This window comes from Martes martes (assembly GCF_963455335.1).
Source record: "Martes martes genome assembly, chromosome: 8".
NCBI classification, from domain to species: Eukaryota; Metazoa; Chordata; class Mammalia; order Carnivora; family Mustelidae; genus Martes; species Martes martes.
The window spans coordinates 52,724,437-52,796,525 of NC_137895.1; the positions used below are offsets into that span (position 1 = coordinate 52,724,437).

The window sequence follows — 72,089 nt, forward strand, 5'->3', positions numbered from 1 at the left end:
TACCCTATGACCCAACAATTGCATTACTGGGTATTTACACTAAAGATACAAACGTGGTGCTCCGAAGGGGCACGTGCACTCGAATGTTTATAGCAGCAATGTCCACAATAGCCACAATAGCAATGTCCACAATCTAGGAAAGAACCTAGATGTCCATCAATAGATGAATGGATACAGAAGAAGTGGTATATATATATATACAATGAAATACTATACATCCATCAAAAGAAATGAAATCTTGCCATTTGCGATGACGTGGATGGAACTAGAGGGTATTATGCTTAGCGAAATAAGTCAATCGGAGAAAGACAACTATCATATGATCTCCCTGATATGAGGAAGTGGCGATGCAACGTGGGGAGTTTCGGGGGCAGGAAAAGAATAAATGAAACAAGATGGGATTGGGAGGGAGACAAACCATCAGAGACTCTTAATCTCACAAAACAAACTGAGGGTTGCTGGGGGGAGGGGGGTAGGGAAAGGGTGGTGGGGTTATGGACATTGGGGAGGGTATGTGCTATGGTCAGTGCTGTGAAGTGTGTAAACCTGGTGATTCACAGACCTGTACCCCTGGGGCTAATAATACATTATGTGTTTATAAAAAAATAAAATAGTAATAAAAAAAAGAAGTGGTAGAAGTGTATATGTCATAAATTTATTCAACATACAAATTTCATATATTTCTAATTCCTGTCCCCTATTTCTCCTGCTATTTTCTCTCTTCTGATAAGGCTTTGTCTTTCATTGCTGGAGAAGATCATCTGATGAGGTCCACAAGTTTCCATTTTCAAGCACTTCTGTGTTCAGATTCTAAACAGTAGAATAACAGACAGGAAAGTTAGGGAAATCCTATCATCTACTAAAGGAATAATTTTTCATACTTCAATTATAAATATTTGACCTTAATAAATTTTAATTATTTTTAATGATAGGGCTGTTTTTGTTTTTTGCTTCCTGTTTTAGAATGGAGAACTGAAGGTGTCACCATGAGTGTCCTATTGTCAAAATGAACATTGTTGACTGGCCTAAAGGAAAATCATGTAGATCACATCTCTCATGCTGTGCTATATAGAAAACTACAGGGAAAGTTTTCCTGACCTTAACTAGTGTAAGTTTAGAAGTATCCTGAAAAGGTCATAGGTGATAAACATATCACCACTGGGTATAGAGTATAAACTAAATATTAGATGATTTAGTTTTTATATGTTGCAAATTCCTGGATTCATGTGCAAACAAGTCACCCCAGACCCAGTAATTATAATTTACATGCTTTTTTTTTTAACTGAGAAATTCTAGAATATATTTGAAATAGTTTAAATTCCTAAATCTTACATCATGGGCTTTATAATATGTTAAGGATATACTCAAGATGCAATCTTATACAGACAACTGATGTTTACTTATTTTCTTTATGTTGGCATTAGACTTCGCTGTTTATACTTTACCAGCACTGCAGGGATCCCTGTATTCTTCAATAGTGAATTCCTCTGAAACAGAATATATAAGACAGAAAGAGTGAAGACATTCAGTAATAGGCATATGGGAAGTTAACTCTAAATAAACTACATAAACTAGGAAAGAAAGTATAGAGAGAAAGTTAACTGTAAAAAACTGTGTAACCTAGGAAAGAAAGTATAAAGACAGTTATGGAGCCAGTGGAAATGAATGACTTCTGTACTAACCCATCCAGGACTGGTGGAGGGGGCAGTGATAAAAAACTGGGCTTGGATACAGAGGTCAAGGGCAGGTTTCAAAGATGGATGGTTGTATATCTATGGGATACACTATGGCCCTCTTCACAGCTGTGTTCTCTTCATTGGAGTTTAACTTCCTCTCTGAACTCTTTCTTATTCAGGAAGGAGTGAAGTTTTACATTACCAGCATCTTATGATGCTGGCAAATTTCTAGTTCAAAGTCATGAGCAAATGGAAGAATTTCCCAATAAATTACAGAGTTTCCCAAATTTTGTGAGACTACTCAAAGCATGAGTCAACAATGGATCAAATTTGGGGTACCTGGGTGGCTCAGTCAGTTAAGCATCTTCCTTCTGCTCAGGTCCTGGGATCTTTATACTTTCTTTCCTAGTTTCCTCCCATCCAACTCCTTGCTCAGGGGAGGTCTGCTTCACCCTTTCCCTCTGTCCCTCCTCCCAGATCATGCTCTCTCTTGTGCATGCTCTCTCTCTCTCTCAAATAAGTAAACAAAATATTTTTTAAAAAGATCAAATTTTAGATTTTGTATCATAAATCAGTACTATTTTTTTTTTTAGTTATTGCTACTCTATTTAGATTTCTGGAATATGTCATTCCAGAACAAACAACTTTATAAGAGAATTTAGAAAGAACTGATCCCCTTATTGCTTTATAACAATGGTTCAAGACTCATTTAGGGGGCACACGATTATCCAATGACCACAAACTCACTCTTTCTTCTGGTGAAAGATTGTGGAATTTTGTTTGAGTTAGGGTGACCCTTTACCAGGCTAGTCAGTTTTTCCCTTTCAAAGCTCAGCATGTCTGAATCTCACTCACCTGTCTCATAATAATCATAGGCTTTTACAGTGGCTGGTTTTAAATTGTCAACTTGGACGTCTTGTTCCACTGAGAAGGAGAAACTCAGGGTTTGATTGGTTAGCTGGAGAGACAGGAAAACTGAATTGGAATCAAAGATTAACTTAGTTTCTAGTAACCATTCTCTCTTCCTATGGTATTATCAAACCTTATGGTTATGCTATTCAACTGTATCAAAACCTATGGAAAGAATGGGACATTTTGAGACTTGCATAATACACTCAATGGCAGATATAAGAAGGACAAAAGAGATGATTCTATGGATAGACAAATGTAAAATGAGTCTTGTTGATCAATCCAGGTTTCATTTCCCTCTATCGCTATTTTCTTCTCCCTCACTTGTATGTGTGTGCAAATCTTTCTCCAGAATCTAGATTGGTGTGTTGGAACCTCTAGTAGTTTCCCCAGATCTAGCAGAGTCACAGAATCTTACCTCTTCAAAGTAAATCAGGACATGGTTGGTGCTCACTTCAGTCCTTTGAATCTGAGGCTTTTGTTGGAGCTGTTGACCAAGAGTATAAGCCAGACATATGGGATGAGGAAATTCCAGGCTAAGAGCACTTTTCTGGTACTTATGATCTAACTGGCTGTTCAGAAACATCCAAATGGCTAATTGTGATTTCTTTGAGAATTATAGTAATATTTATTAAATGCTTTCTCTATTATCTATCATCTCTATCATCTATTTATACCTACATATCTCTGTATCTATCTGTCCATCTGTCTATCATCTACCTAATCTATCTCTAATATACACATTTTCTTTAATCTTGTTTGTTTAAGGATTTTATTCATTTATTTGACAGACAGAGATCACAAGTAGGCAGAGAGGCAGGCAGAGAGATAGAGAGAAGCAGGCTCTCCGCTGAGCAGAGAGCCCAATGCGGTGCTTGATCCCATGACCCTGGGATCATGACCTGAGCTGAAGGCAGAGGCCTTAACCCACTGAGCCACCCAGGCACCCCCACATTTTCATGATATATGAGAATCATCCTTTATATGAAAAAAGAAGAAAGGAAGACTATCACATATATCATATATATGTGTATATGTGAGCTATATTTTTATATCATACATATGTCTATGTACATTTTCTCCTTTTTAAAATATAGGATAATTCAATACCTCTCCATATACCTAATGTCTCAAGGGCTGCTGGAGCATTATTAACCATGTCTATGACTTATGTCTTACACTGCAGACCACATAACAGTGACACCCACTACTGAAATGATGGAAACACTCTAGAGAAGTGTGAGGGAGTAAACCTCTTGAAAACCTAATAAAACTGACAAGCATATATGTCAGCATTTATCATAATTTTGCTATCTGAGTAAGGGTTTACCTTTTTCACTGACGATTTCACAGGTATGAAGCCTGATATCATCTTCACGTCAACAATGACCATGTTGGAGCTTGGTCGTTCCCCAGTGTAACTATGAAGACAAGGCACAGGGACAAGGCATTCAAACAAAATGCTTTAGTGTTCATTCAAGACATAAACTCCCCCTTCTCTTTCATTTGTGGTGTTCCCTATCTTTAACTACCACTCAGCTTCCCCATCTATTCTATTTGTGTTTGCTCTGCTTGTTTGGAGAACCCAGCATTACGAAGTCACACTCTGCAGGTATGGCAACATCATATGCTCAGTGTTAAGGTTTTTTCAGTTTGGGTGAAGAAAATTTTCTTGTTAGTAAATATCGCAAGAATGCCGCATTCGTATTTTGTGACTTCGGACAATGGAGCTCCCCTGCAAAAGAAAACCACTTTCTCCATGTTCTACAAAAGGTCTTACTAACAAAAGGATTTACCTAATGTTGATGTGAATCTGGAATTTCCTGTGAGCATGTACTCCATCACAATTCTTGGGGAGAGTATCAACCTTCAGAGTGAAGGGGACTTTCCCTTCTTTCTTGGGCAGGATGTTATATCTCAAGGATGTCTAAAATGAATGGAAAAAAATCCTTTCTCATTGCCCTCAAATAGTCTGTTCTCCTTAGCTCACACATCTTTTTCCATTTGGAGATTCATATCCAATTCTTGAAGCTTTCCCCCCCTCCTTTGTAGCATCCCCTAAACCCCGGAAGTCTCACCTGGAGGTACACACATCCTGATCCTGACACGGCTGTGTTGTACTCCCCTGGAATCTCTGGCAGCCTGATCTCCTGCAGCAGCAGGCGATTGGCATCGTGGACTCGGAATTCTTCAGAGAATGTCTCTGAAGACTTGACCGTGACTACAGATGCTTTTTCCCTTTTACTGAAAGTTGCCGCTCCATATTTGGACAGGGCTTGGAGAGCTACCACCGTATCCTGAAAAAAGATGGGGCAGAAGTCAGAGGAGTGAAGGTAACAAAATCATACTGGATGTAGATCACATCAGTACTGCTCTCTCTTAGAGTGATTTCATGACAAACACAGACCCGTTATTAACCACGAACTATTCTTTGTACTTTAGGGGGACATGAAAAATTTCCCCATTCAAGTAGTTTACACTATTTGTATGGAAATTAGACCCAAACATTGACATAGAGCAGAGGCTATTTCAATAATTTAGACATTTATACAATACTGTATAATAATAATAGAAATTTATATAATAATATTTGTTGTAAACATTCAGGGAAAGGGGAAGAAAGCAGAGCTAGATTAGTAAGAGAACACTTCCTAATGAGAAAGGAAGTAAGAAGATTTACTTGAGGAAGGTACAGTGAAGAAGAAATAAAATTATGTATGAATCATGAGAAAGATTTATATAGACAGAAAGAGAGGCATCAGGGGCTACCAGGGTGGGAAACATGTGGAGACATAAAAAGAGAGAGCCAATTCCAGAAAAAGTGAAGCGATTAGCCTAATTAGAAGGGAGTATTTGTGTTTAGTGGGGAAGAGTAAATACTTTGAATAACATTAGTAGATTGTTTTAGTCTTTGGATGAAAAACAAAAAAACAAAAAAACAAACGATTTGCTTTACCAGGGCAGTAATTTTATGAAATATTGCTTTAGGAAGATTGATCCATTTTACATTTATGGGTTGACTAAGGAGAGAACATATGAGAAATTGTACAGAGGACAGAACAATAATGAATATACAAAATAATGAGGCTGGAACCTTTCTGGTGATGGAGGAATGGAGAAAGCATGAATTAGAAATTCTATCTGATTATTCAACTCCTAGAATATGCTTGTGTCTACCTATGTATGAACACATTTATTTTTCTTCCTGGAGGCTCTCCACAGACCTGAGTAGAGGAGAAGCCCCCATTGGGGTTTTGTTGCTTCGTGATCCATTTCACAATACGTGAAGCCACAGACAGGTCTTCTGAAGATGGGGCAGGCCAAGCAGTCAGATAGGCAAGAAGCAAGTACGAAGTCATCTCCACTTCAACAGAAGGAGCCCGGGGGTGATAATAGAATGTCATAACTTCTTCAACTTTTCCAGGACGCTGCCAGTGGATTGAGTCCTCTTTGAAATGGAAAAGGATATGATCTTAGACTTCAAGAATGAACTTATTTAATTAATTGTTAGAGATTTTATTTTGTTATTTGAGAGAGAGAGTGAGAGATCATGAGCAGGGGCAATTGGTAGAGGGAGAAGCAGACTCCCCACTGAACGGGGAGCCTGATGTGGGACTCGATCCCAGGACCTGGGGATCATGACCTGAGCTGAAGGCAGACACTTAACAACTGAGCGACCCAGGCGTCCATCAATCACTGGTGATTCCAGAGGTAAATTTTGCAGTAGCAGCCCTTACCTTCTTTCACAGCATCTTTGTCCAGCGAGTCAAGAAGCTCACTTCGCTTGGCCTGGTTTCCTGCTAGGGCAAAGGCATAGGCCAGTAATGCCTTGGTGTAGACAGGATTTCCTTGGGCCTCTGAGATGGATCTCCAGGCATTTTCCAGGCAGAATAGAGCATTGCGGATAACAGGGTGCTATAAGGCAGATAAAAAATCTTCAGATAGCACAAGCAGGCTAATGAATTGTCCACAGGCTAACAGCAGATTAAAAAGCACAATGTGTCATGTTACATCAAGGTTCTGACCAGAGGATAATTTCCTTGGCAGCTTGCAAAGGGATTTAGTCTTTTATGGTCTAGTGAAATATACCAAAATTAAATAACAGGACAACCACAACTTATTTTCCTCACAGAGTCACAGCTTCATGATTGGTATTCCTTGTATCTGTGAGGGAGGAAGGGATTGTGCTGGTACATACAGTGACAGGCAGTGGCATCTCCAGCAGAGCAATGGTGATGTAGGCAGAGAGCGTCAGTTCATCATCTACTCCACCCTGTAGAGAGCAGAAGCAGAGACACTCAAACACTCCAATATTCATTAGCCAGAGCTGGATCATTCTACTCCCCCACCCCCCCTACTGCACACACTTCACTAGAAAGCATCTTTTCTTGTGCAATATTGTTGATTTTTCCCCCTTTCCCCTCCACTCTCAAATTCTCGAATCTGCCTCAAATTATTTCCTCTCACTTTTAGGAATACATTGGGGTTTTTTGTCACCCTATTTTATAATTCAGTAAAAAACGACTATTTAATTGTCAGATTTCAGAAGCTTTAGAGAGTACCATCGTTCCTTAAAGATATTTCACCAGGACATGAAGAATCAACAGGAGTGTCTTTGCCCCTACATGCCACTGTTTTCAGGGACCAGAACAAAGCGAACAGCATCCACCTTAATGGCGTTGTTTAGAAGCGATCCGGAGCGTTGGAAACAACCATTTTCTTTTTGTCTCTGTGAGATCCAGGCGAGGGCACTTGTGATGTGTGACTTCTCCACAAAAATGTGTGACTGGGCTTGAGCAAAGGACTTGAGCACAAATGCAGTGAGCCTGTCCAGTACAGGAGAGACAGACATGAGGACCATCTCACATTTAAAGCCCACTTTGGGCAAATGCATTCAGACTTTGGTCTTTGCCATCCATGGGAGGAAATTGTTGGGGAGAATTGGTTGGGGAAGTGACACTTGTACACTAAATATTCTTGTTTGTTCAGCAAGTATCTGGATTCTTTTTTTAAATCTCAACTTTATTGGTTTCCTCTGAATTGATGCTTTTCACTTTTTTTTTTTCCTTTCACAAAATGTTTGCTGGAGCCTCCAAATTTTTCCATCACCCACATTGCCATTTCCTGAATGAATTTAATAACATCACAGTCTCTTTCTGTCCTTTCCCACTTCCTTTCCCTTAATGCACAGTATAGAACTTCTACTACCATTTCACTTTATAACACCTTCTGCCTTCTATTTCCGTGTGGGGGGAATCTTTATTTTACTGCTCTTTACTGTGCTATCACAACTGGCATGCGTTCATACATGAAATGATGCAATCACATAGTAGTGATGACAGACATATGGGTTTTTAAAGGATAACCCATTTCCATGAAAGAAGTCCAGGTATCAGAGAAATCGTTACTTCTAGAATTTGAGAATAGAATGGATCTATAGCAAGCATATGAAAATAATGATCTTACCAAGTGTTTCCTTGACTTCTGCCACCATGATCCCCAAAGGTGCTGTATGAACCATCACTGTGCTTATAATTCAACTGCCTTTGGTACCCTGAAGAGGAAGTTTTCGTAGATTTATGCAATAGCAGAGATGTTGGAGAACTAATCAGTTTTTTTCTTCAGAATGTGGTTGGGAATCATAGGAAAACTACTATTTTGTTAAGATGTCTCCAAGGCTTGATATGCCATTGAATTTCCTGGTATTAGAGTGGGACATTTTATTGGTTGTCACAGCAACAGTGATTATTAAATCTTAACCAAAGGGATGCTGATTTGAGTTCACTGAGAGAGATATTTAGGGAATCAACTAAGATTTCTCCTTTTGGGATTATTGCTCACCACTGATGAGGTAACCGATGGCTTTGGACTTGATAGTCTCTGTCAGCTGTCGGGTCTCATTCAGATAGTTCAGAACATAGATGTTAGGGACAAAAAGGACCATATTTTGCTCTCCACACCCATACGGCATCCGGAGAAGATTCTGAAGATTTTGCATTGCAGAGCCTAATATGTCACCTGGGGAATGAAAGACATGAAAAAAAATCAGAGGAGGGGTGCCTGGGTGGCTCAGTCAGTTAAGTGTCCAACTCTTACTTTCTGCTTAGGTCATGATCTATCTCATGGGTGGTGGGATTGAGCCCCGCCTTGGGCTCTGTGCTCAGGGGGCAGTCTTCTTAAGGGTCTCTTCCTCTGCCTCTGTTCCTCCACTCGCTTGCATGGGGGCTCTCTCCTTTTCTTAGATAAAGAAATAAACCTTTAAGAAAACCCAGAGGAACTCAGGGCTGGTTTCTACTGGGATAAGAAGATAGATTACTAGCTAAACAAGAGGTCAAATCACCTATGGAGAGTAGAAAGAAAGCATAAGAGGTGAAGGAAAACAAGAAACAGAAAGGACAGACAAAAGTGGGAAAAAAAGTCGATGATTCCAGGATGGAAAAAACAATGGCTGGGCATATCTTTTCCGATGAACCACATGCCTGGTAAAAACCAACTGTTTTCAAATCTATTAGGAAGCCTCACCACCTAGTCAGTCTCTGAAGATAAAGGCACAGAGAGATGACACTTTTTACTGTTTTGAGTATGTCAAGGTATAAAAAGTATCACAACATCTCTTTAACCCCCTTCCTGACTAGTATACAATGCAATTCTTAGCTTAGTGCTCTTTCTCTCAATCCAGCGCTTACAGCCAAAGTCTTCATTAACCGTGGGTGGTGAGGCTGCATGCACTAGAGTAATGAGATGCACAGTGGCTTGCCTTGGGCTGGGAGACTCACCCAAAACCGAAAATGTCGCCCTGGCAGATCCTTCAACCACATCTGAAGGAACTTTCAATGACAACTTTTCAGATACACCAGTTTCTAAGGAAAGAAGACAAATATATATAAGGGAAGGGAAAAAATGAGAGAAATATTCTATTTTTTCTTTGAAATTTTTCCTCTGTGGATCAGATATCAACCTGTCGTGTCTTTTGATCATTCTATAATTTCTTCGATGCAATCTGAGTTTCTCCTAAAGTCGTGATTCACCTCGCAGTGAAATTCATATTATGTTTGTGATAAATTTTTACAGATTTTCTTACATGCATATACCTTATGTTATTTCCTTCCCCTCATTCCCTACTTATTTCTTTCCCTTCGTTGTTTATGTTAATATTTATTATTAGAGTTTTTAAAAAATAACATTCATGTCATAAATATGTGTGAAGTGCATGGTATGTGACAGGTTCTGTTTTAAGTGCAGTGATAAAATGATTTTCAAAATTTCCCTGATGTCCCAGAGTTTTCATATTAATGGGAATAGTAAGATACCTAATAAATATTTAGTATGATAGATGTTAGTAAGTCCTATAGGGAAAATTAAAGTGGAGTGTTTATATGGGTGAGCTAGTAAGACAGAGCAAATCAGAAAGTGTAGGGTGAGGGAAGCGGGTTCCCCTCTTTGATAAAACAAAATCATAGGTGACTGGAGACTTTAAGTATGTCAAGGTGTAAGATTTATAGATATCTGGGGAAAGAGACTTCCAGAAAGAAGGAACAAAAAGGGAAAAGAATCCAGAGATGAGAGCATGCTAGCTGTGTTGCAAGACCAGACTAGGAGTCCCGTGTGGCCGGAGGAGGGTTAGTGAGGGAGCGAGTAATAGGATATGAAGTCATGGTGGTAGCAAGGGTTTGGAGGGGACATTGGAGACATAGCCTTTACCTTTCAGGGACATGGGAAACTCTTGGAAGGGTTGGGCAGAAGAGGCACATGATCTGAAAGATGCTTTAAATGATCCCTTTTGCTGTAGGGATGGAAGGAAAGATGACCAGGTGACCAGGTAGGAGGTTATTGAGATGATCCAAGAGAGAAAAGGCTAGAGTGGAAGTAGACATGGTGAGAAGTGGGAAGATTCTGGATATAATGGGAAGGTGGAGCCAACTAGATTTGAAAGTAGATTGGGTGTGGAGTGTAAGAGAAACATACTAAAGGATGACTCCAAAGTTTTTATTTCAAGCAGGTAGAATAATGGAATTTCCATCCTCTGAGATGGGGAAAATTGTAGGAGGTGTGGGTTTGTGGAGACCAGCAGAAGAACAGTTTTGAACATGCTAGTTTTGAGGGGCGCCTGGGTGGCTCAGTGGGTTAAAGCCTCTGCCTTCAGCTCAGGTCATGATCCTGGGGTCCTGGGATCCAGCCCCGCGTCGGGCTCTCTGCTCGGCGGGAAGCCTGCTTCTCCCTCTCTCTCTGCCTGCCTCTCTGCCTACTTGTGATCTCTGTCTGTCAAATAAATAAATAAAATCTTAAAAAAAAAAAAAAAAGAAGTAAACATGCTAGTTTTGAGATGTCTACAGGCCTGTAAGTGGAAATGATAAGTGGGCACTGAATACACAAGATTGAGTGAGGAAAGCAGTGTGGACCTAAGTTGCTTATTTTGTGGTCTTCATTACAAAGTTGTTATTTAAGTTCTGTGACTAAATGAGATTATCAAGGGATGTTTCTGGAGAGGAGAGATCTGCACACTGAGCATTGTCCTCAAGATGATTCTAGATGGTGCAGAGTTCAATATTTTAAAGGTAATTTTTATATGATTTTATTAATGGTATTAGTAAAATATTGGTTTTCTATATATGTTAGTGACCTGAAGTTCTTCAAATAATGGACACAAGTAAAATAACCTCGAGTACCTTTAAAGTATTAATTGAATAATAAATATTACTCTTTATTAGATATTTTACATGTAGATATTTTAATACTTTGGAAATTGTTTAAAAAGGAGATTGAAAAACACAGGGGTATGGGAAAGAATCCTGTTCTATGGTCTTTGACTTTAGTTCTCATTATCAGCCAGGAGCTTCTAGGTAAGTTTTTTAACTTCTTTAAGCCTTCACCAGGAAAAGACTTCTGAATCAAATATGTTTAGATTTTGACACAGGAGAGTACACTAATTTTTTCCCCCCCCAGAGGAAAACATACCCTAAGAACATTCTAAAACAATACACTTTGGCAAGTGGCTTAACATATGAATTTTGTCTCTTTTTGACATTTACCTGCACAGAGGAGTGTGTTGAAAGTTTCTTCCTGTTCTATTCCTTCGGGCTTTATATTGGGAAAAAAAAGTGAAAAAGAAGGTCATACTGAGTGTATAGGAAAAAATCAATCACTTTAAAGTAGAGGAGAAAACATTAGTAAGAAACTGAGTTGTAGATACATCTATATTTTGGGGAGTGAAATGTCACCGTCACAGACATATTAGATCATGCTGTGTAATATAATAAGGCCTCTGAGACACAGAGAAAGTTTACCGGCATACCTCAACTAATAAGGGCTTGATTACGGTATCCTTCTGTCCAAGTTCTGGAACTTTTGGCACCTCCTTGCCGCACAACTCCTGAGACTGCAGGGCTTCCACAGTAGCTGTGAAATTCACCTTTCCTGGGGAATAAGATTCTTACGGAGTTAAACAGTGATTCTATATTGCATGGTTTTTCTTTTCAAGTTTCTCCTACACTGCATATATTGCAACATATATATATATGTGTGTGTATATATATATCTTGTGTGTGTGTATATATATATATATATCTTTCAAGGCTGACAGAAAAAACTCATTGTTGAAGGAGGAGAAAAAGACATGTATCTGGATCAAAGTGTGGAAAGCAAATCATTACAACATAAGAAGTAGGATTTGTCAACAGATTTACCACTTACCCAGTGACTTTGGTGTCACAGCCCAGGACATGGTTTCCTGTTTATTTCCACAGATACAGGGAATGTCTTCATTCTTTTTCACTAAGTCAGCTGACTGGTCAGGGAAGGCTTCCAGCTGCACACTGACCTATCCCCATAACCATGCACAAGTTTGAGAAAGAACACAGATAGAGGGGCAATAACAGGGGCAAGGAGCTTCAGGGGACAATGGGAACTATTTGAGAGGCTTTGAGAAATTGTTCAAACAAAGTCAATCCTGTCCAGCACGTTGTAGTTTAGGTGTCGCCAATAGGGAGCTGAAAAACTGTCAAGAACTGAGATAATTCCCAGGGTTTAGGATTGGGCCAGCACGACGAAGAGGTGTTTGCTTTAGTCAGAGCGGAAAAAAAAATCAGGTGGAAATGAGGTCTGAATTTAGGAATACACAGAAAATATAAAGTCCCAAATGAATATAACCTTACCACCTTGGGCCAGTCAGGGAGCTTCGCTCTTAGTAACTATCCCATTCCCAAATTAGGTTACATCATTCTTCCTCTATGATTTGCTGGGACATTACCTAGGAGACCTGCATATTAAATGGTGACTGGGTGTCTCCCTTCCACTTTTGTTCACCTCCAGAGAAGTGCCCTTACCCGAACGCAATGGGCCAAATAGTTGAACACGGTGGCTTTCAGCGTAAAGGCTTCTCCTCGCACCACAGAGTAGGGGAGCGTGAGTTCCAGGAAGAAGGGCTGGAACACTTGAAGAGAGATGACGGGGGAGAGGCCCAGCCCTGTGGTTCCAGACAAGCAGAGGGCGCTGGCCTTCCACTCCGTGATGGTGTCAGGGACCTTCACTGCCAACTCACGTCTACCAGATAAACTAGAGAAGGGAATAAGAGGAGGCCTTGCAAGGCAATCTTTTTTTTTTTTTTTTTCTCAGCACGGACCCTAGCTGATAGCATGCTAACCTAGTAACCCGGCATGGTTAACGCTAAACCCGATAACTAGGTTTAGCACTCCTAGCAAAGTCTCTGAAAGGTTTTCCTCTCCTTTCAGGGACAAGAGTAGTTTCCTACTTATCATGATTTTACATATCTCAAGGCCAAATTAGAAAAAAAAAATTGCATTGTTGAGCTAAGAGATCAATGAACTGTGAACCTAAAAGTTTACCAGGAAGAAGTGGAACAGAACTGCAAGGCTCAGGAACACCGGAATCACAGAGGTTGAGCCACATCTTTTCCTCAACGAAATTCTGGGCAACACACTACTTACCTGAGTGGCAACAAGTCCCAGATCCAGGTCTCAGGGAAATACTTCCGGACCGTCTCTTTCACTTCCACAACGGGAGAGTTCTCTCTTGGGAGGATTGCAAAACCTGGTACTCCAATACCACGTGCTAGAGGAAGGACAGGCAGGTCAATATGAGGGCCCCTATGTAAACCTCATTTTTATCATGAATTTCTTAGAGTTGCCTAGTTTCTCAAGTAAAATGAGGTCATTTGCTGAGGGAATGTTTATTTACCAGCTTGTGACTTTGTTCATTTATCTATTTGTCTTCCAGGAAAGTGAATCCTATTGCTTCTTCAAAGAGTCTGGAGGTAAATGTATTTTTCTCTGGACATGAAAGCAAATGTAGCTCTCTAGAAGCTGATTATTCAACAGGCAAAGGAAGAATAAAGAGTAATATAATACACCAAATACTGCTTTGATGCTGAAAGGATGATCACGTGTTCTCCATTTTTACAGTGGTTGAGATACGGACAGAAACTCTAGGATAAAGTAAAGTATGTATTATAGGCAGCAGAGACTCAATAAAGGACAGAAAATGAACTTCGGATTGGCCAGAGAAGACTTCACTGAAGTCGACTTTTAGATGATCACTGAAGGATGAGAAACAGAGGAAGATGGAGGAGGTATTTGATGGAAATGGCTCTATGAACACACACGCAGAGGTCAGAGGGGATGCTCTGCAGGGAAAATGGAGTAAGATGTCTATTTTAGGGCTGTGTTGAGTAAATAGTAGATGAATATAATGAAACACCATGAAGATTAGGACAAAAAAATTAGATCTGTTAAGGTAGGAGTTAGCTTGATTTTAAAAGAAAAGGTGATACTCTAGAGATCAGAAGATAGAGATAACAGGTATAAATATATAAATAGAAATGTGATATATATATATTTTACATACATATAAAATAATATCATTTTCAAAGCTCCATATGTCCTACCATGCAGGAATATGATGAGAACATGTCCCTTTGCTCTTAGCACAGTGCTCTTTTTTCTGTACACAGAATTTTCTTTTTCTTTCTTTCTTTCTTTTTTTTTGTACACAGAATTTTCTTTCTGTTGAGGGAATATTCTTAGTTATTCCCCTGTTGTCAACTAGAACTTTATTTTTTGTCTTTTTAGGTAAATAATTCCTACTGTATTAAAGTATTTCTACTGTATTAAAGTATGTGGTTTTAAAAAATTTTTTTTAAAAATTTTATTTATTTGACAGAGATTACATGTAGGCAGAGAGGCAGGCAGAGAGAGAGAGAGAGGAGGAAGCAGGTTCCCCACTGAGCAGAGAGCCAGATGCAGGGCTTGATCCCAGGACCCTGAGATCATGACCTGAGCCGAAGGCAGAGGCTTAACCTACTGAGCCACCCAGGCGCCCTTATGTGTTTATTTTTAAGAAACACTTTATACCAGTACATTTCTCATTAAGAAGTAGGATTAGTCAATAGCCAAACATGCAGTGAGAAATTTCTCTAAGTCTGACAGCAATCAAAAAGAATACTCAGAATCTTTTCAACTTTCCTTCATTTCCAGATATACTTGAAACCCACAAGTGGTATATCTACTGAAAGTTGGATTATTCTATTTTGTCCAAGATATCACAACCTCTTTGATTTTTATGAAAGAATATGACATGGACAATAAATGTCCGTAGGATCCTTCGCATTGTTCAGCCTCCCTTGCCATCAGGGAAGACGTGATATATGCCACTTCCACAGCTGGCCAAAAAAGGTCATGTGGAAACCAACTCCTTTCCCGTGGTAATGACCTTAAATGTCACATTGGCGATGGAGTCATAAGTGAAACCAGAATGGGTATCCCAGACTCACTGATTGGTAACGAGCTGCTCCGGACAGCCACTGGACTCAAAAAGCAGTTTTGTGTGAGCAGAAAATAAAACTGTCATAGGCTTAGTCACTGAGATGTGGAGGTTTGTTTTACTGCGGTACAGTCTGTCTTATCCTGACTAATGTAGATGTTGAAATCACCCTGGATAAGAAGGATTCGAAACAGCAAGATTATTGAAGGCTGAGACAAAAAGACAGTCAATTTTGATTTCAGAGAGAGAGAGAGAAACAATCATTGCTTTAAAAAACCTATTTTTTGGGGAGTGATGTTATTTGGAGAAAACTTACCAAGAAGTTGCTCCAGAGTCACAATGTTTATATTCAGAAAAACATCATTTTCCCCCTATTATCATAGCAGGCAAGTAAATCTTACCGTTACCTCCCACATAGGCCATAGGCATTCCTGGGTACAGCGAAAGCAGCTGACAGAAATGCGGCTTGCGGATTTTTGAGTTGGTAAAAATATTTAATCCTGCGGACTGGACGAAAATGAATTATGAAAGCACACTGGGAAACCAATCTTGAGAGTGGAATATTGTCTTACATTTGGACCGTAGGGCCAAGGGCAGTGTGCCCCAATATATCCCACAGGCCGTTTGATTATTTTGAGTTGAAGTTATTTGGGAACCAGCTGGTGCAAGGACACTGAGTCCCTTCTCTGGCCCTCCCACAGCAGGAAACATAACTCCCACGTGAGAGCTACACTCCCTGAACTAAGAATGACAAAAAAAAAATCCTTATCACCAGAGATAGAAACTCTAAAGCCAAGAAAGTCGTAGGAACAAGCCCTGTTATTTTTGTTTTCTAATCTGTGACCTCAAGCCAAATTCCACTTTGAATCCTAAAGCTCTGTTTTCCTTTTCCTGTCAATTTCTCACAAATGGATTGTGTCTTTGTCTAAAAAGTATAAGAACAGGAGGCTTCTTCATTTCTTTAGGCCTCGGTTTCATTATTGGACCTTCATGAGCACATAATGAAACTGTTTTTGTTTTTGTTTTTGTTTTTTAATCTCCAGTTAATCTGTCGCATGTAAATGTAATTCTTAGTTCATCAGGAAGACCCTGAAGGAGGGTAGAGGAAGAATTTTTCCTTCCCTACATTATCACACTTTCGTTATTATTATGCACAGAGCTCATCTTCATGAAAATTCCGCACAATAGGGAATGGAGCTATTTTACAAATAGGAAAATAGAGTCACGGAAAGTCGAGTGCATCCAGTTAGCAAAGAGAAGTTGGGATCAGAATTTATGTCTTCTGATTCCTATTTCCAAATTTTGTGTGCTGTAAGCTGATGCCCCTTTAACTATCTTTTGCATCCAAGAAGCTAAGTATTTTATGCTTGAATGTTTATCTTCCCTTTCTTTTCTCTCCCCAAACAAATATAATGTAGGCAGATGCCTACAGGATAGCCTGACTCCTACAGTCCACCTGGTCCCAACCACCTTTCCCTTCAATACTAGTCACAGGCAAATACTACTTGCTGTCTTAGCTCAGAGTACTGGCAAATTGTGGGACACTGAGGCACAACTGTCCGTGGTGGCAGCCACATGGAACAGGGAGAAAGATGTCAGAAATACATGTTTAAAGATGAAACAATCGGCTAGTAGACCGGAAAAGTCCTCTTTCTATCCCTGCCACCAACAGAGTGATGATTCTGGAGGCTCTAGAACAGGGAGATTCAAATTGCTGTCTGCCTGGCGGCAGAAGAATGACCTGTTTTCCTCAAAGTTTAAAGAGAGTTGCTAGTCCTCTTGGTGGTGATAAAATTTAATTTCACAAACTGGATAAACTCTCCTTGCATAACACTGTCTCCCTACAGTTAATCTCAAAAACAAGCATTTTATCTAACAGACCCGTAAAGCTCGCCTGATTGCCCAAGTTTTGTAAATCTTTTCTTCCAGAAAGGCTGCTTTCAAGTTTTCCTGAAATTCTGCTGCACTGAAGATGATGGAAGTATTAGACTTTCCGTTTTCAGTCATTTATTCATTCAATACGTATTTATTGTGCCAAAGGCTGCTAAAATGGCTGTTCATAAGGTACTCACTCCCCTTTCCAAGGGTATCAGAGGCATGACAAAATGTTAGGTTATTCTCACTTACTAGAATCTCTGACAGAGGCTGAGGGAGGGATATGGCAGTAATAAATAGCTTTGGGATCAACTTGGTTAAGGTTATGGGCCCTAAAGGTACACCTCTTACTCTTTAAAGGGCCAGATAAATTGGTGATTGAACATCTACATGTCTACAAAGTCCTCCATGCCTCTGAGGGTTCAGTATTTCTCTGTTCATCTTCGCTTTGCTTTATGGGACACAGGATCGGATTCTAGAGCTTAGAAGTCCGCTTATTCTCCATTTTAACAAAGACTTAAAACTCAGTTTTGGTTATATATTCGGGGAGATGAATTACCTCAAAAATACTGTAAATGTCATCGTCATCCATCATCCGCCTTGGTGTGTACATGATTCCATTGTGAATGATGTCCTCTGCATTGATACACTGCTCGCTATCTTCATTCAGGGGATTTCCATATCCAGGGCTAAGGACACTCTTTCCTGGTAGCAAATTATAGACCTGAAAAATCAAGACAACAAAGGGAAAAATTCTTGTTTTGTTTCTTAATTTTATTTTAAGTGTGCTAATGTTCAATCTGGGATTTATTTATTTTATTTATTTATTTTTTTAAAAGATTTTATTTATTTATTTATTTGACAGACAGAGATCACAAGTAGGCAGAGAGGCAGGCAGAAAGAGACAGGGAAGCAGGCTCCCTGCTGAGCAGAGAGCCCGATGTGGGGCTCCATCCCAGGACCCTGAGATCATGACTTGAGCCAAAGGCAGAGGCTTAACCTACTGAGCCACCTAGGCGCCCCTCGTTCCTTTTTCCACTTTATAAAATGATTAAGTTGTTTTTAACTCTTACCAAGTGTTTTGTTTGTTTGTTTTAGTCTACTGTTTTAGGACCAGCTTTAGCCTGAACAAAAACTAGGTGCACAGGCACAATGGAAATCAACTGCTGTTCAGTTTTTGATCAGAGCCTAGTATGGGGCCACCTGCTCTGTCACACAGCACCTGGGCCATTAAGCAAACACTGGCCTCCGTGCAGACCTCCTCATCTGGCTGCGTTCATCTCTTATCTATGCTACTACAATAATCTACTAACCATTTCCATCTTTCATTCTTGCTCTTATCTTTCAGCAGCAAACAGCAGCTCCTTAACAGATGAATCTGAATTGTCACTCTGCTGTTTAAAAAACTTTAGCTTTGGGGCTCCTGGGTGGCTCAGTTGGTTAAGCATTTGCCCTGGGCTCAGGTCATGATCCCAGGGTCCTGGGATTGAGTCCCACATTGGACTCCCTGCTCAGTGGGGAGTGTGCTTCTCCCTCTGCCTCTTCTCCCCTGCTTGTGAGTGCGCGCTCTCTCTCTCTCTCTCTCTCTGTTAAATAAATAAATAAAATCTTAAAAACAAAAAAACTCTTGAGATTTACCATAGCATTTACTGTCAACTCCAAATTCCATTCCAGACTAACAGAGCTAGTCACAATTTTCCATACTTTCCATTTTGCTTATGGCCTCTACCATCCTTTTCCCTCCCCATTACATATTAGGTCATTACCTTTTCCTTTTGGAGCAGTCTGGTCTTAGCCTGACTCCAAGACCTTCCGGGACACTGCTCTCATTCTTTGACATGCCTGCCCCCACCCCTTCATTCCCCGACCATCTTAGAAGACACTCCTAATCACTATTTCAAAAAATGTCCAACTCCTTTTTTCTTTATGTCATCATTTTTTGTTCTTTTCATTATATTTAGCAAAATTTGGAACTATTCCATGTTTATATGTTTCTGTTGCTTGCTTGTTTATTTTAATACCTCATAAGACTGTAAGTCCAAGATGATCAAAGAACCACATCTGATTATTCACCAATAGAACTCCTGTTCCCAGACCAGGCTCCAGCCTCTAGTCAAGATGCAGTGAACATTTGTTAAATGAATAAAGGGACAATGAAAGTAAACTACAGGGCCTTTTGGAAAGTGCTTTGGTACAAGAGGCATCTCTAATAGACAAGTTTGAATGAGAACTTTCTTGTCCATACTTCAAACCAGTGAGTGAGGGCCTAGATTTTAAGGAAAGCTTAGAAGCAGGCATTTTACAGACTATCTTGAAATGTGGTGCATTAAAGGTGGCATCGAATGAGAAATTTGATTCCAGTTCCACCCTTCAGTTATATTTTTGGCCTGCTCTTTCTGTAGGGCTTGATCAATCCTCGTTATGTTTTCTTCATTCTTAAAATTAAGGTAATATTACCTACCTTAAAGAATTATTTTTCATGTATTCACTCACGGACAATGTTTTGAGAATCTTTTAAGATATTTATTTATTTATTTATTTATTTGACAGAGAGATAGATCACAAATAGGCAGAGAGGTAGGCAGAGAGAGAGGAGGAGGCAGGCTTCCTGCTGAGCAAGGAGCCTGATGTGGGACTCGATCCCAGGACCCTGAGACCATGACCCGAGACGAAGGTAGTGGCTAACCACAGAGCCACCCAGATGCCCCTGATGAGCATCTTTTATACATGAGGTACTGGGCTAGGCAGGGAATGCGGAGGGGAGCCATGTTGCTCCCTCACTGAGAATGTATTATAACAGAGAATGAAGCAAGGTGAGACACGTGAAGCAGTCTGTGCAATGTCTTGTGGAAATGAATTTAATTTCATCTCATACATAACTTAGTACACTGTGCCTGACACTCAGAAGAGCGTGTCCTCTCAGTCACAACTTCCATTTTCTCAAACTGGTCCTCTCATGTGTGCATTTTCTGACATGCGAGACTGAAAGGAGACTCACCGACTGAGGGGAGAGCTCAGCTTCAGGCTTCATCAGCAGAACGCTCTTGTCTACCGCACGGAGGGCACAGAGGGAGTGAGGACTGGCCGTGACCTCCAGGTTGTTGTGTGAGGCTGGCAGGCTCTTCGCTGAAGAGAAGCTCAAATTCACCTGGAAAGAGGATATGATTATGGCAGCAAATTTTCAAAGTATTGCAATCTCAAACATTCTCTTCTACTCCAGGCTAGGACTAGTTCTTTCTACACTTGGCTTCTCTTCATCCATTTTAGGCCAGGCTTAAGAGATGCTTACACCTTGGCACTACCGGTTAACTACCTCTGGAATAAACTGGAGATGTGGTTCCAGTTAACTCAGGTTTCCTGCTCCTTCTATAACTGGTGAAATGTAAATTGGTTTTGGTCACATTGAAACAGAAACCTGAATGGGAATAAGAACACGCATGCTAACGAAGTTATATACCTTGCTGTAGTTGACCTATCTCTGTGCGGTGCTTTTGTGGTGAATGTGTGTAGTTTGCGTGGCGGTGTGAAGAGTCATGCTCTGCCTCTGAGACCAGCCACCTGAAGTTTCCTCCCGGTGGCCGTTTTAGTCATATGACATTCTAAAGGGGTGCCGCATTGTTGGTTGGGATTGGGGATTTATTGGGTCATTAAAAAAATTGAACATCTAATATATATCCCAAGCAGTAACTGGTTGAGAAAATTCAAAGAACCATGAATAAAGAACAAGAACTACAAAATAATGGAAAATTGTGCCTAATTTCTTCAGAGATTTGATTCTGCTTTGGCCAGTAGAAACTCATTGATAAGTGAATCTACCAGTTCCCGATGTTTGTGTAAACATTTCTTGAGTAGAATCTGAGTTTTATTTAATATTCAAAATATAAAATAAAATCATTTAGAATTTAGATACTGTAGTACCATCAGGTAACTTCCTAGGTTCTTGATCTGCAAGTTGATTTGGATTGGAATGAAATGTCAGTACGTTTAGTTAAATAATATTTGACTTGGATTGCTGAATTTAACTATGATAATCCTGCTGTGTGTTCTGTGAATTAATGTAACAGTTGGATTCATGTATCATGAGACCTATATGAAAAATATTAGTTGATTTACCCTCAAAATGAAAAAATATTCATCTTTAGGGGCTCCTGGGTAGCTCAGTTGGTTAAGCATCTGATACTTGATTTCAGCTCAGATCATGATCTCACAGGTCATGAGAGCGACCCCTGTGCTCAGCAGGGAGTCTGCTTGAAGATTCTCTCCCTCTACCCTCCCTTCACTCATGCCTCTCTCTTTCTCCCTCAAAATACATATATAAATCTTCAAAAAAATGAAGTAATATTCATCTTTAGAGTTCAATAAATTAGGAAAACACTGCTTATGAAGAATTCTGTTTTAAGCATGTTTGTTTTTATTTTTAGAAAATTTAAGTTTATTAAAATATGTGAGTGCCTATTTCAAATGAACACATGAGTTATTGGGGATTATAATCAACTGAAAATATTGTTAATAAAGAAGTGGCTGTGCTAGAAAGTGTAAATGTTTTATTGATATGAGAACAAAAGAGAATTTTAAGACATACTTTGAGAGTCTTTGCTTACTCATATTAATCAATGTTATCCTTAATAAATAATCATATCCAGTCAAGGCGGACAGGCAATTCAAACTCTTACCTTGTATTTAACATGTATACTAAATCTGTTAAATCTTTTTAAAGTAAGAAAGAGGGATATGAATTTTGAATGGAAAAGTGTTTAACAAACTACCCACGATTAGCAGGAAGGGTGTGGAAGTTCAAGACAGGAATGTCTCCCAGGTTCACAGAACATTCAAACAGAACAGAAACTATGCTTTTGGACACCTGCCCAGATTTAATAGCATTCTTTACTAAGATGGAATTAAAAATTAAATCAACATCCATTGCGTATTTTTTGGATCATTATTTATGTGGATCATTAAATATTTAAAAAGGATACTCTAATACAGTTTTCCTTGCAGAAATGTTCACTTGCTATAAATGCATAGTTTCAATCTCCAAAAAACTCATGTTAAAGAGTCTTTCCAGGTATATATATTTTTTAGCTTTTTTTAAAAAAAAGATTTATTTATGTATTTGACAGAGAGAGAAATCATAAGTAGGGAGAGAGGCAGGCAGAGAAAGCAGGGAAGCAGGCTCTCTGCTGAGCAGAGAGCCTGATGTGGGCCTCGATCCCAGGACCCTGAGACCATGATCTGAGCTGAAGGCAGAGGCTTAACCCACTGAGCCACCCATGTGCCCATCTAGGTATATTTTTAAAAAGATATGTGAAGTCAGTGAATGTCATCTGATTGTTAATGTTATAGTTACAGTATGAAATTCTCTTGGGATAAATCTTATTTATATTTCAGTAGGCTTCTTATTACAACTGTGTATTCTTTGGAAATATGAGATCCCATTTGAAAATATGTTTGATATTTCTGCTGTGGTCTTTATTAGAGAGCCCAGGCTATTTTTCTCAACATGGGGCACATACATACATCTCTGTTCTGTATTATCAGAATTTAACTCACAGTGAATTACTGGTTTCTGTGATAGTACATGGACATGTATTGGGGGTTATGGTGGAGTAAAATGACACATCCTTGGGAAGCATCATTTTAAATTGAAAATTTAGGGAATGAAACACTGCAAAATTAAGCTTTATAACAGAACAGATTTTGGATTCCACATGAATTTCAATGTAGAACAAGAAATTTTTACAACATTGTGTTTATGACCACCTGCTTTGGATGTCTTCACTAGCCCTCTCAGGCAGGGTATGGCATCACTGCCTGCCTTTGGAGGCCATCAGAGGATGTTTTAGGAACCCTATGCAGCAGTTTTAAAAACAGACACAATTTCCTTCTTTTCCATGCTTCAAAAGGGAAGATGAATAAAAGAACTGCTTGCACAAAAGACCCACCTTATTGGCAAAACAGTTTTCAATCTCAAGTTTCTCAGTATCGGCAATAATTTCTCCATTGGGTAAAATGGCATAAACCAGCAACTGGGCGGCAGGAGCGATGTCTGAGTCCACTCGAAAGGAGAAGGAAAATACCCCTTTCACTGGAGAATAAAGAAAGTCCAAGATAATTGATTAGGAAGAGGGAAGAGTACTCAACTTTAGGAAGAAGAGGCTCTCCAATTATTTACCTTACTCACATTTGGAGCACACTAAAGTAAGAGATGTGCATGTGTTGCATGGTGCATGTTCACTCACATGCTGAACCAATGACAGTTTTCCTTAAGGATGTAAGATAAATTGTTCATTTCCTTTGCTTAAGTAGAGAAAAACATTTAATGCACATTTTTGTTTTAAAGTTAAGAAAAAAGATCTCTTAAGAAGGAAGTTAAGAGAGAAGAACGTCTAGACATCTTTAATTATCTCTATTTATGATCCAAATCAACACAATTCCTGTCAATAGGCATGAGGGTAATTCAAAGAATGCAGCCCATGGTCTACCTTCAGGCCGTTCGCAGAGATTCAAGTACAAATGATCCCATACAAAACCAGCTGTTTCTCTGATTTTTATCAGAGAGGTCCCTGTATTTATCTTGGTGGTTTCTTTCTGTGTGCATACATAGTGCTTATAGGACATACCCACTTAATTTTCTCATAAATGTCCTAAATTCTTTGTAGCATAAAATGGTTTAAAAATTGTAGCTGTCCTCTATCTATAGAAAATTTGAGGACAGCTTGTGGTGAAAATACGCAGAAACCACAGGGTCAAAATAAATTTGAAACTTCTGACTTAATGTCATTTAGTGTAATACCCTCTAGGTCCATCCATGTTGTCGCAAATGGCATGATCTCATGCTTTTTTCATTTGGCTGAGTAGTACCGGGTAGGCAATACAGTCAATAATACTGTAATAACATTGTATGGTGATAGATGGTGACTATATTTTTCATGGTGAACACTGAGTAATGTATAGAATTGTCAAATCAATATATTGTACACCTGAAACTAATATAACATTGTGTTAATTATACTTCAATAAAATAATTTGAAATGATAATACTAAAACCATACAAAGAACACATAAGAAGCATAACATCTTGAGGGCATGAGTCATATTTTATTAATGTTTTTATCCAAAAGTCTTAATATTGAGCTATATGAAAGCAGGAAAATATATTATCTTCAAATTCAGTTTTCATCAAGGATAGGTCAAATATATAAACCTCAAATAAAGTTTAGCTATCACAAATTATAAACAAAGAGATATTCTATCCTTCATTTATTAATTAGTTTAAAAATATTTAGTGTGTACCCAGTGTGTGCCAAGGACTAATAGAAAAAATGGGGTTTCAAAGACAAAAGACAAACACTTTTTAATCTTTGTAACATGTATTCTTCATTTTTCCTGGATATTCTGACCCATTTTGGGTAAATGAGCTGTTTGATCTCTCTAAATATGCTCTGTCAATAAAAAAATTTTTATTTTATTTTTATTTTGTTTTAGTAAAATGATAGCTTGTCATTATTCAAATGAATAGAAAAAAGGGAAGCTACTTATGAGATTTAGACTGGGGACATGTAACAATACATAGACCAAATGTACTTATCTTTTTGTAACAGACCCTTTTTGAAAAGTTAATTATTCTTTCATCAAGAGATGTAGATGATTCAAGAAAATCCAGAAGGAAAGTATGATCTAAGATATAGAAATGCTGTGAACCAACTTGACTTAAATGACATTTAGAAAACACTCCACTTATGAGCAAAAGAATAGAAATGCTAACATTTACCAAGGTAGATCATATTTGGAGCCATAAAATGTGTCTCAGTAAATTTATTTTTTTTAACTTTTAAAAGATGGTATTTATTTATTTGTTTGTTTGTCTGTTTAGAGCATGCCTGAACAGGAGAATTGGGGGAGAAAATCTCAAGCAGACTTTACACTGAACACGGAGCTGACTTGGGGCTTGATCTCATGACCACGAGGTCATGACTTGCGCTGAAATCAAGAGTCAGATACTTAACTGACTGAGCAACCCAGGCTCTCCAAGTCTCAGTAAATTTAAAAGAAATGATCATAATGGCATTAAATGAGAAATCAATAAGAAAAATTCTGAAAAAATCTCAATATTTAGAAACTAAATAACATATTTATTTTATGAATCCCCCGTAGTCCAAAGTAGACATTCAAAGGGAAATTTGAAAGAAAAATTTATGTTCTTTTTTAAAGATATTATTTATTTATTTGACAGAGAGATCGATTGATCACAAGTAAGCAGAGAGGCAGGCAGAAAGAGAGGGGGAAGCAGGCTCCCCGCTGAGCAGAGAGCCCGATATGGGCCTCGATCCCAGGACCCTGAGATCATGACCCGAGCTGAAAGCAGAGGCTTAACCGACTGAGCCACCCAGACACTCCTGAAAAGGTTTTGAACCAAGCATAAATGAAAATGTCGTGCAGATACTGGTAAGATGCAGAAAAAGCAGTATCTTGAAACCTAATGTTATTTTTCTAGCCCCTTTCAAAATTTCTTTGTCATCCTAGGAAGGATTATACCTGAGGCCCCCCAGTATCTAATTTAGATTATTGAGATGATGATATTTGGGGCTTTTGAGCTGATGAAACTTACATGAGAATTTTGGACTTGAGTGAATGCTATAAAAGATTGAGTCTTTTAGGGTTGTTGGAATGGGGTGAATGGATTTTGTATATGGGATGGATGTGACTCTTTGGGGCCAGAGGGCAGTTTGGATACGTGAAGTAATGTCTCCAAAAGACAACATAATCTCAAAAACATCTATGTGTTATGTTATTAGCAAAAGGGACTTGACAAATGTGAATATGTTGAGGACTTTGAGATGCGAAGATTATCCTGGGTTATCCAAGTGAGCCCAATGTAATCACAGAGACCTTTAAAGAGGGGGCAGAAAAGCAAGAGAGAGTTTGAAGATGACCTACTTCTGGCATTGAAGACAGAAACCGAGGAAAGCAGGAGGCCCTTAGGCAAGGAAACAGAAATTTAATTCCTTAGAACTCCAGAAGGCATGCAGTCCTACTGACACCCTGATATTAGCCTAGGGAGACGTCTGACCAAAGACATAAGCTGATAAATTTGTGAGGTTTTAAGCCAGAAAGTGGGTGGCAATCTAATACAGCAACAATAGGAAACAAATGCAAAGACCTACACAGTAAGATTTTTCTTTGTTGATTTTCTGTGCTTTCAAATTATTGTATGTGTTTTCAAACATTTAATTATAAAATGAACATATTTTACTTCAGGAATAAAATTTAAAATATAGAAATGCTATAAAATGAAGAAAGAATACTAAATGGACTAAAATGAACCTAGTATGCTATCTTTTTATATTAGCTTCCTCATCTTTGGTTGATGGAAGAAGGTTGGTGACCATCATCTCCATAAAATGTACATGTAAAATATAAGATGTAAAAATTACTCCATCTTTCTACAATGTTCAGGACTGAGTATATGACAGAAAAAACCCGGAAACCCTGGAAGTACTTACTGTTTCCTTGTTCAATGGATAACACGTGGGTTCCTGATTGAGAGATGCTTCCTCTTGCTTTGATCTGAAGAGAGAAATATGTCCACTATCATTCTAAAGAGCACACACATACTAAACTTATGTAAGCATATTTAAAAGATATAAGTAAATTATCTCACTACTCAACCCTGAAGTTTCAAACACTCAAGTTCTCTTTCAGTATTTTTCTATATGTATAGTTATACACCATAAATAACAGGTATATAAGTTTTGCAATGTTTTAGTATTTTACTTAATGTTTGCTATTTATCTTGAATATTAATACTTCAAGTTTACATGTTCTTTCCACAAATATTTTAGACATACACAAAGCAATACACAATAAAGGCAGATATAAAATATATGTCGGTATTCTATATTGTTAAAAAACTAAATGTATGATACTCTTTATGTGCCAGGCATTGAACAAAATAATTTGTTTTTCAGATTTTATTTAATGTGCACAATATTCCCGTGAAATAGATTTAAATCCCATCCCTAGTATTCAGGGAAGATGATTGATATTTGTCTGTACAAATAAGATTATATAAATTGCCCAGGATCACAGAACTAGGAAGAAATAAAATAAGATTCTTATTGTCAATATTTTTTTACTTTTTCATAGAATTTTTAAAAATATTATTTATAGTTAATGGTCCTATATAGAATTTCCTACACATAAATTTTTCTTCTTAAAATGACTTACCTGAATAACTACCAATTTTAGATCTTATTTTTAGTCTTGGGACGCAAATAGGTTTATTGCTCTCAAAAGCGTCATACCAATTTATAATATGCCAGTCAATGTCCTTTTCCCTTCAGTTGCACTAGTCATGAACTTTGTAGACTATTTAGAAGCTTTATATGTGTAAAATGCTATTGCTTTATTTTTTTTCACTTCTCCAATTATTTTCAAAATTGAGTGTTTTCCAGAAGTATATTTTTTTAAAGTAGACTCCTAAAAAACTGGGTGCAGTGCATAAACAATGAATCTTGGAACACTGAAAAAAAAAAAAAGTAGGCTCCTTGTGCAATGCAAGCCCAGCATGAGGCTTGAACTTGCAACCCTGAGATCAAGACCTGAGCTGAGACCAATTGCAGTTTGGGCGCTTAACCACCAACTAATCCAACCAGGTGTCCCAAAGTTTATAATTTTTATTTCCTGTTGATTAAGTTCCTGATTTTTCCTCTCATTCAATAATTTTCCATGGGAACTCATAAAAACTAAATGTTTCTTTAGAGACCAGAGCATAAATAAGAAATGAAAGCATTAACAATTTTATTAGGAAGCAACTTTTCTTCAATAAAAAAAAGGTTTATTCTGATATCTTACAAAAGCATTACTTAGATAGGAGTTCAATCATTTTGGGGTTTACACATTTAGGAAGAGCTACAGTGGTTTCCATTCTTACCAAATAATAGAAGGTTAATTCTTTTTCATCCTTCAGAATCTGTCCATTCAGGATGTAGTGTGCCCGGATATCCTGGACTTGTCCACAGGTGATGGTACCAGAGAAAAGTTCAAGGTGAACAAAACTCTTGCTCGGGGAGAAAATATGCTTTACAGTGTGCTGTGCTTCTGTATGAACTTCTTCAAGCCACCAGTTATCAAAACAGCGGTTACTTTGTTTGTAAGTGACCTAGTGGAAAGAATAAAGGTCTTAAAAAGGTTATTTGTTAATGTACAGTATGTATACATTCATCACTCTGAAGAGTTGTTTACTGAAGATTTTACGTGAACCATGCTTATTTGGTTCCATCATAATCTGCTTTCCCAAATAAAGCATAATCTGTGAGTGACTTTTCCTTAAGTTTATTTAAGGTTGTTCTATATACCATTATGGTAGATCATATTCACTCACAGTCAAGATCAATTATTTTCCTTAATACCCTTATGCCTATAAACTACATAAAGATATTTAAATTTTTTATAGAAAACAAAAAATGGTGGTACGCCAAAGAAACCAAACAAAATCTAATCTGTAATAAAATTGTAAAAATATTAAATTTTACAAGGGAATATCAAGATGACCTAATATGTGTTTTCTGAAACTAGACCATGCCACAAATGGAGTCTATCTAAAGCCAAAGTTTTTGGGCAAGTAATATTTTCTTATAATTTAGGTCTCCGAATTGCTTAATTTCTATTTTACTCTTTATTGCCATTTCTTTTCTCCCTAGAATTTACATGCTCCCCATGTATCCTTAAATTATGCGACCTCAGCAATCTCTCTGTAGTCCTGGATGCCCCTTCCCACTTACCCTAACTGTAAAAAGAGAAGATGTGAAGTTGGTGGTATCAATGGAAATGTTCACCAGACCGTGCTCATTTGTGGTAAGGCTGGAATGGTACATAGTTACATCCACACTGACGCTTACAGTTTTATTGGGGATTGGTTGATCCTTCTCATCAAGAAGAAGAGCCTAGAAGAGTGGAAATGATAGCTGGTGTTACATAGCAATGACATCTTACCCTTTCAGTTGCGTTCACCTCTTGACCCTGTGGCCGCTGTCATTTACTGAAGATCTTAGAATCATTCTGAAAATAAGATTTATTTTCTGGGCTCAAAACTACTTTTCTTTTTGACATTCCTATATAGGTATTCTGTGAGCCCAAAACAATAGAGAATATCCAAAAAATGGACTCATGATGTCCCCCTTCCCTATTTTCTTCATCCCCAGTGTTCTGTCTCAGTATATGGTGATTTTATCCATCCCATAGATTATGCAGAAATATCAAGGGCCTTTCAAAAAATCATTTTCTCTCTTTCACTGACAAATTCTAACCCATGGCCAAGTGCTATCTCTTACTCTGTTTAACACATTTCATTTATTTCTATACCAGTTAAACCTGTTTAAGGTGAAATAAAATGAGGTCACTTATCAAGAGATTTACAATGGAGCTGGGAGGCCATTAAGGAGATGGGCCTTATGACATCCTCACCGGAGGACCCATGATCTTTTGAACTGGGTCAAAACTCACAGAAACACCTGCAACCTGCCGCAGAAGCTTTTACTTGGTGGTAGCCTTAGCAACCAATTATAGTCCTTTGAGATTAGTTTTCTGCCAACAGCACCAATCAAAATTCCTTATGAATAACGTGTCCAAGAATTCTCTTTTGTCTTCAAGAACCCTTGTTATTTGTTCTTGGGGACAGGGGGCCACTATTGGAACTGCTGCCCAAATCCATGTTTTCTGCATTGCAAGTCTGAGCCCCAAACAAATGCTTTGTTTTTATCTTAGCTCCACCTCTTTTCTCAGCTGACAAAACACAAGATTTTTTCCCTACCTGATTCCCAATAGCTTTTTATTTAATCTTACACAGTTCACCCTCTTGCTGCTTCAGGCTTACTTCAAACCATTCTCTCTACAGCCTGACTTAAACGATCATGTTATTCTCCTTAAATTCTTCAGTAACTTCTCAGTCCAAAATTCTGAACTTAACCTAAAAGGCCCTCAAGATCTGCTCTGGCTTACCTATAGCTATCCAGCCAATCCAGTTAGCTCTGTCTTCTACCTCAGTCAGTCACACTCTTAGTTCTCTGCTCTTTAAAAGCTGTTTAACACTTAGGACCCTGGCTATTCTCCCCTCTTTCTTAAATTTCTGGCCAAGTCATATTCATCTTTAAGTCCTCAGTTTCCTCACATTCTTTCTTGATCCAAAATGGCCCTGCCCCAACATATCTATATATTTATTAATTTCTTGCAAATTTGATACAAAATGCTGCAATGAATGAAGAAAATAGAAAATTCATAATGTCATCAACTGTGAACTACTTAGGAATGTCCCAGTTGACAGAGATTTTGCCTAACATCTGCCAATTGCTTATCAACTGTCAATCGCCTATCAACTGTCAACTCAAAGATTAATTACTAAAAAAGGCAATTTAAAATGGCTAGAAACCAGAAAACTGATCATTTACTAAGTTGGATATCAGTCTGAACACTTATCAATATTTACCAATATTGAGCTTTGAAGCTAAAAAAACTTTTAAAAATTATCAATATAAAAAGTCATCTGTATGAAAAATATCTTTAAAAAATTGTATTACAAAATCATTGTTTATAAATAAGCAATCAAAAAAGTATGCAGCCAAACTACACAGGAAAAATGTATTTTAGAGGTATGTTAGGAAGTAAACTAATAAAAGCGTGCTTTATTTTTCTGGATGTGATGGTATTTGCCCTTTAAGTTTGTCATTGGCTATAATTTCTTTCCTCATTCTAAATAAATATTTTTATAATCAATTGTACTTTTGTGGTATAAAAATTCATTTTCTTAAAGTCCACATCCCCCAAATTATAGAAATTATGATTCCCTTGAGAAATTATTTTACCTGCCCAAAAAAAGGGAGCCCATGCCTATAATGTGTATCCGCTTTTATAAATTTCAGTTTGGTTAAAATATTTGTGATTTCACACGATCCATGCCCAGTTAATTCCAACTCTGAAAAAGAAATAAGTGAAGTTGAATTGTTCTTTAGATTCGACTCGCCTCCCACACCCACCCCAGCCTCATTTCATCCTGGCAAAGTACTATCCCTATTCTATTTCTTATCCTTTCCAGAATTTTTCACAACTAGAAAAAACAATCAACTTGACACTAGCTTCACTTTCATACAAAAGTTATTATACCTAATTCCCCAATTCCTCTGGTTTCGTAAGTATCTTACTGGTTCCATCTATATTCTTAGGTTCTTCCCATGTCTTCCATGAGCTTGCTCCATTTTCATTTCTGTCTCTCTCAGAAACTCCCCTCTCCTCATGACTTTTTGCATACAACATGAGTTTTCACATTGGCTTCGAAATATACTTAAATGTCTATCACAAACGACTTCCCCAGCAAGACCCTTCTTTTCACTGTATGGCTCTTGGCTGATGTCTGAAAGACATCAGGTCTTGGCTCCAGTACAGCCAAGACCTGATGTCTTTCCATTCAGTGAAGTGTAATCTAAAGCTTTACTGTTTCCCCCCATCTCTATGACTTCTAATTTTATTATAGCTGGTTTATTTGACACTATGTCCCAAATGTAGTTGTTTCTGTCCTTGGGTCTCTCCTTGTCTGTCCCTAGTCCCTATTTAGCAATGTTAAGTGAGTTCACTTTCAGAATAAATGCACTTACTCCTAGGAGGATATAGATACAATGGGAATTTTTCCAGATTTACATTTCTGGTCTTGATTTTGCTCTGGTTTTCTTTTAAAATTATTTTTAAAGCAGAATGAGTCAACTTCTATCTTGGTATTCCACATTACGATTAATTATCTTTAACACATTCTCATCATAATACTTCTTTCTCATCTACTCCTAATCTTGGTTAATGGCATTTCCTTTTCCCAGGTCCCAGATTCGTAATCTTTGGAACAATTTTGAATAGTAATCTGATCACATTGTAACCTCTTAAAATTGTTTCTTCTAGCCTGCCCTCTTTATGTCTGCTAGAATTATATTTTCAACAATTAGTTTATTTAGAACATCTCCTTAAATCTATCTGCCGATATCCAAGGATTTTCATAATAAAGTCTAATCTTTGTCGCGCATGATTTACATTTATTTATTTACTTATTTATTTATTTATTTATTTGACAGAGAGAGATCACAAATAGGCAGAGGCAGGCAGAGAGAGAGGGGGAAGCAGGCTCCCCGCTGAGCAGAGAGCCCGATGCGGGGCTCGATCCCAGGATCCTGATATCATGACCTGAGCCGAAGGCAGAGGCTTAACCCACTGAGCCACCCAGGCGCCCATGATTTACATTTTTACACACCTTAGCTCCAACTTACATTTTCAAATTCTTCTGAGACCAAACACATTTGTTTTATGTGAGTCATGTGTTCTCAGTCCACCACGAGCTTTCAAAATTTTAGCCATTCTATATAAATCAGCTCATGTGGTACTTTATAAACTTTCTTTGTCTCTATAGAAGAATTAATTCTCTCTCTTCATACTCATTTGGACTTCAGTTTTTACATTGCTCATGGAAATTTTGTTATGGTTATAAATATACACATACAAACATATATACATATACATACATATTTGTAATTTCTTTTTAGATTTCTAGATCCTCGACAGGAAGGACTGTGTTATTTTATAGTCCCCAGAAATGGACATTTGATAAATGCTTAACATATTGGTAAATTAATGAATTAATAAATATTTCAAAATAACGTGAACCTGTTCCGTCTTCTTTGACTTTGGCTTCCACTTGTATGCTCATGTCATACCCCTTCTGTCTCAGCTGGAATACTTTAGTCTTCACGAGTTGTGTGAAACAGCCTTCACTGTCTGCCTGAAGAGAAACAAAGAGAGTTTCTGGGTCCTCTGGTTTGCTGTCAGAAAAGTCATTTATCAACCAATGAATGTTTTTCATTGGCCAAAGGAAATTTTACAAAGTTCTGACCATCTTGTAGGTGCTGATCCTTTCCCAAGCCAAAAATGGCATCAAATTTCTTCCCAAGCCAAAAATGACATCAGATGTCTTCGTTAACCATTGAGTTACTCATTGCCTACCTCTCCCTTCCTCCTTCTCTTCTGAAAGTCTATCCCGTTTCTGCCAAATTAAATTAACTAGTTTCCAAATGTGCCATCGTACTCTCTCTGCATACATAGTTTCTCAAGTGATAACATTCTTTTTCTTCCATTCTTATCATGGCCAACAGTTACTGCTCTTCTAAACACAGCTCAGATACAACACCTCCTCTTCGATCACCTTCAGCTACACATGGACTAAGGATTATATTTTCTTAACTGTATTTTTCTATGCCTAGGACATTAATAAAAACATATATATTCTTTGAATAGATGAATCATTATAGTCATTAGATTTCCAAACTAAACATTGGGAACCACATCTTAAGAAAGATTTGTTTTCATTTTTTTACTTATTTACATGAAAATATGCATTGCATAATAAAGCTTAAGCATATTTAATGTACTTATATTTACTTAATCATTTTTTAATTTATTCACTTGAAAATAAAAATTAATTCCTGTGTCCTTGATATATTAGAGTTTTGGCAACCTAATTTCTCTCGTGTTTATCTTTCCTATTGATGCTTATTTTGACCTTCGTCATCATATTCATCACCTTTGCCTTTCATTCATTTGCTCTCTGCAGGTTTTTTGTTTGTTTGTTTGTTTTTCTAAGAGAAAGAGTGCACACACCCATGAGTCTGGGAGGAGGGGTGGGGAGGGTAGGGGAAGAGGCAGAAAGAGAGGGGTAGAGAGAATCTTATGCAGGCTCCACACCCAGCATGGTACCCAAAGTGGGGCTTGATTCCACCACCCCAAGATCATGACCCAAGCTGAAAGCAGGAGTTGGGTGCTTAACTGACTGAGCCACCCAGGCGACCCTCTCTGAAGCTTTGCTAACTTTCTTTTCCATACTCTTACAGTGTCACTCACTGCCACTCCCTGGGCTTTTATGTTATCTTTTTATTCTTCCATATGAAGTTTAGATTCCATAGCAAGTCATTTGATTCTTCCACACCAAAAAAAATTTTTTTTAAGTAAGCTCTTCACCCAACAGGGATCTGGAACTCATGAACCTGCATTCAAGAGTCATAGGCTCTACCAGCTGAGCCAATCAGCCGCCCCCTCCCACTAACCAAATTCTTAACATCTGTCACATTCTTTTTCTATTATCTGTTTGATAAGTGAAGGCCAACTTTGGATACTTCCATATTATTTTATGCCTTTATACCTGGCATGCTGATTGCTCTCAGAAGGAAGTTACAAAACTGGCCAAATAAATACCACTATAAATTCATGAACCCAACTCTCCAGTGGGCTCCAAACATTACCAGGTGATCTTACAATGTTTCCCTTACTCCACACTACTTTCTGTTGTATTGTTTTCACCATGCAATATTATATTCTTTGGTATGATATTCTTTATTGCATTATAATCCATGAGAAAACAAGATCTGGTGTTAGTGTCTGGGGAGAATGGTTTCCACATACCTGTTGACTGAATTCTTTTCTATAAATATAATTTTTAATATTTTTATTAACATATAATGTATTATTAACCCCAGGGGTACAGGTCTGTGAATCGCCAGGTTTACACACGTCATAGCACATACCTTCCCCAATGTCCATAGCCCCACCACCCTCTCTCTCTCCCCCACCTCCCGGCAACCCTCAGTTTGTTTTGTGAGATTAAGAGTCTCTTATGGTTTGTCTCCCTCCCAATCCCATCTTGTTTCATTTGTCATATACCTGTTGACTGAATTCTTCACAGATACTTTGTGAAAGTCTTCCATGGCAGGTTGAATGGTATCGTGAGTATTTTCTGCATACATTAATTGTCACCAGACCAGAGACAGGCTTTCCATATGTGTATCTATAACAGTAAAGCAGTTATACAAAAGGACATTTGATATAAACAACTCCTATATTTTTCACATGATTTTATCCATTCATATATCCATCTTGTTCATATACCAATTATATTTCCTTCCATACCATTTGTACTTGAGAAGCACTTATTTTGAAACTAGGTCTTAATTATCTAAGTGGACCTACAACTACAACTCTAAGAGAAAATAATCACTGAATCTTCTTTGAAACACCTCTAAAGGGAAAATTAACAACGTAGTATTTCTCAGATCTTTCCTCCCTTTCAGTTGAGGTTCTACTATAAGACTATCTTATTTCCTTCTTTCCCCGCCATCAGATGATCTAGGTTATAATTCCAACTTTGGCAAGACCTAAGTTGTTTTAGGGAAAAATTTAAGGACATGTAGACAGGGTATTTCTAAATCTTCCCTAATTCATATGTATTTTAAGAGGATAAATGAGAATTTAAATGGGAATTTAAATATTCAAAAACACTACTTACATATCATTTAACATATCTGTTATAAATGAAGAGTAGCATAATGACTTAGTCCAATTCTGTCAAATCTAATGGAAGGATATGCTGTGGTATGGTCTGAATGTTTGCACTGCCCCCCCCCAAATGTATATGTGGAAATCCTATACCCCAAGGATGATAGTGTTAGGGGACGAGGTCTTTGGGAGGTGCAATAGATAGTGAGGGTGGATCTTTCATGTATGCGATTGGTGCCTTTATAAAAGAGACTTCAGAGAGATCCTTTGACCCTTCTGCCATATGAGGACATGCCAAGAGGGCACCAGCTATGAACCAGAGAGACCCTTCACCAGAACGTGACCCTGTTGGCACCTTGATCTTGGATTTCTCAGCCTCTAGAACTAAGAGTAATAAATTTCTGTTGTTTATAAACTACCCATTCTGTGGTATTTTGTCATAGCAGGCTGGGTGAAGTTAGACATGATGGGAAGCCAAACTTAGTCCATTGTTTCTCAGAGTATGCTTAATGGACCATCTACATTGAAATTACCTGATGTATGTATTGAGATTCGGAATCCTGAATCCTTCCTCAGATTTATGATTGGAATCTTTAGATGTGGGGGTCAAGGAATCTACATTTTAACCAATCACCTCCATAGATTCTGATGTTCACCCAAGTTTGAGACCTAGTGCTTTGGTCCAAACTTTGAGGTAGATGAGTTTTGGCTTCAATGACCCTGGTCCTCACCTTTTTAAAGTTTCTCCCCCGCTAATTTCTAGGAGGGCTGATAGAGCAATAAGTCATTTACTGTATCTCACTTCGTTGAATGTTATCTTTAAGTGTCACTCAAAGGGCTCTCCCTTCTGAGGGAAAAATCTAAAGCATCAAAACTGGTAAGAAAGATGAAAACATGATCCTCACACTGTTTTCAAAAGCAAGAGGTAAGGTGTCCTCAGTGCATATGGAGAATATTCTACTGAACAAAAAAGCAGTCAGGGAAGAAATACCTATGACACGTCTTTTAAATTCTACATTATGTATCTATATATCTATTTAAGAAGGTCTGCTTCATTTTTTCCCCCTAATTTTCCATAGTTTATGAATTTGGGAGCAATAAAAAAATGGGGATCATAGGATACAGAATAACACAGAAGTTATGAACATGAACATGAGCTTGAGCTGGATGTCCTGTGTTCAGTTTGGCACAGTGTTTGGCATGTGCAATGTTTCATGAAACTAGATTTTTTTTTTAATCATAGAGACAATTATAGGGTGAAGAGTTGAGGTTCTGGAGCCAGACTGCTGGAGTTAAATTCTAGTCTCCCATTTACTTGAATAAGTTTTCTATCCCCCATGTGTTATAGTTTCCTCATTTGCAAACTAAGGATAACTATCCCCATCGCACAAGGCACTTAAAACATTTTCTGGCACATTTTAGGTGTTCAGTAAATGCTTTTGTTTGTAGTAGTAGGAATGTCCTATGCTGCCACCCCTGCTCTCTAGCTGGAGCTAGTGTGTTGGAGAGAAAGTCATTCTCTAATTAAAATACTTTGAAGTCTAGGGCGCCTGGGTGGCTCAGTGGGTTAAGCCGCTGCCTTCGGCTCAGGTCATGATCTCAGAGTCCTGGGATCAAGTCCTGCATCAGGCTCTCTGCTCGGCAGGGAGCCTGCTTCCCTCTCTCTCTCTCTGCCTCTGCCTGCCTCTGTCTACTGGGATCACTCTCTGTCAAATAAATAATAAGTAAAATCTTTAAAAAAAATAAAAAATAAAAAAATAAAATACTTTGAAGTCTGATAACAATTAATTGCAATGAACATAGAGTAGGAGATAAAAATGGATGAAAAAATGTAACTCACAGGCCACAGGCAGATACCGTAAATTCTTCATCTAGAAAACCGATAGTCTTGGGCATTTTCACTTGAACCTCGAACTTGGGCAAAACTGTTGTCAACAGAAGGAAGAAAGAGGTGAAGGTGGGTGGGCAGGATATCTTGTGAGTATTTGGAATGATTTTATTACAGAACCTTATAACATCGAATCACATGAACTGATTTCAACTATATTAAGAAGCTGCAGGGTCTCTACTGACCACAGAAATGTGATTATGATCATGTGTATTTGTACCATGTTTATTTTGTTACGCTGGTACTACATTTCCTAGAATTCCCTTTGAACTTGGTTGAGGCTTAAAAATGGAAAGAAAGCAGCATCGTTAGTCTCTGAAGATCATCATGATTAGTTCGATGTGATGGCAGGTACAGAGAAGTGAGGAAATTCCAATTTGTCCTTATTCTTTCCTCTGTGTCCAATTCTTCCCAGCTGCTTGTCCTGCTGACTAAAAGAGTCCCCAGACCCACCACCAGACACTTATTACAGAAATAGAGAAGTGGTAGATATGAAGAACAGATACATCCAGTCTTCCATATATTCTTCTGTCAGTTTCCCTTGGTGGTCCATGTTGGGATCGGAAGGTACCCTGGAAGGTGCTAATTTATTCCTCCCCATCCACGGTTCAGGAGAACTGGTTGGTAATTTCCTATGACCTAGCTACCCCTCCTGGACCCTTACTTTCCCATCCTCTCTCACAGTTGTGTAAGGCTCGCTGTTCCTATAATATATCCCTGTTCTATAATCCTCATAGCAGTTCAGGTGAATTCGGGGAATGATGTTTTTGTGAGCAGTCTCTTCATCCATGGCCTGAAATACTTCATTTTCATGAGAAAATCCACATGGCTGATAACTAATAAGATGGCTTCAATATCTGACCATTTTGATTAGTCTAGGTGTAGATCATAGACAGCCAGGAGGTATAAGATACAGATCAACAGATGCGTGCATATTTGTTGCGTTGGTTAACAATTTTGGTTTGAATAAGGTAATGGACCTATTAAAATCTGTCTTACCTCTTACTGGCTCTGTGATTTTGGTAAATTACTAACTGTTCTAGTATTGATGTACTCACTTGTAAAATGGAGACCATAGAGTATCTGCCTCAGATGGTTGATACAAGGATTAAATAAGATAGGACATGAAAGATTCTTAGCGAATATTTGGATAAATAAAAAAAAAACTTCCTAATTTCCAACTATTACCTGTTAGATTTTTGCTTATACCTATGTATCAAAACTCTTAAACTCTTAAGTAATGTCATAACTGTCTTGGAGAAAGGCAGAATTCTTACCATATTCATTGACTTCAAAGGGGTGCTCTATTTTTTCCCCAGACTCCCTCTGAAGCTTGACCTTATAAGCACCCAGAGTGGGCTCCACTGAGAGTGGGAAGGATAGCTGGCTGAGTCCTTCTTGCAATCTGAGACTTTGCCATTGGAAAATTCGGTTCCTCTTGGGATTCTACAGATAAAAATATTATGAGTTCATAGAAACAACTGAAATACATAATCTGAGTAGAGGAAAAGCTTTTTAGGGAGGGCACATTGGGAGTTGGATAAGAGATGGTTGGTAAATTGACACCAAAGGTACTGAGCAAAGTTCTCTAGGAATTCCACACTGAGGAAAGGGCAGCAAGTTTACCAGCAACGAGATATTACAGATTGCAATACCTCTTTTTGAAATTATGCATATCCAATTTGGTCAGAAATATTGGAAGAGTCATGAACTTGTATCATCTCAGGGGATTTTTTCCCTTCATTTACATCTTTCCCACTCTCCAAAGGATTGAAGATAGGGAAAACTGTTTAGTTTTGGTGAAGTGCTAGTGGGGTGGGAAGAGAGGGGTGGCGAGGGGCAATGGGACATAACCTGTAGTAAGTCTTCATCCCAACTGAGATGCATAAGATATTACCTACCTCAATATAAACCACTGGGAACTGGAAAGAAAAAGAAATAGTATGAGTATGGGATAGAGGTCAGAACAAGAAAGCCATTTCATCAACATTGATACATTATCCAGATGAGAGGAAGTGAGTCTGTATATTTCTTGTCCAAACAAGGAAATGTGCCCCAGTTTAGTTTACATGTTTAGTTTGGGACATATAGTTCTTGAGAAGTCATGACTTTACCTTTATGAAATATTGTACAATTGAGAAAAGTTATGCTATGTTAAAAAGGTCCAAATAAACTTATTTTGCAGATGAAATTTATCTCTGAGAAAGTCTCCATTTCTCTAAGGGAGAAATCAAATGTACTTACTTTCTTTTGTTCAATAAAAATTACTAGGATCTTTAAATGGATAATTTCAACTGAATATTTTATTTTAATAATGTAATTGGCGAACTGGTTTCCCTATTCTCCAGCAGTGGGACTCTTACGAGATCGTATTGGTTTCAGGCTCTGCAAAAAATGGGCTTGACATTTTTTCCCATTTCCCCCAAACTCATCCACTGTAATGAGACTTACCGTGTCATTCAAAGGGCGAAAATTGACATCCACAGAGACAATGCGGAATCTCACTGAAACATAGAGATTTTCCTCATGAGACCATCCAGTGGGAATCGGGGGTAAATAACACAGATAACCACATGCCTGGATTTTCATGACTGCAAAACAAGGTAATAGGGAACCACACACCTGCCCCGTAAAATGGCCCTTGCTGATTTGGTTCCTGATACCTGTTTGTCCCGGTTTGTAGATGGGTTTGTCTGTTTGGACAAAGACGAGGCTGTTTACTTTCGTGATGTGTACTGTCTTCCTCTTTATGAACTGCTGGGTTGGCCCCTTCACCTCCACAGTAATCAACCCTGAGGAAGACGGTAACTCCGGAAGCTGTAAGGTAGAAAAGAGCTGAAAAATCTGTGCAGACCCACTTCTGAAAGTCTCAGCCTTTATGACTTTCTTATTTCTCTGGTCAGTTCCAGAGAACAAGTGAGGAATAAATCGAAAATCATGTCCCTGGGTTTATAGATTCTTAGGTTTAATGTAACATGACAGTAACACTTGGTTGATTTACAGGGAAAACGTCACTGCAATGAAAGGAACTAGTTCTTCAAATAGTCATGGGGGTGACAGAAATAACATGCTCTCATGTCCACAGCAATATGATGGCATTAAAATGATTATCAAATGTTATTTTCCAATGGTCAACATCAACACTATATGTTATATCATTGGTAATAAGCCAGTATCATTAACTATTTAATTCCTTATGTAATAAAAGGTTACAAGGACAAGACATTAACCAGTGACCACTTGTGAGATCTTAAGTCACTTAAATTTATGACTTTTAGTGTTTTTGTGGGTAATGGCATGAACTTTATTTCCCTCACAAGTTTAAGGGCAAATGAAATCTTTCCTATAATTACTATTATGTTTTGCATATTGCCCTGGAATTGTTTGTAAATATTATGAAAGTATATTCAGTAGAATCTAATTTGAAAGTCACTTTGTACTTCTCAGTGTTTTCATTATGCTTTTTTATTGTCGGGGGTCAGGACACAAGGCATCAGCTAATATGCTCTTCCTCTAATGAGCTTCTGTATCCCTTAGGAGTCATACTGACAGTGAACGGGCTGCAGTAGAAGGAGTTCTTCTCTGTCACCACGTCTGCAAGGAGGGTTCTGGTCTGCATTCCATACTCCAGAATTATGTTGAGTGTCACCGTCTCATTCAGGTTATTAAGCATGACACAAGCTTTCTCGGGAACCCCAGTGTACAGCTGTGATGGGACCAGCACCAGATACTGCCTGTGGAGAAGAGGCATCTGGATCAATCATGGAGAAGTTAAAAAGGCATCATTATTGTGGCTGTATTCTAGATCATCTTTTCTGTAATCACCAATCCTAGAACAGAGCCAGATTTCAGCAAGAAGGTAGAGGAATGTATTCTTCAAAGGCCAATCCTAAAGACCTTAGAAACTCAGAAACCTCCAACCAGTTAAACATTAATATGCTTCTGTTGTGCTGTGGAGATATTCACCCTCACAATATTTGTAAAACTATTCATAAGCTATGGATAAGGAGTCACTTTGTATTTTGGATAGAAATTATTTTCTGGGGCACCTGGGTGGCTCAGTCAGTGAAGTGTCTGCCTTCAGCTCAGGTCATGATCTTGCGGTCCTGAGATAAAGCCCCACATTGGGCTCCCTGTTCAGCAGAGAGTCTGCTTCTCCCTTCCCCTCTGCCCTGCCCCTTTGCTTGTGCGCTCTCTCTCTCTCTCTCTCTCAAATAAACAAGATCTTTTTTAAAAAGAGAAGACATTTTCAAATTTAGAAATGGGATACTGTTCAGCTTTAACAAAAGGAAATCTTATCATTTGCAACAACATGATGGGCTTTGATATCATTATTAATGAAATATGCCAGAGAAAGTTAATATTGCATGCTGTCACTAATACGCAGAATCTTTTTAAAAAAAGTCAAATTCATAGAAACAGAGAATAGAAGGTGGCTTCCAGGGCCTGGAGTGGAAGGGTGTTGAAGGAAATATGGAGTGGTTGGTAAAAGGGTACAAACTTTCAGTTATGATAAGATGAATGAAGTCTGGGGATATAATGTAAGACATGGTGACTATAGTTGATAACTGCATTGTATAAATGAAATTTGCTGGAAGCTGAATTTTAACGTTCTCAGAAAAATAAAGAAGAAGAAGAGTAAATATGCATGAGATGGATGTGTTAACTCACCCAGTGGGAGGAATCCTTTCATATATGTGTATATGAAATCATCACGTGGTACAGTTGAAATATTTTGTAATTTTATTTGTCAATTATATGTCTATAAAGCTGAAAAAACTTTTTTTTTTTTTTTTTAGCAACAACAAAATGTGATTAACCCATTGATTATCATGAAAGCATTAAGAACCTGCCTACCAGTGGTCTTGGGTTTCAGGTGGATGATATGAATGTCCTTATTTCAGGACGCTAAAGTGATAACAATTAATAGGTAAGGAGGAATTGAATTGCTTTGCAGTATTTTTCCAGGAGCAATTTTAGCTCTTTTCTTTCTTACATAAGACAAGCCAAGCTAGGCAAGGCTAATCACCAAATATATTACCATGTCCACTCAGAAGAAAATACCACTTTCCTGCTGTTCTTTGCCTATCCTTTGCAACAACTCAGACGTGCTGTATTTGCAGTGCTCTGGTTTGCCCAGGCCTCTCCTTCTGAAGTGTCCTTATCTATCTAGGTACATCCTATTTACTTCATAGGACTTATCTCAAGAACAGCTTTCTCTATGCACACTTAGGTGATACCCCTTCTCTTATATCGATTAAAGGTTTCAGGAGGAGGGAGGTTTTCTCTGTGGGCATTCTCACAAAATCCTGCAATGCTTGCTTCTGGTTTTGCATTGTATGCCTCTCTCTGTGCACTATCTCCTCCTATTTTCTATACTGTGAGGTATTGAAGGCAGAGCCCACATTTTGTTAATCTGTATATTCCCAAGATCTAATGCCAGCCTCTACAGGTTTGCTGATGAATTGAGTGATCTGACACACAAAGCCTGGCTTGTGTGAAAGTCATGCATCCGTCCTGGTGATCCCTGACTGGGGGAAAATATGGCCACTGAGCCATTTCACAGTGGACGAGACACAGCAGCCCTTTTCAGGAGACAATTATAAAAATATGCTTTTTTCCCCCTTTTTGGGGGAATTTTACATGATTATTAAATGAATGTTGTATAATTCTATATTCTTATTTGGTGAATGTTTCATAAATGTTACCGCCCTATGTCTCTGTGTTTTCTAGAACTGGAGTATGCCCCTTTCCACATGAGCCATACCAAGTTACTGACCTTTCCAAACCCCTTCAACGGCCGATAACTTCACAGGAAATCAGGAAATAAGTAAGTGAGACATATCAAGAAGCAGATAACACAATGAGAAAGAGAAGGGCGGTAGAATTTTCTGGAAATGTTGCTTACGGTTTTGAAGCAGTGGAAGCGTCTCTGGGAAGGAGCAGGAGAAATAGAATCAAGACTGGATTGGGCAGTTGATTTCCCCTCATGGTGGGGAGAGAAAGAGGAAATAATAAGAAGCTGAGTCCCCGATTCCTTGAACTCTGTTCTTGTAATCTCCGGTTTTTATTTTACCTGATGGGCAGTGAAAGTAAACTGCTAACCATTTATTTTTGTAACATATTAACTACTCCCAGTATAAAAAAATCAATTCCAGATTATTTCTACAACCATCAGTGTTCTTTAATCCACTTTCTCAGATTTTCTAAGTCTTTGAAAAATAGGACTTTTAGGCTACACTGGCTCTGATTATTAATCAGCACCTTAAATATTTTTAAGAAGAAACAAAATAAATTATATGACTTGATGAAATCAATCAATATTCTTGACTTTCATTTTTTTTTAAAGTGGTATTAATGTAAATACATATACCATATCAGTTTTTAATAGTCTAGGGAACATCACATATTCCCCTTGGCTTCATCCTCTCTGGTTCTTTAATGAAACAAAGAAGTGAAATTTATCACAAGATTTTATTTATTTATTTATTTAATAAACATACAATGTATTATCACAGGATTGTATTTAATTAATTTATTTATTTTTAAAGATTTTATTTATTTATTTGACAACAGCGATCACAAGGAGGCAGAGAGGCAGGCAGAGAGAGAGGTGGGGGGGATGGAAGCAGGCTCCCTGCTGAGCAGAGAGCCCGATGCAGGGCTCGATCCCAGGACCCCAGGATCATGACCTGAGGTGAAGTCAGAGGCTTTAACCCACTGAGCCACCCAGGTGCCCCTATCACAGGATTTTAAACAGAGTAAATCTGAAGACAATCTCTCCCTTAGTTAGCAACTTAATGTGTGCAATTTATAGCTCTCTTTATGTTTGTTTGTAAAGAAAATGGTAGTTCATTTGGATACAACCTATGTAATACATACTTATTATTTCTAAGTTCATTGAACATCTAGAATTAAAGCCAATTTATTCATTTTATTCCCTAATGAAATGACCTTTATTTGATGAACATTCTTATTTAATTCTACTTTGAGCAATATAAAAATGTTTCATCAGGGTGCCTCGGTGGCTCAGACATTTAAGCGTCTGCCTTCAGCTCAGGTCATGCTCTTGGGATCCTGGGATTAAGCCCCACGTTGGGGAGGGGGGGTCCTTGCTCAGTGGGGAGTCTGCTTCTCCTTCTCCCTCTGCCTGTTGCTCTGCCTGCTTGTGTTCGCTCTCTCTCTCTGTCAAAAAAATAAATAAATAAATAAAATCTTAAAAAATTATTACCAATTGTGATTCATCATCCTATTTGCTTTCCAAGAGAGATTGGGGTGTTAGAATCTATTTTCATGGAACCCTGAAAATAAGAAAGATCCACACTGTTACATTAATTTAACTGGGACCCCAGAAAATGAAGTGGGCATATTTTGAGTGAGAACCAGTTTAAAATAGGATGTGGTGAGAAACAGGCATGTCTATAGATGAAGTATATTTTGTTTTTGACATACTTTTTTTTTTTTAGATCTATTTATTTATTTGAGAGTGAGAGAGAGCACTAGTGAAGGGAGGAGCAGAGGGAGAGAGAGAATTTTAAGCAAGCTCCATGCCCAGTGGGGAGCTAGAGGTGGGGCTCAATGTCACTACCTCGAGATCACGACCTGAATGAAATGAAGAGTTGCACGCTTAAGCGAATGAGCCACCCTGGCGCTGCTTTGTCTATATTTTGTAAATGATCTGAGAGAGTGAGAAGTGATGCTAGTGGACGTGGCCACCCTTGTGAACTGTAAAACTATAGGTATGTAAGATATTTCAATTCCCAGGAAGATAATAAACTATGGGTGACATAAAGCCAAGTCAAAGAGAATAAGCTATAAGAAAGCATTGTCCTGGCCCTTAGTGGTTGGCAAATGTTTGCTGAATGAATATAAAACTCTTCTATTTTATTTTGGGTCCTTCCCTCACTAGAATCTTTATGATTTTTTTCTTTTCTACTGAGCTCCCCTGTGCTCTCCCTCTCCACTCCCGCACTTCCATAAATAACACACTTTCCACCTGCTTCATGTGGGATGAATTAATGTATAATAAGTAATAAATGACTTATAAGAGGTCCTATATTACTTTTCCCAGGCATAAATAAACTTATTGGATGTGCAAAGAAACCTGTATTTTGGCTAAATGTCTAATGACTAAAAATAAAAAAAATCCGTATTTGGATGAAGCAAAAATCATCACTGTAGCTTGAACTTCAGGCATGCAAGAATAAATTGGGTGTCTTCAAAACTTTTCCATCTTGATTTTTAATTGTAAATTTTATTAGGTATATTTAATATATATATCATGTGGCATAAATAATACTTTTCTCAGCATTCTCAACTAAAACTTTTACATTCTTTGGTCTTCAATCTTTTTTCCTATATTCCCTAAAAGAATTTTATTAAACGTGTAACTCGTCACACATCCTTAACTTAAATTTTTTCATCATGCGCAAGATGATAAAAAAGTGTACTATAAATACTGCTATTTTAAAAATAGAACTATAATATCACTTTTTACACATATCCAATGAAATGTACATACTGTTAGTAATTTATTGCCTACCATCATCCATTTGTTGGATTCTTTTGTTGCTAGTTGGAAATTTTACTCATTCTTGCTTCTTCTTGATCTTATATTTCCATTGTAGTTCCCCACATAATTTTATCCTGGTGTTTTATTCTTCAATATTCTTTCTTTCTTTATTTATTTAAAATTAAAAAAAAAGATTTTTATTTATTTATTTGACAGAGAGAAAGAGAGAGAGAGAAAGCACACAAGCAGGGGGAGCTGCAGGCAGAAGGAGAGGGAGAAGTGGGCTCCCTGCCGAGCAAGGAGCTGGATGCGGGGCTCGATCCCAGGATGCCGGGACCATGACCTGAGCCGAAGGCAGACGCTCAACCAACTGAGCCACCCAGGTGCCCGTATTCTTCGATATATTTTAATGAACACCTTATCATTCCTTTCTGTAACTAAAGATAGTCAAAATCATTAAAAAAAGTTTTTGTACCTATAAGGTTCTGAGTAGTAATGCAATTTTTCTGGATTAAATTCTCATTACAAGTGTTGTCAGTATATTACCTATCAAGACCATATATATCTACTGTAATCTTATTAAATATGAAACACAAGAGATAATTTTGTTTGAAAATAATTTCCTAGTGAAATAAATTGTACATTTCATCCATCTGGTTTCTGCAGTCAGATTTTGTATCCTTGAATGAATACTACTTATTGCTCTATTAAAGCAAGTTTCCACTATCTATTTACCTCCTATTTTTTCTATTCTATTCTATTTCTCTTCTAGAATATTCCTGTTCTGTTTCCTATCACGTAGGTGTGAGCATCAAGAAATCTTGTTCACATAGAGAAGAGTGAAATGAGAGCGGTTCAATTAGAACAATATCATTTAAGTATTTAGGCATCTCAGTTATAAGCCAAAGGTCACATTATAATTATCATTAAATATAATTGTAGTTATATAATTATAATTCTCAGCTGAAAAAAATAGTCTTCTTAATTTTGTTGAAAGCAAAGCACTGGTATCTAGGTCAATTGCAAAAGAGTTTGGAACTCAGTCATTAGATTCAATCTCATTCTCAGTTTCTAGGAAATGCACAAAATAGACTTACCAGTACTTATAAATGGTTACTGATTGTTACTTTCTTACCTAAAGACAACTAATATACTTTTAAAAATTTGGAAAATTAAAATATTTTTAACTCAATTATGGTTTTTTTTAAAGATTTTTATTTATTTATTTGACAGACAGATCACAAGTAGGCAGAGAGGCAGGCAGAGAGAGAAGGGAGGAAGCAGGCTCCCTGCTGAGCAGAGAGCCCAATGTGGGGCTCGATCCCAGGACGCGGGGATCATGACCTGAGCCGAAGGCAGCGACTTTAACCCACTGAGCCACCCAGGCGCCCCTCAATTATGGTTTTATAAGTAAAAACCTCATAAAATTCTTTACTTATTTTCTAAATCAGGACTTACACATTTAGCTGACTAAATTTCTAGAAAATGTTCACTAATGACCTAATTTTTCAAAGCCAGTTCTCATTGTCAAAATAATTGGTCAGATAAAACATTTCCGGTAGGACAGTAATGCTTCGTTTTTTTATTCTAATAAACCCATAAATATACATCCTTATGATAATTGTTTCACTTCTAAATTCTAAGGTAAGGTAGAGTCTTGCTGGGTATTTGTTACCCAGAGGCAGAAGAACATTTCCACTTAAGAATTTCTTTTTTTTTCTTTTTTTCTTTTAAATTTTATTTTATTTTTTCAGTGTTCCAAGATGCATTGTTTATGCACCACACCCAGTGCTCCATGCAATACATGCCCTCCTTAATACCCACCACCAGGCTCACCCATCCCTTACTCCCCACCCCTCCAAAACCCTCAGTTTGTTCCTCAGAGTCCACGGTCTCTAATGCTTCATCTCCCCCTCAGATTTACCCCAATTCATTTTTCCTTTCCTTCTCCTAATGTCCTCCCTGTTATTTGTTATGCTCCACAAGTAAGTGAAACCATATGATAATTGACTTTCTCTGCTTGACTTCTTTCACTCAGCATAATCTCCTCCAGTTCAGTCCATGTTGACCCTTTCTGATGGCTGTGTAATATTCCATTGCATATATGGACCATATCTTCTTTATCCCTTCATCTGTTGAAGGGCATCTTGGCTTTTTCCATCTTGGCTTTTTCAGTATTTCTTCCCATGCTCCCTGCTTTATTCTTATGGAACTCTCAGAGGAAATAGACATTGACCATGGCTGAAGAAAAGAGGAGGCACTTTAAATGAAAGTTGTCATTATTTCTGTCACCCGCTGCTACAATATGTATGAGAACAGGAAATTTCAAAATGAACCCAAATTACCCATTTATAATGCTATATTTTTTTTATTCTAGGAATATGTTTAGGACAGAAGGATGAATAACGCCAATAATGGGCTTTGATGTCTTAAGGGAGTTTTTGCAAATATCACATTTTTTTTTTAAAGATTTTATTTTATTTGACAGAGAGAGAGAGATCACAAGTAGGCAGAGAGGCAGGCAGAGAGAGAGGAGGAAGCAGGCTCCCCACTGAGCAGAGAGCCCGATGCGGGGCTCAATCCCAGGACCCTGGGATCATGACCCGAGCCGAAAGCAGAGGCTTTAACCCACTGAGCCACCCAGGTGCCCCGCAAATATCACATTTTTAAAAAGATTTTATTTATTTATTTAAGAGAGAGAGAGAGAGAAAGTGCACAGGCAGAGGGAACCGCAGGCAGAAGGAGAAGCAGGCTTCCCACTGAGCAAGAAGCCCAATGGGGGACTCAATTCCAGGATCTTGGGATCATGACCTGAGCCAAAGGCAGATGCTTAACTGACTGAACCACCCAGGTGTCCCGAAAATATCAATTTTTTGAATTGTCTTTTTGGAAGGGACTGGTAAGAAGTTTCCTGCTCCAAGATAGATCCAAAATACATATAACTGTAAGTGAATATTCATATATTAAAATAGATCTGCAAATTATACCTTAATTATATTAGTAACATTATGATAGTGATTTTATATAATTATTACCTACGAAGATCATAGGATTATTGATTGTACACAATTTCAGGGATCCAGAAAGGATGTTGAAATAGGTTGAGGCCAAAGCTGAACCTGAAAGGTAGACTTTAGCCAAATGTCAAAGTCAGAGATCAAAGTCACAACATTCCAATTTTTAATAGTAGGTAGTCACTAAACTCACAAGAATGAAAATATCATAATGAAATTCCAGTCATCAGTTAAATAGACACTCAATAAATATTTGTGGAATGAAGTAATAAATAAAATAATTTGATATCATTTCCTGGCTAAAATAACGTTCACAGAAGCAATAAAAGTATCTGGAAAAGAAGAAATCTGAAATACAGTGTGAGAATATTTTTTTTTAAGATTTTATTTGGGACGCCTGGGTCTCAGTCAGTTAAGTGTGTGCGTTTGGTTCAGGTCATAATCCTGGGGTCCTGGGATGAAGCCCTGCAGAGGTTTCTCTGCTCAGCAGGGAGCCTGCTTCTCCTCTTCCCTCTGCCCCTTCTTCTGCTCATACACGCACTCTCTTTTTCTCTCACTGTCTCAAATAAATAAATAAAATCTTTAAAAATTTATTTATTTATTTATTTATTAGAGAGAGGGAGAGAGGGAGAGAGCAGGGCAAAAGCAGAGGGACAAGCAGACTTCACGCTGAGCACAGAGCTGGACGCAGGGCTCAATTTCACGACCCTGAGATCATGAGCTGAGTGGAAATCAAGAGTCGGACACAACCAACTGACACCCAGGTGCCCCTGGGAATATTTCAACCGGACTTAAATTTGGACAACACAGGGGTTAACGGAATAGACTCACTCTTACGTATTCTGCCATCTTGGGGCAATTACACAACTTCTTAGTGCTTCTGCTTCCCCAGCTGTAAAATTGGCTTCATAATAATAATAATTCCTGTATGACTGGATTACATTAATTAACATATGTAAATCTTTACTGTAATTTATTGCTACATGAAAAAGAGAATTAAAGCTAAGTTATGGTTCTAATAATAGCATTAAATATTTACATAAACAAGGACTAGAGGAGAGTAAGTAATGATGAAAAGAGTTGACTCTATGTCATTGATAATCTGATGTGTTAATTATATAAAAATTTTTAAAAAATTCTTAAAATAAAGCTATTTAAAAAAGCTCTACGGAAGACATCATTACCTTTGGACATATTTCTAAACCAATGTTATTTTCAAAGAACGATGTGTTTACAGAACATTGAGCAACTGTGAGTGGGTGAGAAATGTGTCCTTGCCATGCTAGTGCATGTGGAATGGGGGTAGAGTTATAAGTATTGCCAGGTGTAGAATAAAACTGGACTCAAGATTTTGAGATAACACAATGTTGCAAAGTTTGAAATAAGTTCCAGTTTGAAATAAATTCCAGAAGAGTTTTTTTATGCATTTCATTTCACATCTTGCCCAAGTAATCAATCCAATGTTATCATTATTGTTATTATTTGTTTAAGTTTGAAATAAATTCCAGAAGTTTGAAATAAATTCCAGAAGAGTTTTTTTATGCATTTCATTTCACATCTTGCCCAAGTAATCAATCCAACGTTATCATTATTGTTATTATTATTATTTCCCATCAAATCAAAAGCAGAAAGAAGGACTTCTATTTGCCAAAAATGTGGAGTAACAGAACTAATAGAAATTTCTCTTAATTACCTGTTGGCAAATCAACTGATGAATTTATTACAAGAAGCAGGGGAGAACAATCCTTGAGAGGCTACTGGGAGCAAGCTGATTACTATTAACAAATAGATGTGGAGTTTATATTTAATATTTCTTTGTAATTAATAATTACAGGTAATTGCATATTTAAGATTTCTCTGTAAATTGCAATCTCTCTCTCCTATTATGCAGTAATACCTCTTCGGGATGTAGTAATCACTGACTGATTGTATGTTAAGTATTATGTATTTTATATTTCATTTGTTTTCTTGGAAGAATTGGACTATCCATGGAGAGATCACTGCTGTGTAAGTATTATGGTATGGTGGTGGAGATTTGGGATTATAAATCTTTAGAATTACTCATTTCAAATTTTTAGCATTGGGATTGTGAAGGGGAAGCTAAAAGTGAAATAACAGAGTGGTTATTTAGGAAATCAGAACTTCCTCAAGGCTGTGAGGAAAGTCCAGAAACTGAAACAATTGTATCTTTAGAATAATGCTTTCTAATATAAAACATAGACAATTCCATGAAAAGGTGAAGTAAATAAAAGACATGGTTAAAATACTGTAATAAACTATTAAAATAGTGAACAAGTTGGGGTATCTGGGTGGCAGTTGGCTGAGGGTCTGACTTCTGGTTTTGGCTCAGGTGGTGATCTCAGGGTCCTGAGATCAAGCCCAGTGGGGAGTCTGCTTGGGATTTTTTTCTCCCTCTCCCTCTGCAGAGAGTTCTCTCTCTCAAATCAATCAATCAATCTTGAAAAAAACGAAATAAGTTAAAAATGGAAACTGAAAAATACAAAAATAAATGTATGTAAAGAAAAAAAGTCAAATATGAAAAATAAGATGAGGTAGTAAAAAAAGGAAAGAAATTGTCATCTGGATAAAGAGTTAAACTGGGGCAATCTCAAAATTGTCCAAAAAAGATGAATTCATTTGGTAATAGAAAAGGAGTTGCCATTAGGGGCATAGAAACTGTAAGGGGCTGCAGGTGGGTGTATTGAGGGTTTGGAGTGGGCTGTTTTTACAGGCAGGGACTGTGAAGAGGGGAGAGCTCACTTAGAGACTGTTAAAATCAAACACAGAGAACAGCTTTGAAAATTCCCTGGGCAGACTAAACCAGTCCAATCATACATATAAAGCTCAAGTTGGCCTTTTTTTTTTTTTTTTTTTTTTTTAGTTTATTTATTTGTCAGAGAGAGAGAGAGTGTGTAAGTAGGGGGAGGGCATGCAGAGCCAGAAAGAGAAGCAGTCTCCTCCCTGAGCAGTGAGCCTGATCCGGGACTTGATCCCCGGACCCTGGCTTCATGATCTGAGCTGCAGGCAGACACTTAACCAACTGAGCCACCCAGGTGTCCCTCAAGTCAGCTTTTTGTGAGGTTGACCTGATGTGGTCATTGTTCACATCTCTGGAAGCCATAGGCAAAAATTTCCCCAAGGTTCATGTGAGGGAACCCCTGACCAATTCCCTATCATTTAAGAAAATCCCAACATTATCAGTTTTCTGTAAATAAGGCATTTATGGGAAATCAGTCTTTCTCAGTTCTTATGTTTTTTCCTCCCTTTTCCCTTGTTGACTTTTGCCTGAGATTTTCCATTTTAGATTGAAATTCTTTTACATGCTTCCCCTTTTTTCACATTTCCGCCTTTGGTCAAGATGCTTCAAAGAAAACAATGCTGGTCAATTCTGTCATTCAGGTGTTGTTAATTTTTGTCAAAGTCATAGTTCCCTACAGATTGTATTGTATAGTGTAGAGCAGAGAAGAGTTGTCCTCAAATATGTTTTTCCATGAAGCTGGGGGACCATCTCATGTGTCTTGTCGCACAGAGGAGGGACATGGTATGGAATATCACTGGCCCTCAAGAGGGTTGAAAATCAAGAATCTCAGTTATATCCTTTTAAGAGGGTTGGTCTAGTTTCCGTGGTCAGTTGAGTTTCAGGAAAATCCTTTGAAAGGAAAAGAATTTTATTTTGAACCTACATTTGGGAAGAAGTCATTTGCTTACTGCCATAGAACAACAGAAATTTAATAAAACAATTAATCTGATGACCCAAAGCCCAATGGTCACTATTTGTTAAAACATACTTCTCAGCTAATTTCCTCAATTGCTCATTTTTAATAGATCAAAACTGTCCCAAGTTTCAGGAGTTTGGTCAACTTCTGCTAGCTCCTTGCTACTGTCTTTCATTATTTTTAGTTCTTGTGTTATTTTTCTCAAATTACTCACATAAAAACAACATTTTTTTTTTCCAAGTAGGACCCAGATGCCCCCCTGCTGAGCAGTAAGCAGGTTTAGGGCTCAGGAGTTTTCTAGCACTATTCCTATAAGGCTACCTTTTTGGGCTTGTGGATATTCAAAAGCTCAGTCAACAGCATTGAAAGTGGTAGACATGACAGTCAAAAGACTGCAGATGGGGTTTTCAAGGTCTGCTACTGAAATCCAAGCTAAAAAGTCTCTGGAGAAAACATGTCCAAACCCTTTCTATCTACTGTAGGATTACTTGTAGACAGCCTCTTAAAATTATATACATTATGTTATATTATATTATATTATATTATATTATATTATATTATATTATATTATTCCCAGTTCTGATGTATCCTCTTAAGTAGATAGGAGAAAGACTCTAGATTAAGTATAAAAGCAGTAGAGGAAAGGATGTTTCTTAATTTTGGCATCAGGGCTGAGGACAATGATTCCACAATGTATTTTCCAATTAAGAGAAAACATAGAATATGTCCCACCCCCCTTTTTTTCACATAAAAAGAAATGCCCGAGGTGCCTGGGTAGTTCAATGGGTTAAGCATCTGCCTCTGGTCAGGACATAATCTCAGAGTCCTGGGGTCAAGCCCTGAGTAGGGCTTCCTGCTTGGTGGAGAGTCTGCTAGTTCCTCTCCCTCTGCCCCTTCCCCTGTTTGTGCTCGCTTTCTCTCTCTCCAATAAATAATAAGTAAAATCTTTAAAAAAGAGAGAGAGATATACCTAATGTATTCTAAGGATGAAGCATAGTTGGGTTCTTGGCCCAGATTCTTTTTCCTGAAATGAAAGAGGGCATATTAGGATCAGAAATATAACCATTTATATGGAACATATGAGATCCAGTTTACTAGCATTATGGAAATGGTTTTATGAACATCTTAAATTTCTATAGAGCTGAAGTAACAACTGAGCTGATCTAGTATAAGTAAGATTTTGGTGGAGATCTGGATAGCCAGGGAAAAAGATTTCTAAGGAAAAAGCAAACTGAATTGTTTCCCTTGTGTTCATCTAGGTTGTATAAAATAATATAGTTACAAATATTTGGTGGGAGAAATCCTAGAGTCCTTCCATTTTCATCATAGTTTTCAAGACAAAGATTTTGGATACAAGTCCAGAACTGATGACCCTTTACGAGTAAGGCATACCCAATGGAAATCCCTAATATTTGGCACCAGTCTTCTAGAAAAAGGACATGTATAGTTTCAAAGGTACCGCAGGATAATCCTTTCTCTTTACTAGATGGGTGTCACCATCCTTCTAAACACAGTAGCCAGGCCACGATTCAGGTTCATCATGAGCATTATTGCTCTGGCAGAAAGCCAATAAACAGTAAGGTAGCAGAATCAGAGAGTTTCTGTAAGGTGGGGATAAAATGATGTGTCAAAGCCAAAGTAAAGAATGGTAGAAAAACTAGAAGAAGATCCATTGAAGGCCTAGATGACATGATTCAACTAAACATAGGGTAATTGAAAAAAAATGTGAAGTTATGCAGGCCTAGTTTGGACATCTTGGGTAAGTTGTCTATTTCAGATGCTGTCTGTTTCAGTTCCCAGAGATTTGTAGTTTCGGGTCACCCGTTGGTGTACAAGTTCACTCAGGTTTTGGGGCCTTCTTGAGATGTGACACATGAATCCAGGTGTCTATTCCTTGAAGTCCGGCTACACAGAGATTAGTTAATAACACCTCTACCAGAATCTCTCTTGCCAGAGAGCGTAAAGAATTTTTTTGGAGATGTCTTTCCAGTAGACAAAGTTTCCAGGCTCTAAGATGTGAGTTTGTCTTCATGTTCTGGGAATGCACTGTGGAAAGACTGTCCTACAAGAACATGATTATTTTCTAAGTACTTGATCAGGCCTTTGCAAAACTGAAAAACTGAAGTATATCCCCCTTTATTACTTGTGGGTTAAAATAAGTGTCTGTGTTTGTGCGGGGGGAGGGGGCATCTAAATGCATTAGCTGTTCTGTAGTTATTTCAAAAGGAAAAGGTTGGGGTGGCTCAGATGGTCGAGCATCCCACGCTTGGTTTCTGCTCAGGTCCTGATCTAATGGGTCGTGAGATCGAGTTCTGCGTCAGGCTGTATGCTCAGTGGAGTCAGCTCACTGAGGGAGATATTCTCTCCTTCTGCCCCTTCCCCCACTCATGCTTTCTCTCTCTCTCTCTCTCAAGTAAATAAATAAAATCTTTAAAAAAATGTGAAAGTTTATGCATCCTGAAGTAGATCTAAGATATAGAAGAACCAACGGTAAACATTTGGCCAGGGTATTTGGAGAGTTTCAACTAATTTAGCTAACTGAGTCTGAATAAGTCCATTTGTATATTTGACCAGTCCTGAAGACTGAGGATGATAAGCACAATAGCAGTGTTGCAGAACTAGCGAGATACTACAGACTCATCGAACTATTTGAGTAGTGAAGTGGGTTCCATGATCACTGTGAGGTTTGGGGGGGGGGGCAGGGTGATCCTCAAGTGAAAATTATGTTTTCTAGTAAGATGTTAGCTACAGAAAAGGCAGTTACCTGTGTACATGGGAAAGTTTCAGTTCAGTGTAAAAACGTGCAAACCATTACTGGAACATACTTATATCCCTAAGATGGGAGCAATTGTGTGTGAAATCCATTTGCCAAACCTTGAATAGTACATTGGGTAAATTAAAATGTCCAGGAGAATTACAGTTAAATTTCCCTGGGTTAAGTTTAGGACCAATGGAACAAGCAAGATAAACATGTTTTGCAGCCTTGCCAATGTTTCACCAGTAATATTGATTCATGAATGTTAGCTGATTAATTATTTAATTTCATGTATGGTAGTTAATAATGGAAATTTCAGACCTTTCTAGCAGGACCCATTTGTTATTAGGTTCAAATCAAATTTTCTTTTCTTCATAATCCCTTAGACATTGAATTTTGTTTTTCCTATCTGGAGGCCAATTTTTGTATTTCTTTTACTAATCCTCTTAGGTCAGCACCAGGGAAAGTGATTTTCTAGTCTTTGAATCCCAAAGGAGGCATGGTTTTTGTGGGGGCATCATCAATGTGCCTCCTTATGGCTCCCAGAGTCCTAAGACTTAGAATGCCCAGGGACTGTAATAATATCTAGCTAGAACTGCTTGTAGGAACAAAGCAACTAATAAATTTGAGACCTAAGGACCACTTTTAGTTTTGCCTCTGCTGGAAGCAAGGAAACCTCATCAGTTTCCACAACATTCCAGAACCATGGACTACTCCATGGGCTTTCAGTATAGGTGTCCACTGAGGAGGGAAGAAGGACAGCAAGGCTGAGACTGTTTCAGTAAATGAGAGTGATGTGAGGGATGGTTACCAAGAGAATTTCATAAGAAGCAAGGTGGCTTTGCTGGAAGGTGCTGGGTGTTGTGTGAGCTCAAGAGAGCTTCGACAGCATGAGACACTAAGATGTTCAAAAAGGATCCCATAACTATTTTTCTCAATGGCCTTTACCAGAAAGGCAGTAAAGTTCTAAGGTATAGGGGTAGCCTCAGACCATGAGATCTCATTGTTGGCTGTAGTAATCTACAGGTTGGTGGTATCCCCCCTGTTTTGGAGTAAGTACTCTGAGGGCATGTTCCTCTTTTTCATATATAAAATAAAAAAAGGGTAGCTGATAATTTGAATGTCCAAGCGCAGGTGAACTTATTAAGCTTCTCTTCAAGGTTTTAAGGGCCAAGTCATCTTAATTTTCCTAGATAATGAGGTCAGGTTTAGGCTTTTTTTTTTTTTTTTTTTTCTTAAAAGACACATAAGAGTTGGGATAGTAATGTACTTAAGCTTGAACAAATTGCAACTTTTCCTTTGAGACCCTGTGTCCCTTAGTGGTTAAGAGTTTTAACAGATGAATACTGTCTTTTTGTGAGGAATCTTGAGAGGGTAAGCAGAGAAGTAAATCATCTACATATCGTAGTAATGTGGGGCCTCCAGAAAATTTTGTATCATCTAGATCACCTTTTAAAATTTGTGAATAGTAAGAAGAACTTTCAGTAAAATCCAGGTACATTACTGTCTAGGCATGTTGTCCTTCCCAGAGAAAGTAATGTGTGGAGATTAGGAACAATGGGATGGTAAGGAATAACAATATTATTTATTACTTGGAGATCTTAGACAAGTATCTATCTTCAACCATTAGGTCTTCTTATAGATAAAACAGGGATATTTCAAGGATTGGTGCAAGGAATAAAAGTCTGTGTGCTTTATAGTCCTTTATGATCTTATACCTTGGAAATCTTCCCTGGTTATAGGGTATTGATAATTTGGGGGAGGGGGCTAAGGGATCAATTTGGATCTTAACAGGAGGGTCTCTATGAATTCTGCCTACGTCTATGATTAATTTTGCCCAAGGAGTAAGGGACACTAAAATTAATAATGGAGATGAAACTCATGTTTGATCTTCTCTGGTTTGTAAAGTACATGTGAAAGGAAAAGGTGTTGGATTTTGAGGGGTTACATTTGAAGGATATATATTCAGTTCAGGGAGTTTGAACTCAAGAGAAAGAAATGGCAGTATGATATTTTTCTAGGAAATCTTTTCCTAATAAGTGGCTAATTCACTGAGGAGAAATGGATGTCTATCTTGCAAAAGTCCCAAATGAAAGGTATAGGTTTAGAAATAGGAACATGCTGTGGCTTATTTGAGACCCTCCTATTATTTGAATAAATGGCTTACTCTGAGGAAGAGAGTATTTAATTATTGTGGGGTTGAACACCAATACAGTAGCTCTCTCCTGTGTTAATATTGTAAGAATTTGTCCCTGATCTGAAGAGTAGTTCTCCCTAGCCTACTTAATGGTAGAATGCGAAACAGTCCCTGTGTTTCCCTGGAGTCCTATCATTGGTATAGTTTTGACATTGGGATTGGGATGAGTCTGACACTTGGCTCTTGAAAAGCTCTAATCATTAAATCTTTTTAATTTATAGCAGTCCTTTTCCTAATGGCCAGGTTTTTTACAATAATGACAGAATCTGATAGGGAGAGTTTGCTTAGGAGATTCCCTATACTGAATTTGGAAATTCAAAATTTTAGTTGCCTTTTTTTTTTTTTAATCATCTTCAAGGGTGTGGTTAATTTGATGAGATCAAGGGTGGATACTATTTCCCATGCTATGCAGGTTCTCTTGACTAACAGAGGTAGATCTCTGTCTAAACCATTTGTAAACACTGAATTAAAGGCTTCCCTGGTGAATTCAATGTTCCAGGGGGTCCAGAAGTTTCTTTAAAAACAACTTGAAGTCTACTATAGAAATCATGAACAGATGAAGTCTTTTAGCCATTGGCATGAGCTTGATCACATAAAAGGTCTGGTGGATGACTTAACTGGAATTCTAAAGATTGTTCAGGGCTTTTCCAATTGCAGGTTTCATCCAATGTTGGGCTTGACCTTCTCCAGCAATGTTGGGCTTGACCTTCTCCAGCAAGCATGTGGACTAATCGATAAAGATCAGAGAAGCCAGGTTGGTAAATTTAAATTACAAAGTTGAATTCTTTGGCAAATCTATGAGGATCCTCAGTTATCTTGGGAAAATTTTTTTACTGTAGCTCTAAGTTCAGGTTTGGTCCATGGAATGTTAAGAATTCAATGGTTTAGCAGGATCCTCAGAGGCAGCATTTTTAAAGGGAGGGTTTTAACAGGCTCAGTCGGTAAGGTTTCAGCTTTAGAGAAGACGGGGAGTTCAGATAGAGGAAGGCATTAGAAGAAGGCAAAGGTGGCTTTAAAGGAGGTGGGGCAATGGCATTGGGGGAAGCTTTACTGGTATTGCTAAAGAAAGGGCCTCAGATTTCTTTTTAAATCACCTTTAGTTTTTTTTTTTTTTTAAGATTTTATTTATTTATTTGACAGAGATCACAAGTAAGCAGAGAAGCAGGCAGAAAAGGAGGAAGCAGGCTCCCTGCTGAGCAGAGAGTCCGATGTGGGGCTTGATCCCAGGACCCTGGGATCATGACCTGAGCTGAAGGCAGAGGCTTTAACCTACTGAGCCACCCAGGCACCCCCACCTTTCAGGTTTTTATTTATTTCAGTTAACTTAGTATTTTGTAAAGAGGCAAATTTAGAATCCTGAATACATTTAGAATCCTCTAGGTATTGATTAAAATAGCTAACCCATTCAGTTAGTTTGTTCTATTACTATGGTCTTCTAGTATAGTCTGAAGTAAAGCAAGTCTGGGAAGATGGCAAGTTCCCCATAGTGGCCATTGAAGTTCTAATTTAGGGACACTTGGAGCCCCTAAAAGCACCACTGTTAGAGCATTTAGGTGGTTGGGATCCCTCATCTCAGAGGTTTTTTGTTTTTTTTGTTTTTTATTTTGTTTTTTAAGATTTTAATTTCTTTGACAGAGAGAGAAAGAACACAAGTAGGTAGAGCGGCAGGCAAAGGGAGATGGAGAAGCAGGTTCTCTGTTGAGCAGGGAGCCCAACGTGGGGCTCGATCATGGGATGACATGAAAAAATGTTCATCATGACTAGCCAGTACGCTGCAATCATGACCTGAGCCGAAGGCTGAGGTCTGAGCCACTCAGGTATCCCCTCAGAGGGTTTCTTGAAAGCAAAGAGAAAAGCAATTCCTGAATAGCCTGATGGGTGTGGCTTTATGGTTGGGAGCTGTGTTTTGTTTTACAGTGTTCCTTTCGCAGGATACTTCTTTTGTATCTGGCAGATGGCCATTACCCTAGTTGTCTGACAATGACCAGATGTCTCTTACTACACAGAAGTTGTCTTGTAGTTGGCAGGTGACTAAATGCTAATTTGGCCTGTGTGCGATCAACTTACCCTCTTACAAGAGTCTTTTACTTCAGACATCAGAATCTTTTATTTGGAAGAGGTGGGCCCCCTAGTAGCATTTTTTTTGTTTGACCTGTGCTGACCACATTTTTCTTTTCTCTCTTAAGAATTCCAAAGAATTATACCAAAATTCTAGCATGCTTCTGGAAACCAAGAAAACAAATGAGTATTCACCAAAAAGGACAAAGCCCTTAAACAGATCTCACATGAAATTAGAAAACTCAGCTAAAAGGAGAGAGCTCAGAATGTGGGAGACACATGAACCAATCAATCATAAGAAGCAATTTCTGGAAGCAAGGAGCTCAAGGAGCTTGGAGAAGAGAGGGCACCTTGCTCCATTTGGAGCATCCTTCATGGTCATCTTCATCCTTCGTGGTCATCTCCTTTGGATCCCCCCCCTTCTTTTTCTTCTTCTTCTGAGTGAGAGTGATGGAGTGGGGAGCGGGGAGTGGCAGAGTGTAGGGGAGATAATCTTTTTTTTCTCTTTTTAAGATTTTATTTACTTATTTGACAGAGAGAGAGGGATCTCAAGTAGGCAGAGACAGAGGGGAAAGCAGGCTAAGAGAGAGAGCCCAATGAGGGGCTCGATCCCAGGACTCTGAGATCATGACCTGAGCTGAAGGCAGAGGCTTAACCCACTGAGCCACCCTGGCGCCCTGGGGGAGACAATCTTAAGCAGGCTCTACTCCCAGGGCAGAGCCCCTGGCAGGGCTACGTCTCACAATCCTGAGATCATGACCTGAGCCAAAATTGAAAGTGGGATGCTTAACCAACTAAGCCACCCAGGCGTCCCTGGATCCTACTTCTGATACCAAGGAAAATTGACCTAAAAGAGAATAAACTGAAGAAGCTCAAAATTGTAAAAAAAAAAAAAAAAGAGGATGAGTTTATTTGGGAATAGCAGAGGAATTGCAATTTGGGATGGACAAACTGTAGCAAGAGGAATGTGATGAGGATTTGGGGTAGGCTGTATTTATGGGCAGGGAATGTGACGAGGGGAGAGTACACTTTAGAGACTGTTAAAATCAAAATCAGAGACCAGCTTTGAAAATTCCCTGAGCAGACAAAACCGGTCCAATCATACAAATAAAGTTCACTTTTACTTATTTTGTGAGATCAACCTGATCTGGGGTATTTCTTGTTTATGTCTATAGAAACTGTGAATAAAAATATCCCAAAGTCCATATAAAGTAACCCCTGACCAGTTTCCTATCATTTAAGAAAATTTCAACCTTATCGGTTTTCTGTAAATCAGGCATTTATGGAAAATCATTTTCTTACATTTTGTTTTCCTAAGTGAAGAGTGCATATTCATGAGATTTTTCATTTTATATCTTCCAGTTCTATTTTAGACAGAAATTTCTTCATAAAGTAAAATAAACCAAAAGGGAAAAGGATGGATATGATACAGAAAAGCAGACAAATGACAATTTTAAATAAAATAAGTGCTTTCAAATGTCATCAGACTAGAAACGTTACTGCTGTTTCTCCATAAAATGTCTAGAATGAAACAGACAAGTTTGACAAGTAAAACAGTTAAGTACAAGACTAATAGCAGCTCAGTATTTCCTTCTACTGAATACACAGCTGGTAGTGATAGCTTCCAAATAGAGACAGCGGCTCCATCTACACGAAAGAAGGCTGAAAGACACTTCATTCTTGCCTCCTTTGTTTAGAAACGCTGGGTGGTGGTAAACCAGAAAATCGAACAGTTATCCCTGAACTGTGTACGCTGTCCACTGGAGAAAGAAAGAAACTCTTCCAACCATCTTCTGCCTTATCATTGCATTTAAGAGCATAAAGAACCAGGGCCAGAAGGCATTGGGGAGAGATGTAAGGAGGAATGTGTCAAAGTATCAAAGGAAGTTTTATTGTATCCTGATGTGTAACAAATACGAACATCTGAAAGTGGATTTGAATTTTGTTATGTTTCTGTATTTCAAAGGATTAGAGATACAGGCCGTGGGGCTAGGATTTAAACCAATTTGAGCACAGCCGGTCAAGCCAGGAGCAGTGCTCCTTAAACAGTTCTGACAATGACAGCGGTAAGAAATGCATTCTACATATATATGTATGTATATGCACATACAACTGAAAAAAGCCATCACCAAGTAATACTTCAACAGTTATGTGCAATGCACAGTGACATTGCTGGTTGTGATTTTCTAAAATGATTTCAGGATCTGTTAATACATGGTAATCTTCAGTTTGAAAAACACTGCCTTAGAGAAAAGAGTTTGGGTAGAGCACTGGGAATTCAGAAAAGTGCTAATGACAACATATTGACCTATAAGTATAGGTTTTAGAAGGGTATTTAAGCCATGTATGTGTATATCAGGTGGATGGAACCAAGGAAAATCTACATGCCTCTTAGCAAGAAAGTCTGGCAAGATTCCTACTCATTTGAGGATACATAAAAATATTTTTAAAAAATAGTATAAAAAAGAAGAAAATCTTAAATATTAAGAAAAATGATCATAAACTTTAAGACTCAGAGGAAGAGCTCAGTTTTTTAAATGGTTTACTAATTAAATTAGATAGAAATTTAAAGTTAAAACTGGTCATCAACTGTTGAAAGATATGACCTCTATGGAACAGGGACAGAAAGTTTAGGAAAGAACAGATTAAGGCTCTAGGAAAATTAGATAAAAAGGAAATAAAGATATGAAAAGATATAAGTACAAGTTATAATAACACAATTAAAAAGTGCACTAAAGTTAGTAAAAAAATGAACTGATATTTGAGAATGAAGGATTGTTTTAGGCTAAAGTTTGAGTAGTTTGTGAGATGATGAAGACAGAGATGTAGGCAGTAAAATGTTGGGAAAGAAAATTTAGAAAGCAAAATAAAAAGGAATCATGAAGTGCATGTTTATAAAAATTATAGCAAATGAGATAGAAGCAACACTTAAAAATATTACAGAAGAAAAATATTTGGCATTAACATATCTGTAGTATATAAGTTGATTTATTTTGTAAAAAATACTTCACTGGGTCTAATTTAACAAAAATTTTTAAAAATCAGACATGTATTATAGAGCATGACATTCTTTATTTTGATACCTATCAAGGTTATCACCTGATATTTTTCTTCTCAGTTTACATTGTTGATTTACAACATAAACGGATGTTAATTCTTTAATACCTGCAATAAATCATACTTCTTCCTAATATATTACTTTTGTAAGAAGCCTTCAAAATACTAACAAATCAGGTGCCTGGGTGGCTCAGTGGGTTAAGCCTCTGCCTTCCGCTCGGGTCATGATCTCAGGGTCCTGGGATCGAGCCCCACTTCAGGCTCTCTGCTCAGCAGGGAGCCTGCATCCCCCTCTCTCTGCCTGTCTCTCTGCCTACTTGTGATCTCTCTTTCTCTCAAATAAATAAATAAAATCTTAAAAAAAATACTAACAAATCTATGTTAATCAATATGGTTTGTCCATTGTTTTGTTTTATGGTTTTAAGTTAGTATTATATAGAAGAAAAAGATCATAGTATGAAAGAGATAAAAGAAAACTTAGAATAAAAAAAAATTAGTGCATAACATTCGATAAGGAGAGAAATTAGGTACAATATTACTCAAGTACATTTTTTTAAATACAATAGAAAGATGACAGTATAAATATATTGAAATATATTGAACTAAAATATATCCTCATAAAACATCATTAAAATACTCAAACATTAATTCAAAAGAGAATTACTGACATAGATAATAAGAATGAACTGAGAACAACTAAGTTGAAGGAATTTGAAAAGAAAATTATTTTGATGTTCAGGGAAAGATAATCCAAAATAAATAAAGCCTGTACTTCTCAAAGCATCCTAATAAATGGAAAAGGTATTATAGGAATAAAGATGTCACACTTTGTTTTCAAACTGAAAGGGCATCTTTTGGATATAAAACGCGAGAGACTTAGAGGAACAAAGTAGGGAGAAGGGATGTGTTCAGGTCCCCGAACCGGGGGAGGGATTTGTCTCAGACGAAAATGAAATAGATTGAATATAAAGATGAAGGTCCCAAAATAAAGAGATATACATTTCAAATTGCAAGTGTTTGAGCACTGAAAGTCATTATAGGGTACAACTTAAGACACGCAATTTAAGTAAGACTTCCCAAAAGAAAATTGTATTACGGCCTATGGTTACCGGCTCTTTCGAGAGTCTTTACCAATGATTTTTAACTTATCAACATATATTTTGATTTGATGCAAGGGGAAAAACATGAACTATTTTAAAGGAAATGTTAACGCTTTCTCAGAATTATAGATCCATTAAAAACTGTACTGATTGAAAAACAAAACAAAACAAAACAAAACAAAACAAAACAAAACACCCTGTACTGATTGGTTTAACCCTATCCTTTAGGCTGCCGCCTGCCCTAACCATCAACAGGTGAGAGGGTCTTGAGGAGCTTAACTGTTCTCAGTGTTGCGGATTCGCCCCTGGTCCCTGGGCTGGATCCCTTTCTCCTGCCAGCGACGCCGGGCCCCTGGCCAATCCCAGTTAAAACAAAAACAAAAACAAAACAAAAACAAAAAACAGTGTGATTGGGGAGACATCCAGGATATGCATATTAGAAAAAAAATCTTGATAGAGAAAAGAGAGTGATTAAATGTTTTGTGAGCTTTTACTCCTTGCCAAAAGTTATTCTTGGCATCTTTTGATCTTGGTTTGGAAACTGAAAGTAAAATCAGGAAGACTTTATATTTCCTCTATTATGGTTCCTCTATTCTAAGACGACTGAGTACCATGGGGAAAACCGCTGACAAAAATTGATTTTACCTCTTACGAATGCTGCAGCAGTGGAGATACGATTTTCTTAAAAATGTAGCTTCTTTAGTCACCAAGAACACATTAAGTGTGAAAGCAAATCAAAGTCTCTCAGGTTTGGTTTTATAAACAATATTCTAAAAGGAAACCTATTTTTGATAACAAAGAATTGAATTATTTATTTTCAAGTAAATGAAATTAAATTAATACATGACTGGTGTTTTCAGTGGCTTTTTCAAATGAAATTTGTTCACATTATAGTTTACTTCCCGCATGTAAATTCTTTAGGAAAAAGTTAATGAACTTCACAAGCTTCTGAAAGATCAGATTTATAAAGAATTAAGGATAGATTCAGGATGTGTTTTTTCCTAATTAGGAGTGACTTCCTTCTCAGGGAAAAATTGAAGTTTCTTTCTTTCTTTTTCTTTTTTTTCATTCTAATAAGGCAAGTATTTAAGGGCCATAAGAGACGAAAATCAATCAGAGAAATTCACAGATCATTAGTTTGCTTTCTAAACACAACACCAAAATAATTTTTAGTATTACTGAAATTGGAATGTTTTTCAACTCTGCCTAAAGATGGAAAACTTCATTTTCACATTCACAAAGTAGAATTTCCGTCTCTCATGTCAGCATTTTTAGGAGCAACATGGGAGGGAGACACCATCTTTAGTTGCTTTAATTGTAGGACCATTGTTGGCAGATGTTAAGATAAACAAACAAAAACTTCTATTGAGCTAAGAAAAAAACACTGTCACCTGTCCCTTGACGAGTGTAAATAAATTTAAATTTTTTGGAAATTTATCAGATATTTTAAGGCCATCACTACAATGACAAATTTGTATTTTCTTTCCGAAACTGAAATTCTAGAAGCAAAAAACAAATCGCTTGAACAGAAGAGTTCTTTTTTGGTTAGCCTCTCAATACAGTTGTACTCACTCTTCCTTGGCACTACTACTAATCCTCCTAATGTTTAAGATGCAGGATAAATAGGACTGTGTTTAAACACTAGACTCTTCCAGGAAAATTTGCCTGTCCAGGGATTTAAACATGACTTCCATAAATGGACTTCAGGGATTAAATATTCCCCTAGAAGATTTACACACTTAAAAGAAATGGAGAGCATAATCTTCATGGTGAAAGAGTCTGAAGCTTAATCAGATTATCAGGGTATGTGAAAGCCTAACTTGATCTAATCACTTGAATTGCTTGGCTGGATTTTCACTGATTAAATTTACTTTCCTCTAAAAATCGAACTCTCCCAGTGGAAATCTGTCTTCAGCGATTTCAGAAATGGAGTGCTTGCCATCCAAGGTGAGTTATCAGTTATCCCCAAGAGTTAGAGAAAAATTGGAATAATAGAAAACTACTATCAAAGTTGTATAATTCTTTTAGGGCAACCAAGCATCCTGGGGATGCTAAGGGGATATTGACATTGGACATGTGAATTTAAATACTAGTGACTCCATGTCCGGGCATGAAGGGAATGTTGCATAAAAAAAATTAGTATCGAACTACTTCACCATTCAATGACTGTGAGCTCTAAAAAATTATACATAATTATAAATGTTCTTGTGAGGACTATGGTAGAATAAAAGTGGAGCATGAATTCACTGCAACTGTATTGGATTTTTCTTGAGCCCAGTGTTGGGCACAGAATCACAGTGGCGTTGAGGCAAAGCCATAGACAATGGAACTCTCTCCAAATTGACTTCAGTGACCTAATTGCCTATGAATGTTCTGACTAAAAGCTATCAGATAAAATTTAAGTTTGCGAGATAACTACAGCTTTAGTTTCACTTTATCTTCTGGGTGACAATATTCAGCAAAAAGACACTCACCAATGTCAAATTTAGTTATCTACTCTGTCCAATAAATATAATGGCTCCAGTGTGCTCAGACATCTCACCAAAATGAAAATCGTCTAAATTTTATTTTCCAGAATCATTCATTGGAAATTCCTTGGAACATATTCCAAAAAGATGATATCTCCCATACAGGTATCCTTTTCACAACATTGGCCCTCTCATCAGAATTTGTGCATGTTATTCCTTTAGCTGTTGCCTTTAGGATCCTTAATCCTATTGCATTTAAGATCTGTTACTTTTCAATACTTTTCTATCCTAGTTAAGGAAAGGAAAAAGTCAAGGCCAAAGAGAAGACTACATCTTTAAATTGTCGGAGGTTTTAGTCTTGTATGAATTGAAATCTTCCCTCCTGTTTCACTCTAAACCTGAATGAATGAAGTAGGCCCACTTCTCATCTCTCTCAGGCTGTGCCTGTCTCTCTCTCTCTCTTTGTTATCTGTTAGTTTGTTTGCTTTTCCTCTTCTGCTATCCATTGTGCCTGCTAGTGCCATAACTCTAATTCATGAAGTGGGGGTGTTACTTCATGTTGAACAAGAAGAATATTTTTTGTGAAACATAATTTCCTCAGAAGACTCCAGTTTTCAGCAGGTTTTTTTTTCTTCTATATTATCAGATAAACCCGTCGTCGGTGATGAATTTCTAGTAAAGTTTTTACAAAACTATGAAATGGAAGAAGATGTTCGAATGCTATTGGAGATGCCAGCAAATGGAGAAAAAGAACTAGCAGGAAGGAATGATGTGTCTCAAGCTACTTCATCAGGTTTGTCTGTCTCTATGAGAGGTTTTGAGGACAGTTGGGTGGGGCACATGTAGAGATGAGATGTAAGAGCCAAGATTTTATTACTGGTTTCTTGTATTTGCTTAGGACCTACTTCAGGCTTTTAGACTCTCTCAATTGAATTGCTCATACATACAGCCCCTCTTTCACGTATATATTTCTACATGCACGGATCTTCATCTCAAATATCCCTGAGTCAGGAAAAACTGACATTTGTCATTTCCCCTCAGGGCCAGTTTTCTTTGAAGGGTCAAATTTGAAGCTGGATGATCAGGAGGGAGAAAAGACATCGCTGGTTTCTGAGAGGGACCAGGGTGGAATGTGTGAGTCAAGAACAGAGAAGATACTAAGGAAAACTCACCACCACGCCAGGAAAGAGGTACGGCCAATGGCAATTTGTGTGTAAAATTCATCTCTCAAAATGGACATTTATCTTTGTGTCAGAGGCCTCCTTGAAAGGAGAATTGCCTTTAACTTGGCCACATTCGAAAGTAAAAGATGGTGGTTTCAAATACTTGAAGTTTCCCAAAGTTCCACTCATGAGAGTACATGAACATGAAAACTTCACCATGATTAAAAAACGAGATAAATACAGTTTTTTTATTTTTAAACTAAATAAGATTGAATAATGAATACAATTTATTTCTATTTTAATGAAGGCATACCTGCTCCATAAAAAGAAGAGAACATTTCTCAAAATGTTATATGAAACAATGGAAGAAGTGAAGAGCTGCGTAAGTATTCTTTCTCAATCTGCCCCTAGTCACTGAACACTCTCTCTTCCCAATATTTTTATCCACTTCTTTGTCATGTTTATTGGCTTGACCAGCAGCTGTGGTCTTAGGTTCACATTAGCAATGAAATCCAAGAAACACAACAGGCTTTGTCCTGCCCAATTTACTTTCTTTATGAAAGTATGCAGGACAGAGGCGCTTGAGGGGTTCAGCTCAAGTGTCCGACTCTTGGTTTTGGCTCAGGTCATGAACTCAGGCTTGTGAGACAGAACCCTGTGTTGGGCTCTGTGCTCAGTGAGGAATTTTGAGATTCTCTCTCTCTCCCTCTGCCCCTGCTCCCAAGCACTCTCTCCCTCTCTCTAAAATAAATAAATAACTAAAAGTTAAAAAGTATATACAGGGCAGGGAAAACCACAGTGTATGGTGGTCTCCCAGAATGACATTCTGAAATCCCTAAATCATGTAATATTAGGGACCCCTGTGGTCATAAAGTCATGACAGATGAGGAGGGATTGGCTCAGACCACCTCCGCTCAGGGTGGCCATCAGACACAGATATTTTCAGTTTTTATGCTGTTAGTCACATAATCTCTTCCAGTGCTCATCCCGGGCATAAGGGACCAGCCCTCTTCTCAGATGTTGTTGCAGGGTTCTTCTCTAGAGTCGAAGAATGAATCTCGCAGACACAAAAGGCTGAAGTGAAGTGAAAGTTTAATAAGTGAAGGTGAGAGCAGAAAGGAAAGGAAAAAGCTCTCTAGAGGGAGAGGGGCCCTAAGTGGGTTGCCACTGTGGGTTGTCACTGGCAGTCTTTGAGAACTGACTGGAAAGCTCCTTGTGGCCTTGAGATTGTTGTGCCGTAACATCCTTAATGTTTATTTCTGCTTTGAGGTCTGGTCATTTTCTGTGGTCACAGTGTAGCTGCCATAAAAAATATTGCCTAACATCCAGGGTGGGGTGGTCTGGTTTGTTCCCTTATCTCTTTTTCGCCCTGTCTCAGCATCTCTGCCTGCCAGGAATAGTTCTGGAGCCCAGTCAGGGCCCTCCTCTGTTTCCCTGCCTACCCCTTAACCTTTCCCTACTCAGTGTTTGTGCCTTATCATTCAGGTTACCCTTTACTCAATAAACTTGACAGTGAGTACAGGGTGACCTGATCCAGAGTCTCATTTATCTTACATCTGAGGTACTCTTTTTTTTTTTTTTAAAGAGTTTGTTTATTTATTTGACAGACAGAGAACACAAGTAGGCAGAGAGGCAGGCAGAGAGAGAGGAAGAGAAGCAGGCCTCCTGCTGAGCAGAGACCCCCCCCCCTCCCCGATGCGGGGCTCGATCCCAAGACCCTAGGATCATGACCTGAGCCAAAGGCAGAGGCTTTAACCCACTGAGCCACCCAGGTGCCCCATCTGAGGTACTCTTATAAATTATTTGAATTAGTATTTCAAGGAGGATTTGACCAAAGATAAAGTCCTTGGGCATCCCTGAGGCTGGAAGAAAGAACATAAACCAGCTGTTCATCCTCCCCCTACCTTTTACTTTTCCTTCCGTTTCTCTTCTTCTTGCTCCTTCTCCTCAAGGTTCTCTCTTTTTCTCTGTATGTGAGCGTCTCCCTTTCTCACACGCGCTGTCTCTCTCCATGACAATTCATAGAAAATCTTACAAATTTTAATCTTAGTCTATTGTGTTCTTCTTTGGAATACTGTGAGAGCGTATGGAACATGCTTTTCAGATCAATTATGAGAATATTTCTTTTCACACTTTGTTTCTGATTTACATATTTTATCCAAGTCTCTAGCTGCCCGCAAATACATGGAAACTGTACAATTAATTTGAACATCTTTTAAAAATTTCTTCCAGGAAGAATTAGTTTCAAGGATGCTACATCTTCTGAAATGACCACTGCTTCTAGAAGATCAGCCAACTGAAAATATTTGTGGACTTCCTTTCAATGACTCAAGATTTCAAATAATGAAACATGGTGAATATCTCGTAATGCTTTCTACATCAGCCTGGGCTGACTTGTCACCAACACAATTACAAAGCAACATCTAAACCTGAGAAATGACTTTTTAAGGGAAACTGTAATTCTGATAAATGAAGACTTCAATGACTATACATTGTTGATTTAAGAAATTATATTAAAAGTTGTCTAGATATGGATTGTTCTTGCATATTCTGTGAATAAAATCTGTTTTTGATATGTTACTGGGTTGTATTGGATAGCATTTCATTTAGAATTATCTATATTTCTAATTGAAATTGGTTAGTTTTAATTTTTGGAGCCGTATCTCTGGGTTTTGGCATTAAGCTGACTTTATAAAATGAAGTGGAGGTCCTATTTGAGGGAGTAGTTGAAATATTACTAGAAGTCCCCAGCTCACTAAAGCTTAACTATAACTCAGTTAAGTGCCTTTTTTAGTAAAATTAGTAAAATAAATATGGTATTTATTCTGTTCTAGCATTCAATTATATTTGTGTCAATTTTAGTCACTTACTTCATACTAGGAAAAGTCTACTTTCTCTTTATTTTCAAATTATTACACTGATTCTCATTATAATGATCTCTTGTAATTAGTGAAACTATATAATATATTGTCTAATTTAGGACTTCTGACATAAAATGGCCACTAGTAATAATTAATTTGAGGATAACAAGCACAAGTCAGTAGGTCCCAGACCAACTAGTACAAAAGTTTAGTACACAAATTCTTCACTCATAAATTATTCATTGCCCATTTAGGCAGACTTATGTAACCTTTCTCATTCCAGTGCTGGTTTTATCGGTCTCTATTTTTCACTTTTTAAGAACGTTAGTTTTTACATTTATTTTCAAAGAATTTACTGGTTGAGTTCACTCCTTTTTTTTTTTTTTAAGATTTTATTTATTTATTTGACAGAGAGGTAGAGAGAGCAGAAGTAAGCAGAGGGGCAGGCAGAGGGAGGTGTAGAAGCAGGCTCTCTGCTGAGCAGAGAGCCCAATGTGGGGCTCGATCCAGGACTCTGGGATCATGACCTGAGCTGAAGGCAGCCGCTTAACCAACTGAGCCACCCAGGCGCCCCTGTTCACTGCTTTTTAAAGTGTGATTTTCTATTTTATTTTTAATTTTGACCATTATTAATTCACTCTTTCAAGTTCCTTAAAATTAGCTTTTTGTAATTTTTTAACTTCATAAAGTGAGTCATTAAGATCATTATTTATAATCTTTCTTTGATTAGCTTATTTTAAATCAAACATTTCCCTCAGAAAACTCCATTTCTTCTGCTTTGGTGGTTGTGGTATGAAGAGGCTTCAATTTTCATTTCTTTTTAAAGAGTTTGTAATCTCAGTTCTGTCAACCTTATAGTTTATTTGCATAACAGGTTTTAGAATTCTATTTCTTTCTTGGTATTTTTGTGAGGAAAGTCAGGCTTTTTGTTCAGTTATTTTTTTCAGCTTTTTCTCTCTTGACTCATGTGGCAAGGTATCTTTCTCACGCAGTTCCAAGGATCCCTGGGCCAAAAGAACTTTCTAGAATCCTTGTTTCAGAAGTTTAGATTACCTTCCTTTTAAAGCTCTTTTATCTTTTCAAGTCACAAATCAGATTTCCTATAATTTTTTTTTCCTTGATAATTTCCTGAAGCCTGACTGGCTGTCAATCAGGTTTGTTGCATGTATAAGATTTTCATATAGGCTATTCATGTCTAAATATCCATTATTTTAAAACACTTCCAAGCACCCTGGATATCATCAAATTTAAACCTCTCTTTCTCAGGGGAATGGTTTTGAAGCAGAGAGATAATTTGAACTTGTAAAGCCGAAGTTGGATTCCAAATAAGTTACAGTTTTAGTAAAGAAATTAAGAAGACCTCTTTCACTTGGTTGTTCCTTTATGGTGAATTTGTGTTGTTGTTCTGAAATAGTCTTATTTCCAAACTGAAGTAATTTTTCTGCTGTGTGAGTATTTGTTGCGATATACCTATAACATTGAATAACTTCGGTTTAAGTATTTTATCCTTTTGGAGGCTCTGTATGACTTATTCAAAGATCATCAAAGTTTTGGAGAAATCACGTATACATTTCTGTCTTCCTGTTATCTCTTTCTCCATTCTTATCTTCGATGCATTTCCAAATCAGAAAGGACATTCTTTTTGTCCTGTAATTTGAAAATAAGATTTCATGACAGGCCAACATTTCCACATCTTTGACACGGCTGACATC

The 72,089-nt window shown here is 37.8% G+C and overlaps 1 protein-coding gene across 3 annotated transcripts; it reads right to left on the reverse strand.

The window, feature by feature from the left end:
- Nucleotides 1-635: 635 nt before the first annotated feature.
- LOC308348455 (pregnancy zone protein-like) lies at nucleotides 636-43,524 on the reverse strand. 3 transcript variants are annotated; one of them, XM_080812514.1, is made up of 36 exons: nucleotides 43,385-43,524; nucleotides 41,027-41,210; nucleotides 40,140-40,293; nucleotides 39,928-39,980; nucleotides 39,378-39,398; nucleotides 38,754-38,922; nucleotides 37,429-37,513; nucleotides 34,977-35,100; nucleotides 32,931-33,045; nucleotides 31,094-31,203; nucleotides 29,018-29,179; nucleotides 28,168-28,395; nucleotides 26,738-26,801; nucleotides 23,177-23,319; nucleotides 20,233-20,382; nucleotides 17,794-17,958; nucleotides 15,767-15,866; nucleotides 13,529-13,652; nucleotides 12,908-13,136; nucleotides 12,276-12,402; nucleotides 11,878-11,999; nucleotides 11,615-11,663; nucleotides 9,362-9,445; nucleotides 8,427-8,603; nucleotides 8,052-8,139; nucleotides 7,255-7,411; nucleotides 6,784-6,858; nucleotides 6,323-6,500; nucleotides 5,810-6,033; nucleotides 4,664-4,882; nucleotides 4,382-4,512; nucleotides 3,916-4,006; nucleotides 3,004-3,072; nucleotides 2,532-2,634; nucleotides 1,446-1,487; nucleotides 636-810 (listed from the first exon to the last, which is right to left on the reverse strand). In XM_080812514.1, exons 1-36 carry the CDS (start codon nucleotides 43,465-43,467, stop codon nucleotides 788-790), a joined length of 4,422 nt encoding a protein of 1,473 aa, XP_080668640.1. In that variant the 5' UTR covers nucleotides 43,468-43,524; the 3' UTR covers nucleotides 636-787. The 3 variants fall into 3 exon arrangements, 2 of the variants coding, with proteins under 2 accessions (XP_080668640.1, XP_080668639.1); XM_080812513.1 differs by having other exon boundaries at nucleotides 15,761-15,866; XR_013967333.1 differs by lacking the exon at nucleotides 4,382-4,512 and having other exon boundaries at nucleotides 15,761-15,866.
- Between the last annotated feature and the right edge of the window lie 28,565 nt (nucleotides 43,525-72,089).

Bases quoted from the DNA above. Each gene is read 5' to 3' on its own strand.
- LOC308348455 (XM_080812513.1), bottom strand. From the start codon at position 43,467: ATGAGGGGAAATCAACTGCCCAATCCAGTCTTGATTCTATTTCTCCTG. The intron at 12,403-12,907 runs GTAAGGGCACTT...TTATGGGGATAG, and splicing joins ATTTGGCCCATTGCGTTCGG to GTCAGTGTGCAGCTGGAAGC. The intron at 9,446-11,614 runs GTAAATGTCAAA...TTCTTTCCTTAG, and splicing joins CAACACACTCCTCTGTGCAG to AAACTGGTGTATCTGAAAAG.